The following is a 70,423-nucleotide window of genomic DNA, read 5'->3' on the forward strand; positions in this document are numbered from 1 at the left end:
GCCAGTGCCATGTTGCAGTAGCTTAATCCTCTACCTGCGGCACCAGCATCCCATATGGGCACCTGTTGTAGTCTGGGCTGCTCCTTTTCCAATCCAGCTCTCTGATGTGGTCTGGGGAAGCAGTAGAAGATGGCCCAAGTGCTTGGGCCCCTGCACCCATATGGATATTGGACTTTCATATCCTGGCCTCAGCCAGCTCAGGCCTTGAGTCCACCTCAGCAGCAGGCATGCTATAAGCAGTATGGGCTTTGGTCCTACCCCACAATGTACTGGACTCAGCAGGCTGCAAGCTCTGGTGTGATCTAATATCACAGGGTTTGTGGCCATGGGACTACCCACTCATCCCTCCCAAGGCAGTACAATGTGGACAAACTGTCCACTTGGGGAAGAGTTGCACCTAACAGACAGCTACAGAACATTGCATGCAACAGCTGCAGAATATACGTTCTTCATAGCTCATGGAAAATTCTCCAGGATAAGTCATATGGTGATTCACAAACTGAGTTTCAAAAATTTTTAAGTACTGAAATTATATCTAGTACCTTTTCTCACCACAAAAGCTAGAAATCAATAACAAGAAAACTTTGGAAACTATATAAGTACATCGAAATTAAACAATTTACTCCTGAACAACCAACATATAAAGGAAGAAACTGAGAAGGAAAATTTCCAGTGTCTTGAAACTACTGAAAATGGAGACAAAATCTGCCAAGACCTACAGGATACAACACAGAGGTACTAACAGGGAAGCAATTAATACCTACATTAAAAAAATCAGAAAGGTCTAAAATAAACACCCTATCATGCACCTCAGAGAATTAGATGAACAAGAATAAACCAAAACCAAAATTAGTAGAAAGAAGAATAAAGGTCAGAGCAAAATAGAGACTAGATAACACAATAGAAAATATCAGTGAAGCAAAGAGATGGCTTTTCAAGAAAGATAAAATCAACAAAGATGTAGCTAGGCTGAGGAAAAAAGAGGATGCAAATAAATAAAATCAGAAACAAAAAGGAAAATGTTACAACTGACATCATGAAAACACAAAGGATTATGAGATACTATTACAAACAATTAATACACTGACAAAGTTGGTAACCTAGAAGAAATGGACAAATTCTTGGATACAGATAACTTACTAAGATTGAGTTACAAATAAGCAGAATATCTGAACTGATGAATGAGTAATAATATTAAATCAGTAATTAAAAATTCTCCCATCAATTAAAAATCCAGAATTAAATGGCTTCACTATTGAATTCTAGCCAACATTTAAAGGAGAAATAATAACAATACATCTTAAATTATTCTAAAAAGTTGAAGAGGAAGGCTTTTTCTTTTTCTCTAAATATGTTCTATAAGAATAACTACCCTGGGCCGGCACCGCGGCTCACTAGGCTAATCCTCCACCTTGCAGCGCCGGCACACCGGGTTCTAGTCCCAGTCGGGGCGCCGGATTCTGTCCTGGTTGCCCCTCTTCCAGGCCAGCTCTCTGCTGTGGCCAGGGAGTGCAGTGGAGGATGGCCCAAGTACTTGGGCCCTGTACCCCATGGGAGACCAGGATAAGTACCTAGCTCCTGCCATCAGATCAGCGCGGTTCGCCGGCCCCAGCATGCCAGCCGCGGTGGCCATTGGAGGGTGAACCAACAGCAAAGGAAGACCTTTCTCTCTGTCTCTCTCTCTCACTGTCCACTCTGGCTGTCAAAAAAAAAAAAAAAAAAAAAAAAAAAAAAGAATAACTGCCCTGATGCCAAAACCAGGCAAGGACTAAACGAGAATGAAAGCTATAGGCCAATATTCTTGATGAACATGGATTCAAACATACTCAACGAAACACTAGCAAACTGAATCCAACATGACATTAAAAGGATCATTCAGTGCAATCAGGCAGGATTCATCCCAGGCATACAGGATGGTGATTCAACATACACAAATCAATGAACATGATATATCACATCAGCAGAATGAAGGAAGGAAAAACACCATGTGCTCATCTTAATAGACACAGAAAAGGCATTCAATAAAAGTAGCATCCATGATAAAAATCACTGCACAAATTAAGTACAGAAGAAGTGTACCTCACAGCTAACATCATACTGAATGGGGAAAAGCTGAAGGCTCTCTCTGTTCTGGAATGATACAGATATATTGATCCAGACCTTCTTCTCACCCTTATTCTCTTTCCTGCCCCTGCTGCCCACACCTTGGGGCCACCCGCGCTCATTGCCTTTGCTTCTCTGCTCGTGCTAAGCTGCTTGTGGCTGCTCATAATCAAACACTCACCACATGTGGCTCTTGGCCTGCTTTCTGCTTGAGATGGACCCCAACTTAATTTCTGGACTTTTCTTTCTCCCTTAAGGGCTTCACTCCCCTATGCATTTCTCTCACTAAATAAAAAGCTTAAAACCATATAAAACATATTGATCCTACATCAAATTTTGTACAGATTCAATGTCCTAACAAAACACTAACAAAAGACATCCTATGTTCATGGATTGGTAGAATCGATACTGTTAAAAATATCCATACGACCTCAAGTTATTTTCAGATTCAAGGCTCGATTGAAACACCAATGATGTTCTTCATAGAACAACAAAAAACAATCCTAAAGTTTGGAATCAGAAAAAAAAAAAAAAACCATGAATAGCCAAAGCAATCTTGAGCAAAACGAGTAAAGCTGGAGGTATCACAATACCTGACTTCAAAATATATACTACAAAGATACAGTAATTAAGGTGGCACAGAATTAGCATGAAGAAGACGTATGCACCAGTGGAACAAAAGAGAGAAACTACTAGTAAACTTATGCATTTACGACTAACTGAACTTTTTTTTTTTTTTTTTTTTTTTTTTTGACAGGCAGAGTGGACAGTGAGAGAGAGAGACAGAGAGAAAGTCTTCCTTTTGCCATTGGTTCACCCTCCAATGGCCACCATGCTGCGGCTGGCGCACCGCGCTGATCTGAAGGCAGGAGCCAGGTGCTTTTCCTGGTCTCCCATGGGGTGCAGAGCCCAAGGACTTGGGCCATCCTCCACTGCACTCCCTGGCCACAGCAGAGAGCTGGCCTGGAAGAGGGGCAACCGGGACAGAATCCGGCGCCCTGACCGGGACTAGAACCCGGTGTGCCGGCGCTGCAAGGTGGAGGATTAGCCTATTGAGCCGCGGTGCTGGCCTCGACTAACTGAACTTTGACAGGCCTGCTAAGAACATGCATTGGAGAAAAAGCAGTCTTTTCAAGACATGGTGTTGGGAGAGTTAGAAATCCAATACAGAAAAATGAAACCAAACCCTACTTATCACCATATTAAAAAATGGATGAAAGACCTAAGTCTAAGATCTGAAACTATGAAAACTACTAGAAGCAAATACAGGGGAATTGCTTCTGGACATTGGAATGGGCAAGGCTTTTTTCTGATGACATCTAAACGAAAGGAAGAATAGATAAATGGAATTTCATCATACTAAAAGGCTTTGTACAGCAGAGGAAATAACCAATGAAGACACTTTACAGAATGGGATGACATATTTGGAAACTATACACGGGGTCTTCAAAAAGTTCATGGAAAGTTCATATTAATGGAAAATCTAGAGGTGGATTTCAAAATTTTCTCACAACAAAATAAATATTTTTAAATTCCATTTCTCATAAATGTTTTGAAGTACTTTCATGTATACAACAAGAGGTTAATAACCAGAATAAATAAGTTCAACAACTTAATAGCAAAAAAAATGGCTTAATAAATGAGCAATTGATGTAATACTTATTTTTAAACAAAAACATGTGTGTGTCCAGTAGGTACATGAAAAAAATGCTCACCATCACTAATCATCAGGAAAATAGAAAGCAAAATTTACCTCAGTACAATTAGAAAGGATATTAGCTAAAATATAACAAGTGCTGGTGAGGATGGGGGAAAGTGAACACATGCACGCTGTTTGTGGTAATGTAAACTGAAGACTAGCACAGCCATTGTGGGAAACAGTATGGAGGGTCCTGAAAAAATTAAAAATAGAACTGCCATGTGATTCAGCCATCCCTGCACTAGATATATATCCAAAGGAAATGAGAGCTGTCTGTTGAAGATACATCTCCACTTCCATGTTTATTGTGTCACTAATCACAATCACCAAGAAATGGAAACCACCCAAATGTCTACCAACTGATAAATGGATGACATGTATAGTAAAAAAATGTACACAGTGAAATACTATTCAGTCTTTAAAAATGATGAACTCTTGTCATTTGCTACAACATGAAAAAAAACAGGAAAAAATTTTCACCCATGATTAGAAGGACAAAAGGATGGTTAGGGAGATGCAATATTGCTGGCTTTGAACACTGAAGAAGTACCCACAAGGCATACTCAGGAATACCAAGTGGTCTCTAGAAGCTTGAATAGGAAGGGACATGAATTTTCCCAAGAGTCTCCAGGAAGGAACACAGCCCTGCTGACATCTTGATTAACCCAGGGAGACCTGTTAATTTTCTCATGTAAACTTCCAAGTTTATACTTAATTTTTTAATGACTGAAGTAAAAATTAAATATAATGCAACATAGGAACATCCCTAGGAAAATAATGATAATAATTTATGGATTATTTTCATTCAATATTATGTTACAAAAAATTTGAAGACTGTAGAAAAAATTTACTTATAAATGAATACCCATACACCCATCACTTATTCTATAGGAAAATTTTTGCTATGTTTACTCTATCACATATATATATATATATATATATTCATCTTGCCATCCTTTTTTAACATTTACATTTCAATGCAACTTGCAGACATCAGTACACTGCATAATGATACATTTCCTACATCTTTGCATTCTTTGCAGCACAGCCACAAACCAAATACTTATACACATACATCAAAGCAAAATTTTTTTTTTTTTTTTTTTTTTGACAGGCAGAGTGGACAGTGAGAGAGAGAGACAGAGAGAGAAAGGTCTTCCTTTGCCGCTGGTTCACCCTCCAATGGCCGCCGCTGCAGCCGGCGCACCGCGCTGATCCTGGCAGGAGCCAGGAGCCAGGTGCTTTTCCTGGTCTCCCATGGGGTGCAGGGCCCAAGCACCTGGGCCATCCTCCACTGCACTCCCTGGCCATAGCAGAGAGCTGGCCTGGAAGAGGGGCAACCGGGACAGAATCCGGCGCCCCAACCGGGACTAGAACCCGGTGTGCCGGCGCCGCAAGGTGGAGGATTAGCCTATTGAGCCACGGCGCCGGCACATCAAAGCAAAATTAACTTAGCACAGTGAGTACCACTTGTCCCAGATGAGATACCACCCATAGGGAAAAAATCTGGCAGTGCCAGTTGTTAATCCCTTGATTTATAAATCTGTGTACAAAAATAATTTATATTACTTATATTACTTATGCCTAGTCATTTAATGATCAAGCATGACAAGATTACAGGGGAATTTCTTTTTAAGACGTTCTTTTTTACTAATTTAGCTATATATATAAGAATACATAGAGGTAACAGAGCCTTAATATATGGATAATGCATATTTCTTGAATTCCTTTTTAACATTATCTGTACTTTTTCAAAAACCTATTTATTTGAAAGGTAGAATAACAGAGAGTGAGGGACAGAGAAGAGAGAAGTTCCAGATACTAGCTCATTCTCCAAATGGCTGCAATGGCCGGGGCTGAGACAGGCCAAAGCCAGGAGCCAGGAACTCCATCCAGGTCTCTTCTGTGGGTGGCAGGGGCCCAAGCACTAGGGACATTTTCTGCTGCTTTGTTGGGAGCATTAGCAGGGAACTGGATCTGAAGTGGAACAGCTGGGACTTGAACTGAGAGTACCCAGGTTTAATTCTTGGCTCCAGCTTCTGACTCTAGTTTCCTGCTAATGCAGATCCTGGGAGGCAGAGGTGATGACTCAAGCAATTGGGTTCTTGTACTGTGTGCTCTTTCTCTCTCAAATAAATTGAAAAAATTAAAATCCAGGAAGTTTTATTTAAAAAGAAAATGTTTATAACTTTGGTACAGCTACACCAAAAGAAATGAAGAAATGTAATCTAACAACAAGAAGTGAAAAACCCCAGCCATTAGAAAATATACAATATAATGGTTAGAATGTGTTCATTTGTGATAGTAATCAAATATTGAAGACACTATATCAGTCACTGTGTCAGAAGACAGCAACATATTCAAAGGGTTACTTAGGGGTGAGCATCTGTTCTTGGGGTTAAGAGGCCAGGTAGGACACCAGCTTCCTGCCTGTGTACACCCTGGGAGGCAGCAGGTGATAGCTCAAGTACATGGGAGACATGACCTGAGTTTCCAGACCCCAGCTGTGGCCTACCCTAGCCCCAACTATTCTGGGCATTTGGGGAGTGAGCCAATGGAACTCTCTACCACCTCTTAAATAGAAAAAAAATAGGGAAACAATTTCCAAAGGGTTCCTTAAACAGAATATAGACAAAGGTCTCTTTACAGAGGTGAGGATGAGGTTAAATATAACAAAACTGGAAGAGTTGGTTGTCTTATCTAATACACAGAAATCAACACAGAGAGTCAAGGAAAACAGAGAAATAGGAAAATCTATTGCAAAAAGAAAAATAAGATAAATCTCCAGAAACTGATACTAATGAAATGGAGACAGGTGATTTACCTGACTGGGAATTCAAAACAGCAGTCATAAAGGTGCTCACTGAAGTCATGAAAGCAATGCATGTAGAAACAGAACATCAACAAAGCGAGAAAACATTAAAAAGTAGCAAGTAGAAATCATACAAGTGAAGGAGACCATAACTAAGCTAGAAAATTCAATAAAGGGGATAACAGTAGGTGCAATTAAGTGGAAGGAGGATTAGTGAACTTGAAGACAGGTCACTGGAAATCACTCAATCTGAGGAATAAAACTAAAAAAGAATGAAAGTGTGAAGACAGAGGAAAGGACTTAAATCATGCAGTGAGACAATTTATGTAATTGCTGATATACCAGAAAGAGAATAGAAACAAAAGAGGGCAGAAAACATGTCGAAGAAATCATGGCAGAAAACTTCCCAAGCCTAGAAAATGAAGTAGAAATCCAGATCCAAGACCAAACAGGATGAATGCAGACACCTACACCAAAATGCATTCTAATCCAACTGTCAAAGTTTAAAGACACAGAGAATTTTGAAAGCAGCAAAGGAAAGGTGATTTATTAACTACAAGGGAATCACCATAAGACTATCAGTAAGTTTTTCAGGAGGTTAGAGCAAATGGATAACATTTTAAAAGCTCAAAGCAAAAATTGCCAGCCAGCACTATACATGGTAATCTTGTGCTTCAAATCAAAGGAGAGATCAAAAACTTTCTCATATATCCAAAAGCTGGGGGAATTTATCATCCCTGGATTTTTTTTTCTACAAGAAATACTAAAGGAAATTTTTCAGGGTGAAGGAAAAGAATACTAATTATAGTAATATGAAAATTATGAAGTTACAAAACACTGATAAAAGTGCATAGTCAAATTTAAAATATAACACTGTATAAATCAATTATATACCCAATTATATCTCTAGTATGATGGTTAGTAGACAAAACTAGGTATAATCATTTGTTAAGGTACACAAACACTTCAAAAACAAATCGAGGGACGTACATAAATTAGTCAATGTGATCCGCTGTATTAACAGAATAAAGACAAAAGCCGCATGATAATCTCAACAGAGGCAGAGAATCATTTGACAAAATTTAACACTGGTTCATGATGAAATACTCTCAACTAATTAGGCAAATAAGGAAAGAACCTGAATGTAAAAAGCCTATTTAGGAAAAGCTCCAGCTAATGTTATAGTCCATGGTCAAAAGTTGAAACCTTTCCTTTACAAAGAGGAGCAAAATAAGGAAACCCACTCTCACTTGTATTCACCTTAGTACTGGGCGTCCCAGTCAGAGCAATTAGGCAAGAAAAGGGAATAAACTCATCCAAAGGAGAAAGGAAGAGGTGAAATCATTTGTTTTGCTGATGACATGATATTATATGCAGGAAAGCCTAACGACTTCACCAGAAAACTCTGAGACCTGATCAACAAATTCAGTAATATTGCGGGGTATAAAATCAACACACAAAAACTTTCTCTTCATTCCCATGCACTAACAAATCTGAAAACGAAATTAATAAGACAAATCGGCGTACAATAGCATCAAAAATAAAACACTAAATTTAAATTTAACCACGGAAGTTAAATAAGATCTGTATATTGAAAACTAAAAAATATTGATAAAAGAAATGAAGACATAAATAAATGGAACAATAACTTGTGTTAGGGGACTGGAAGAATGAATATTGTCAAAATGTCAGTACTAAATCCAGTCATTTGCAGCAAAATGGATGAATCTGAATAACATCATACTTAATGAAATGAGCCAATCCCAAATATGTTCTCCCTGACCTATGATAACTAATACAGCACCTAAAAGGAAACCTGTGGAAGCGATATGGACACAGTGAGAAGCAATGACTCGAACAGCCTTTGTCTTGACTGTCAAGGAACAGTTTTTTTTTTTTCTTAATGGAGAATGGATCTGGAAATGGGGGGTTGGGAGGGCAGGTATGTTGGGAAGAATCACTATATTACTGAAGTTGTACTTATGAAATGTGTGCTCATTAAATAAAGTTTATTTTGAAAAAAAAAAAATGTCCATACTACTCTAAGCAACCTACAAATTCAGCACCATCCCTATCAGAATATCATTTTGCATGGAAACAGAAAATCTGCCCCCAAATTCATATGGAACCACAAATGACTCATGTGTTGGAACTGAATCCCCACTGTTAAGCTCTAAACGGGGGAGACCTTATCTGAGTATGGGGCTGGGAGTTCATGCCTTTGGGAGGTGATGAAGATTAGGTAAGGCCTGTAGGGTCGATGTCATTGTTTGGATCCTGACGGATTTCTAAAGAAAAAGACAGAGACCAGAAGAGGCACAGACACATGTGTACACCGCCTATCTCCTGCCATGGGATTCCCTAAGCCACCTCGAGACTCTGCCAGCAAGGAAGCCCTTCAACCCCTTGACCGTGCACTTCCAGAACTGTGAACGAAAATAATTCTCTATTTTATAAAGTAGCCTGCCTGAAGTATTTGGTTAATAGTCATGAAAATCAGGCTGAGCAAGACTCTGAAGAACCAAAGCAATCTAAGGCAAGAAGAACAAAGCTGGTGGGATCACACCGATTTCAAAATGTTACAAAAGTATAGTAATCAAAATAGTATAGTACTGGCATAAAAACAGACGTATTGATCAATGGAACAGAATAAAAAAAAAACAGAAATAAACTCATTGATTTATGGCCAATTGATTTTCAACAAAGATGACAACAATATATGATAGACTAGGGCCAGTGTCATGGTACAACAGGTTAAACTGCCCATCGCAAGGTGGGCATCCATCTCAGTGTGCCAATTTAAGACTCTGCTACTCTGCTTCTGATCCAGCTTCCCCTTAATGTACCTGGGAGGCAGCAGAAGATAACCCAAATGCTTGGGCCTCTGTCATCTAGTGTGTAACTTATGCCCATGTCTCCCAGCCTACTAAACACCCAAGATTCTCAAGCTACTAGCTTCCTTCTTTATGCTTAACTCTATCCAGTTGCCTTCATCCTGTCTTTTCTTGTCCTCTGTAAGCATAACTGAATATTCATACATACAGCACGCTTATGTTACAATGTTTTAAGTGAATAACATGCACGGGATTTCTTTTTAAAGAATCATTGGGTTTATTTATTTATTTATTTTTTTGACAGGCAGAGAGGACAGTGAGAGAGAAAGAAAGGTCTTCCTTTGCCGTTGGTTCACCCTCCAATGGCCACTGCGGCCGGCGCACCGCGCTGATCGAAGCCAGGAGCCAGGTGCTTCTCCTGGTCTCCCATGTGGGTGCAGGGCCCAAGCACTTGGGCCATCCTCCACTGCACTCCCTGGCCACAGCAGAGAGCTGGCCTGGAAGAGGGGCAACCGGGACAGAATCCGGTGCCCCGACCGGGACTAGAACCCGGTGTGCCGGCGCCGCAAGGCGGAGCATTAGCCTAGTGAGCCACGGCGCCAGCCAGCGGTAGTTTTTTTTTTTTTTTTTTTTTTAAACATAGTTCTAGATTAAATCCGACCTAGTGGCGACAGGTCTAGCAATTACCACAATTTCAAGTTAGCGAGGAGCTTAATGTTTAGAGCGCTCGCTCTGCACCACTGCACGTGGCTAATCCTCCCGGGAGCTGCGTCCTGCATTTCTAGGCCAGAACCAAGGAAAATACACTTCCGAGGCTGTTCGGTCCCAGCCGTCTTGGGGCTGCAAATTCGCATGCCTGCCCAGGGCCGGGCCAACGTTTCCTAGCCAGCCCCTTGCCTTCTCGGATCCCAGAGGGCACCTTCTCAAAACGGGTCGGGGCAGAATTCGAGGCGAGAATGCGTCAGCCTACCCCGGATAAAACAGTTAAAGAGGTGGCGCGCTCCAAGCCCCGCCCCGGCCCCCGGCAGCCGCTGGAGGAGCTAGAACCGCACACGCGGCCCGCCCCGCAGACGCCCCGCGGGCGTCTGGGAAACGGCGGCTCCTGCGGCCAGCGAGGGGCGCGCGCTAGCTGCCCGCCCCTTGAACGCCGGCGCCGGGGGCGTGCCCGCGGCCAGGCATCAGCAATCTATCGGCGAGCGACGGCGGCGGTCGGCGCGGCGTGCTCAGGGGCGGCCCTAGGCGCTCGGGCGTCTGCGGGCGGCGCACGGGTGGGCGGCGCGCGCGCGCGGGGCGGCGAGGCGGCGTCGGCGGCGGTGTCGGCGGGCTCCGGGGGCCAGGGTGAGCGAGAGCTGGAGGATGGCGGAGTCTTCGGACAAGCTCTACCGAGTGGAATACGCCAAGAGCGGGCGCGCCTCCTGCAAGAAATGCAGCGAGAGCATCCCCAAGGACTCGCTCCGGATGGCCATCATGGTGCAGGTGCGGGCGGCGCGGGCCGTTTTGTGGGCGGCACGGCGTGGGAGGGCGGAGGGCCCCTCCGGGGGCCCGCGGGGGCCTCGGGGCGGCGCGCAGGGCCTGTGGGCGCTGCTGCGGCTCCCGGTGCGGCGTGCGGCCCACCTGGTGGACCCTTCCGGGAGGTCCGCTCATCCAGCATGAAAAACCCGGGAAACAGACCCGGTAGCGGGTGATTCCTTACGCGCTCGTCGCCATAAGGAGCCGCTTCTCTGGTTTTTGGGCGGTGCAGGAGTTCTTATTTTACTGCTGTTGGCCTCAGGGCGAGGAAAACGTGTGCCGGACCTTCTGAAGCGGCTCTGATTTTTGACCTGCCTTGTTCTCCAAGGTTTTTGGCCTACGTCTCCCAGCCAGACTGGCTGGTGGGGATTTTTTTCGTTTCTTAAACTAATTTTGGCTCCCCTTGCAACAGCCGCTGTCGTATTTTGAATCCTAATTATGCGAAACCTGTGCAGGGCAGTGGCATTTTTGTGTAGTGCGTTCGTTTTGGGCCTGATTTGTGGTTTTAAGGTATTTTCCCCAAACTTTCCAGATTCACACACTCATTCTTTTGCTGCATTTGCGGCTATTTCGAGTGGTCATCTGGACTTTTTGATCGATTGGGGATCCTCTGATGTTGTTCGCAGAGGTTCAGAGATGGGCAGCTGGGGGGTTGGGACTGGCCCCTGCCAGTGTGCCTTTTCGATCCTGATTCTCACCTGCCACGGAAAGATTGTCACCTTCAACGGAAAGATTCTACCCTGGCTTAGTGCTCAGGGCCCAGGTAATTTGGCTTCTGCGGTGCTTTTTAGGGGTGCTTGGCCAGCTCCTCCATAGGCTTCTCAGTACTGAACAGGGCACCAGAGCGGGACACATGGACCAAGTGGGTCCCAAGTGCCGGCTCTGCCTGCGTTGCCTGATTTCACAGCCTGTCGGGGGCTGAGGCTGCCCTCTTGGAATCCCCAGAGCCTCCCCCGGCGCAGTACCTGGCACACATCCCCAGTACTGTTCCTCCAATGGACGTGTACTGAGTACCTGGTAAGTTCTAGGCCCTGTGTTAGGGTCTAGTGACGCAAGGAAAATCCACCCTCGGGAGCTGTGAGGAAGTGGGTGACACGAGATGGAGCTCCAGGAGAGCAGTCGGAGGTGAACAGGGCTGGGGGGGAGGGGTGAGGATAGAGGAGTACCCGGGGCTTAACAGTTGGAAGCACGGGGAGAGCCTTATCCCCCCCACTAAGTTCTTTGGGTTTGCCCTGAGTACAGGAGACAGCCTATTCAAAGTTGGCAAGGGTCCTGTGCCTGGTGTCTGGGACATTGGGCTCTAGAAGTCCTTGCATTCAGATGAGAAAAAATTTACATCTCTGTTTTCCCTGAACTCGAGGTGAAACACCTTATTTCCTCTAATCCTGATTGTAAGCAGCTACGCAAAGGCATAGTAACAGTACCTGGATTTTCTCCTTGTTTATTTCTGAGGCAGAGTTAGAGAGTGTGAGTGCAAGGGAGAGCGAGATCTTCCATCTGCTGGTTCACTCCCCAATTGGCTGCAGTGTCTGGGCCAGGCTGAAGCCAGGAATTCTGACTAGGTTTCCCATGTGGTTGGCAGGGGCCCCTGTACGTGGGCCATCTTCTGCTGCTTTCCCAGATGCATTAGCGGGGAGCTAAATCAGAAGTGGAGCAGCTGGTTCTCAGACCAGTGCCCTGATACGGATGCCAGCATCACAGGCTGGAGCTTAACCCCTCTGTGCTGCAGCGCCATCCCAGACCTATGATTTTTATCACCACTGGTAATTATAATATTTTCATGCTGCTTTATGGCTGGGGCTATGTCAAAATCTTGACAAAATTACAGTAGCTATTAGCATGAGCTCTAGGTCTGGCTATTTATAACTTTAAAGTGCATCAGTTACTGTAATCCCAATTTACTTTAATGTTTGATTGTTTTTCAGTAGAATCCATTTCCTTTGTGAGCTTGCATATTTTAGAAAGGGCCAGCCTTGGAGGACTCTTCTAGTGGAAATGTCAGCCAGGAGGAACTTGAACCCGATAAAGCTGAACGGTACTGGGCCCTCCTTGATAGGGAAAGAGACTAGGGAGTTTCAGTTCTGAATGTCAAGTTGCTGGGATGGGCTGGGCTGTGAAAGAAAGAAGCCTTTCTTCTCCTTGCAGGAATATAAATACCTTCTTTTACATTTGTATAGCAGGATTGTTCTCTGAGAATCAAATACCTGATACTTCAGCCTTCCCCTTGTGCCTTGCCGGCCCTCCTACATTTTGACTGGGAGGATGGGTGTTCCCAGAGGGTTTGAGCGTAGAGTGTCTCCTCTCCACAGGGTGGGCCGGCCAAAAGGGTGGCCAGCGTTACACACAAGGAAATTTGAGCAGCCGGTGGGTGGCTGAGGACGTGGGTACCGTTAGCTGCTAGATGTTTGCCGGGTGCACAGAGATCCTGCGCCTTAGTGGTACAGTGTGGCTGCACATCGCGGCGAGCGTGTTTTGATGTTGCTCAAGGGCTCTTTTGCTGAAGGATAGGGCTCTGGTGATCTTCCAAGCTTGGGATGTGAGTGAGCCCTTGGGTGTGCAGCACTAGTGGTTGAGAACACAGTCCCCATGCTTGGGAAGAAACCCCACCACGGCTTACCCTCTTGCTGGGGGGGGGGGGAGGTAGTGTCATCAGTGCCTCTCATTTGGTCGCAGCCCAGTCTGGGTAATTTTAAGAAGCTGTTCTGGCAGGCAGCATGCTGGAAAGCTCTGCGGTGTCGCATTCAGATTTGAGCTGAGTCAGTTCCTGCCGATGTGTGACCACCACCTGCAACCTCAGTGTCTCCATCTGTGAAATAGGGGTGCTGGTTGCCCCCTAGAGCCGGGTTGTAGGGTTACACAGGATGGCTTGTAAAAGGCACGAGGAGCCCAAGAAATGCCAGGGCTCATCCCTGTGCCTAGTCACTGTCACCATCCAGTCTGTGAAGCCAGACAGTGCTGGGGCGTGGGAGCAGAACCTGACCCCGTCACGGAGAAGGGCCCTGTGCCGCTAAGTCCCGGCCAGCCTGAGTGTGAAGGGTCACAGGGAAGAAAATGCGTCCAGAGGAGAAGTCTGCAAGTGGCTGCACTCCCTGGAGGCCGGGGATGAGCTGACAGACCTGCCGGCCTGCTGCCCCGAACTGTCCTCTTTTGTGTTGCCCTCATACAAGTTAATTCATTCTGCTCACATCTGTGCTGCTGCTGAGAGCTTGACGCTTCTTCTGACACATTTTTTCTGCCTTGCTCATTATCTGGGTCTTGTTCCTTATTATTCTTCGTTGTGGAGCCCTCACAGAGCCCTTTCTGGGCCACACAGGCCCTTGGAGTCCAGGCGTGACGGGAGCAGTTGTCTGGCCTTTCCCGGCAGGAGCCGTAGGGCCATGACACTGAGCAGGTGTGTTGTGAGAGGCGAACCACAGAAACGTAGCAGTGTGTGGCTCAAAGGGACAGGGGGCCAAGCTCTGTTCTGAAGTGCTGCGGGTCTGCTGGCCTGGCTTTGCGGCCTGAGAGAATGGGCTCGGGAGCAGGGGGCACGTTTTCTGAGCTCTCAGGGAAGATCTTGGGAGGAGGTGTGTTTCCTGGGTGCTGCTTCTCGTGCATTTGCAGTTCCGCGTGAAGAGGCCCACGGGGAGAACGGGTGTCCCGTGTTGGTCCCATGCTAGAAGCTGGAGCTACAGTAGGCATGGGTGAGTCAGGGTCATGGTGAGCGGCTCACTTACCTCCCTCTGTCTCCCCTCCTTCTAGTCGCCCATGTTCGATGGGAAGGTCCCACACTGGTACCACTTCTCCTGCTTCTGGAAGGTGGGCCACTCCATCCGGCAGCCCGACAGCGAGGTGGATGGCTTCTCTGAGCTGCGGTGGGATGACCAGCAGAAAGTCAAGAAGACGGCGGAGGCCGGCGGGGTGACTGGTGCGTACAGACTGGGGAGGCCAGCCGTGGGAGTCAGCCCCTTCCCAAAGCTGCCAGGGGGCACTTTTCTGAAAAAGCAAAGCCAAAGCCTCCCAGCTCGTTCTCTGGCACATGTGAGTTTTAGGAGTCTGGTGCTGAGGTTACTGCACCAGCGTTGTCTGTTGAGTGGTATTTTTCCCCCAGGTACTTGAAATGCATTCTAGTGTTTAAATCCTTGTTTTGCTTATGTTTCTAATAGGGCAGTTTGAGGGGTTTTTTGTTTTGGGGTTTTAATTTATTTGAAAGGTAGAGTTACAGACAGAGAGTGGGAGAGAAAGAAAGAGGTTTTCCATCCTCTTCCTAAATGGCCACAATGGCTCCCTTAATGATTCACTCCCTAAATGGCCACAACTGCTGGAGCCCATCCGAAACCAGGAGCCAGGAGCTTCTTCTGGGTCTCCTACATGGGTGCAAAAACCCAAACATTTGGGCCATCTTCCACTGCTTTCCCGGGCCATAGCAGAGAGCTGGATCAGAAGAGGAGCAGCCAGGATATGAACCTGGTGCCTGTATGGGATGCCGGCACCTCAGGGGGAGGCTTAGCCTACTACACAACAGCACCAGGCCCAAGTGCAGTTTGAGTTTGAAAAGAGAACTGAGCAGAGTTCCTGTGTACCCCCTGACCACCGTTTCCCCCGCAGCTTCCTCTGCCATCCACATTCCCCAGAGTGGCACATTTGTCGCAGTCCGTGGACCTGCCTTGACACATGACTATTTAAGTTAGGGTTCCCTCTTGCTGTTGTGACTGTGTGGGTTTGAACAAATGGAGAAAGACACATTGCCACCCTTAGAGCATTGTGCAGAAGAGTTACCGCCTGGACAGTCGCCTGTGCTCTGCCTGTTCCTCCCTCTTACACCTCACCCTGACAGCCACTGTCTATTTACTGTCTCCATAGTTTCCTCTTATGTCTTGGCTCCTAGTGCTGTCTAGAGGACAGAGCATAAAGCAGAGATATTAAATGCCTTAATCAGAGATAGAATCCTAGGGCAGCAAGAGAGAGGGTAGAAAGGGAAGCAGGAAGGCAGATATAGTTGTCCCTCCATGGCCACATCATCTGTAGGAATTGGTTCCTGGACTCCTGTGGGTACCAGAATCTTGAGGCCCTTATATCAAATGGCATAGCATTCGCATACAGGGATAACTTGTGTGCACCGCACATGCTGCATAGGGTTGTTACAGGGTGTTGGTTAGGGAATAATGACAAGGAACGAAGGCTGTCACTTTCAGGACAGATGCAGTGATTATTTTGTGAAAATGTTTGATCCTTGGCGTGGTTCTATCTGTACCTGTGGGCCTGCTGAATAAGGTGGGGTGTTTTCAAGCTGGCCACAGCCTCAGAAGAACCAGCCAATTGCTTGGTCATGCAGGATGCCTCCAAACAGGCCTTGGCTTCTGCCACTGAGCTGCAAAAAAGCCCCGCGGAGGAAGCAAGACGCCTCGTCCGTTACACATTTCTGTCCTGTCTCTTGTCAGTCCGGGCTCACCCCAAGTGCAGTTACTGCAGTACACTCCTGCTCGCGTTGCTCTGCCTCACGGCCCATAGCCGCACCTGCATCTGGGAGTAGCGGGAGAAGGCAGAGGCTTCCCAGGTCTGTCAGTCCCCTGTGGTCAAGGTGCTGAGCCTCCTGTGGGGTGGTCTTTGGAGGTGAGGCTAGGCTGGCGCTTCCCCGAGGGTGGCGGCATCAGGGCCTGCAGCCGTGGCTCTGGTGGTCACTGTTCTCAGTGGGGCAAGTGGCCCAGGCCTGGAAAGGGGAATGTGCTGGGCCCAGTCCATGTAGTTAATGGGTTTTTTTCTTTCTTTCTTTTAAAATGCAAAGACTTAACCTATTTGGAATTTGTCCTTATGTGTGGTATGAGGTATGGCCCGGTTTTGGGTTTTCTCCCCCAGGTCACAGCTTGGATTCCCCAACTCCGTATGGACTAGATTACCTTCTCCCCCACTGCTTTGCCTTAGACAAAATCCCTTTGCTTTGGGTCCTTTGAAGAATTTCCATTCCATTGGTCTATTTAAGGTGTTTTGTATTTTTATTATTTTATTATTTTACTTTTAAAAAGAAAGAGATTTATTTATTTATTTGAAAGGCAGAGTTACAGAGAGGCAGAGACACACAGAGAGAGAGGGAGGGAGAGGTCTTTCATCTGCTGATTCACTCCCCAAATGTCTGCAACAGCCCAAGCTGGACTGATTCGAAGCCAGGAGTCAGGAGCTTCTTCCAGGTCTCCCACATGGATGCAGGGGCATCCCATATGGGCACTGGTTCCTGACCTGGCTGTTCCATTTCCCATCCAGCTCCCTACTGATTTGCTTGGGAAAGTATAAAGTGACCCAAGTGATTGGGCCCCTGCTCCCCATGTGGGAGACCTGGAAGGAGCTCCTGGCTCCTGGCTTTGGCCTTGACCCAGACCCAGCTGTTGCGGCTATCCAGAGAGTGAAACAGCGGCTGGAAGACCTATCTTTCTCTCTCTCACTTTCAAATAAATCTTTAAAAACAAAGTAAAATATGGGTAGGTCTTTTGTGTAGATATAAACTTTCAGCTCATTTAGGTAAAAACCAGGGAGTATGATTAGATAAATACCAGGAAATCGAATGGTAAGTTAATCTTATAAGGAACTTCCAAACTGTAATGGCTAAACCATTTTTGCATTCCCACCAGCAATCAGTGAGGGTTCTATTGCTCCACATCTTTCCTAGTGTCCTGTGGTTCAGTGTTAAGAGTTCTTTGTATATTTAGATAATAGCCCTTTTGTCAGATATGTCTTTGTAGATATTTTCTAACAGTCTGTGGCTGATCTTTTTCAGCATCTTTCACGGTATGGAAGTTTTCAGTTTTAACAAAATCTAGCTTATTGAATACTTTTTTTTTTAAAGATTTGTTCATTTATTTGAAAGACAGAGTTAGACACAGAGAGAGATCTTCCATCTACTGGTTCCCTCCCCAGATGGCCACAGCTGCTACAGCTGGGCCAGTCCAAAGCCAGGAGTTTCATCCAGGTCCCACACATGGGTGGCAGGAGGCCAAGGACTTCGCTGCTTTCCCAGGCACACTAGCAGGGAGCCGGATTGGAAGTGGAGCAGCTGGGACTTGAACTGGTGTCCAGGTGCTGGCATCGCAGGCACCAGTCCTGATTACTTTCATAGATTTTGCCTCTGCTGTTTCTAAAAGTCACCACCAAACACAGGATCACCTAGGTGTTCCCCGTGTCATGCTGTGGTTTTGTGTTTTACATATAAGTCTGTAATCCAATTTTTTTTTTTTTTTTTTTTTTGGACAGAGTGGACAGTGAGAGAGAGAGACAGAGAGAAAGGTCTTCCTTTGCCGTTGGTTCACTCTCCAATGGCCGCTGCGGCCAGCGCGCTGCAGCTGGTGCACCATGCTGATCTGATGGCAGGAGCCAGGTGCTTTTCCTGGTCTCCCATGGGGTGCAGGGCCCAAGGACTTGGGCCATCCTCCACTGCACTCCCTGGCCACAGCAGAGAGCTGGCCTGGAAGAGGGGCAACCGGGACAGGACCCGGCGCCCCGACCGGGACTAGAACCCCGTGTGCCCGCATTGCAAGGTGGAGGATTAGCCTAGTGAGCTGTGGCGCTGACCTATAATCCATTTTTAGTTACTTTTTGTGAAGGATATAAGATCTGTGTCGATTCTTTTTTCTACATGTGTATGTCTAGTTATTCTAGCGCCATTTGTTGAGAAGATTCTTTTTCCTCCTTTGCAAGAGATCAGCGGACTGTATTTGTTTGGGTCTATTTCTAGTCTCTCTTCTGTTCTGTAGGTCTTTTTATCCTTGTGCCAAATACCACACTGTCTTGTAAGCTGTAACTTTATAATGTCTTCAGGTTGCATAGAGTCAGTCCTCCAACTTTATTATTAAATTTGTGTTGGCCACCTTATTGTGTTAGCATCTTTTTGCCTCTCCATATAAACTATAGGGTTGATTTGTTGATGTTCGCAAACTAACTTGCTGGCTGCCTTTTAATTTTAAAAAGTCCATTTTCATCACTTTTGGAAAGAAATCTTCTGAGACTGCATTCTCATTTCTCTGCCTTCCTAAATTGACCCAGTTTAACCTGTTCTCATGACTCTAGAATGCTGGTGGGAGCTGAACTGTCCTTCCTGGGGAACTGCTTCTGCCATTGTTAAATTGTGTTTTATCTGCCTGTCCTTTTTGCAACTCTCAATGGGTTTGACTCAGCTGCGTTTGGACTACTGTGAGATTGAGATACCTCTCACAGTTGTGAACAAAATTATAGGGAGTTTGCCAAGAAAGGATCCAGAGGTGTGTCAGTTTTAGAGGATTGGTATAGGAAAAACTTTCTTAAACTGTGGCTGATTTCTCTTTTGTATTTAGGATTGTAGAAGTTATAGGTTTAGAGACCCAGATATGTTATATCTAGTTATAACTTGAATGTATCAAGTTATAATTTTATAATATGGAAAGGCATAATAAGTTTGCTGTAAATGTGTCTGTTTTGTTAAGGCCTTGTAGCCATAAAGTTAAGATGCAACCTACTAATTGCCTAGTGTGTGTGTAGATGTTATATATACATATTAATTATTTAATTTAATGATTTAATAATAATTATTTAATACATTTATATTAAACAGTTTAATTCATACCAGATTCTATCATTCAGAAATAAGTGTTGTGAGCATTGTGGGGTTGTCTCCTTAGAAAATACCAATGGGTATGTGTGTGGGTGTGGTATTTCTTCCTTCCTGCAGAAATGGGATCCTACTCAGAAAAACTTTTGTGGTGAAGTAGACATAAAATGTATCCTCATCAGCCATTTTTGGCTGTGCGGTTTAGTGGCATTAAATGCATATACTGCATCTGTCCTCAGAACTTTCTCATCTTCCCAACTCCCTCTTCCAAGGCCCTGGCAACCGCTGCTCTGTCTCTGAATTGACTACCCTAAATACCCTTACATGAGTGGATTATGTGTGTCCTTTAGTGACTGACTTATTTCATTCATCTTAGTACCTTCTAGGTTAATATCTGTTGTAGTATGTGTCAGAATTTCCTTCCTTTTTAAGCATAATATTCCATTTATGGTATGCATTTACCACATTTTGTTTGTTCAGTCATATGTTGTTAGACATGTGGGGTGGTTTTCGCATTTTGGTCATTGTGAATAATGTGGCTGTGAACCTGGGATTCAAACAGGTTAGAGACCCCGCTTTTACTTCCCTGTTGGGTGTCCCCACTGTGTACCTGGAAGCGAAGTCATTGGATCCTATGAGAATTCTGTGTTTGATTTTTCAGAGAACCTGCATACTGTTTTCCACAGCAGTAGTGCCTTTTCACATTCTTGCCAGCAACACTTAGGGATTGCAGTTTTTCTACATTCTTAACAAGATTTTTTTCTGTTTTTGAGTTGTTTATAGTGGTGTCTCAGGTCGGTGTCTGCAGGGTGGAGCATGTGCTGTTCCCTCCCACCAAACTGAGAAGGAATTCTGAGACCCCAAGATGAAGGAAGCTCCCCGTAGTAAAGAGATACAGGATTCCAGATCAGGGCACTGGGCAGTGTAGGCAGAGCTGCAGCAGACACAAGGTTTTGAACTTTTTTTTTTCTTTTCTTTTCTTTTTTTTTGACAGGCAGAGTGGACAGTGAGAGAGAGACAGAGAGAAAGGTCTTCCTTTGCCGTTGGTTCACCCTCCAATGGCCGCCGCGGCCGGCGCGCTGCGGCCGGCGCACCACGCTGATCTGATGCCAGGAGCCAGGAGCCAGGTGCTTTTCCTGGTCTCCCATGGGGTGCAGGGCCCAAGGACTTGGGCCATCCTCCACTGCACTCCCTGGCCACAGCAGAGAGCTGGCCTGGAAGAGGGGCAACCGGGACAGAATCCGGCGCCCCAACCGGGACTAGAACCCGGTATGCCGGCCGCAGCGCCGGCCAAGGTTTTGAACTTTTTACAAATGAATAGGAGTAGCCCTGGGGTATCTCTGTGCTGTCCCACCTTATCTGAAAGTCTCTTGATAGCATTTATTTCTTTTTTAAGATTTATTTATTTGTTTGAAAGTCAGTTACACAGAGAGAGAAGAGGCAGAGAGAGGTCCTCCATCCGATGCTTCACTCCCCAATTGGCTGCAACAGCCAGAGCAGTGCCGATCTGAAGCCAGGAGCCAGGAGCTTCCTCTGCATCTCCCACATGGGTGCAGGGGCCCAAGGACTTGGGCCATCCTCCACTGCTTTCCCAGGCCATAACAGAGAGCTGGATTGGAAGTGGAACAGCAGGGTCTTGAACCGGCGCCCATATGGGATGCAGGCGCTTCAGGCCAGGGCATTAACCTGCTGTGTCACAGCTCTGGCCCCTCTTGATAGCATTTAGATTTACAGCTGGAGAGGGAGAGGATCAGCTGATAAGCTTAATTAAATAACTTAATATCCACTCTTTTAGTGTTAAAAAGTTATAGACTTCTGTAATTTATATATATATATTTTGAATTTATTTGATTGCTGTCCCAACTGGTGGTTCACATCCCCAAATGGCTGCAACAACCACAGCTGGATCAGGCCAAAGCTGAGAGCCAAAAACTCCATCCAGGTCTCCCACATGGTGGCAGGGAGCCCAAACACATGGGCCATCTTCTGCTTTCTCAGGTGCATTAGCGGGGAACTGGATCTGAAGCTAAGCAGCTTGACTTGACTTGAACTGCCTGTCCAATGCGGGATGCCAGAGTTGCAGGCAGCAGCTTAACCTACATGGTACATACTACATGCCATACTACAAAGCTGGTCCCTGCCGTTGTTTTTTTGAAGCTACATAATATTTGTTGAGATGTTGCTGAATTCCACACACCATTCTAAGCACTTAATTTGGAGTTCTTACAGTAGGCTTGTATCTGTTTTTATAACAAAGGAAGTTTATGTACAGAGAAGTTAGGTCACCTGGGCCAAAGTTATGCTGGTGGTAAATGCCTGAGCCAACATCCAGGCTGTCTTGGCTTTTGCTAAGTTACAAATAGACGTGCAGATTTCTTATGCCTCCTGGGCACCTGAACAGTTGTTTAATTCCAAAAAGTAGAATTACTGCCCAGTATATATTACTGCCCAGATGAATAGCTTTATGGCAGCTGCACTTAATGCCAGTGATGCATAACATACCCATTTCTCTACCTCTACAGCATTCCTAAGTGTAATTGTTCTTTTTCATTTCTCTCCTGGTTAGGTGAATTTCATTGCTAGTGAGGTAACATTTTGTCATGTTTATTAGGTTAATCCCTCCCCCCTCTTTTGCATTAGTCAACCCCTCTTCACGGACTGATTTTCTTCTGTTGATTGAACTACGCTTAGATCAAAAATGTCATTGAAAAGAAATTACATGGGGCCGCGCTGGGGCTCACTTGGCTAATCCTCTGCCTGCAGCGCCGGCATCTCATATGGGCGCCAGGTTCTAGTCCCGGTTGCTCCTCTTCCAGTCCTGCTCTCTGCTGTGGCCCAGGAAGGCAGTGGAGGATGGCCCAAATGCTTTGGCCTGCACCCTCGTGGGAGACCAGGAGGAAACACCTGGTTCCTGGCTTCAGATCAACGCAGCGTGCCGACCTTAGTGGCCTTTTGAGGAGTGAACCAATAGAAGGAAGACTTCTCTGTCTCTCTTTCTCTCTCTCACTAACTCTGCCTGTCAAAAAAAAAGAAAGAAAGAAAGAAATTACATATAATTATATTTGTATTAAGCATGTATAGACTTTTTGTCATGCCCTAGAGAACACAGGATTATGTGTAAAAGCAATCTAGAGGTGATTTAAAGTAAACATACAGTGTATGCAGATACTGTGAGCTTTTATGTAAGCGACTGGCTCATCCTTGCATTCTGTTACCTCTTGGTCCTGGAACCAACCCCCAACAGATCATTATTTATGTCCTTGCTTCATTTTTCTTATGGAATATTTTGTCTTTTTCTCAATGAAGTGTAAAATAGACTACATCTTTGTCATAACATTTTGCAAATACTTTCTCATTTTGACATTTTTCTTGAGTATTGTCTTGTATTTTGGCTACATATTGTTTTTGGTTAATGGTCATGTAGTCATATCAGTCTTCTCCTTTGCTTGTCTCTTTGATGTTGTCTGTTGAATTTTAAAACTATGTTACATAGGATATTATGCACATATCTGATGGATGCAGCTCAATGAGCTTGGGCACACATCTAACATATACCCTGTTTCAAGTTACAGAACATTTCCAGCCGGTGCCGCGGCTCATTAGGCTAATCTTCCACCTTGCGGTGCCGGCACACCAGGTTCTAGTCCCGGTTGGGGCGCCGGATTCTATCCCGGTTGCCCCTCTTCCAGGCCAGCTCTCTGCTGTGGCCCGGGAGTGCAGTGGAGGATGGCCCAAGTCCTTGGGCCCTGCACCCGCATGGGAGACCAGGAGAAGCATCTGGCTCCTGCCTTCGGATCAGTGCGGTGCGCCGGCCGCGGCGGCCATTGGAGGGTGAACCAACGGCAAAGGAAGACCTTTCTCTCTGTCTCTCTCTCCTCTCTCTGTCCACTCATCCTATCAAAAATAAATAAATAAATAAAAATTTCCTGTCACTCCAGGAAATTCTCTTTGTGCCTTTTTCCCCCTACCCAGGTACCAGCTGTTCGAATTTCAGGAAGGGAAGAATCACAAGTGCTCCTTCCTTCATGGGCTACCTTCACACAGCATCGCATCTGTGAGACTTTGAGACTTGTCCAGATCATCTTGTGTTGGTTTTTTCCTTATCACTGAGGGCAGCCCTTTGCTAGAATCACTATTTCTGCAGAAGTGTTTTCCAAAGTGGCTGTACCATTTTATATTCCCATGTGTATGTGAGGGTTTTGGTTCCTCCACATCCTTACTAAGAGTTGACACAGTCATTCTTTTAATATCAGCCATTTCAGTAGGCTTCCTAGTAGCATTCCTACCCTGAAGCTCCAAAATCCAAAAGTTTGAGCACTGACATAACACCACAAGTAGCAGTTTCCACATCTGAACTCAAGATGATTGACAGTCAAAAGGCAGGCACACTAAAGATGCTGTGTAAAATTACTTTTAGGCTGTGTGTATAAGGTATGCATGAAGCAAATGGGTTTCCTGTTTAGACCTGGGTCCCACCCCAAAATGTCTTATTAGTATATGCAGATATTCCAAAATCCAGAAAAATCAAAAATCTGAAATACTTCTGGTCCTGAGCATTTTGGATAAGAGATACTCAAATACTTTTCTTTATTCTTGGATTGTAAGAGTTACTTGTATATTCTAGGTGCAAGTCCTTTGCTGGAGTTAATATCATGAACACCTTCTCCCAGTCTGTGGCTTGCCTTTTTACTTAATTACTGGCATCTTTTGAAGAGCAGTCGTTTTTAATTTTGATAAACTCCAGATTGATTTTATTTTCGTTTTTTAGTTGGTGCTTACTGTCTCCTGAGAAATTTTTGCCTTCTCTAAGATCATTCTTTGTTTTTCATAAAGATTTTGTAGTGTCAGCTTTCACATTTAGCTGTGAGATCTGTTGATTTTGGCTTGAGGTGTACGAAAGAAGTTGGAATTTTGCTCTATGTGGACAACCCATTGTTCAGTACCATTTCTTGGAAAGACTCATTTCCCCCATTGAATTGCTTTGGTTTTTTGTCAGACCAGTTAATTGCTTATTAGTATGGATCTCTGTGTCATGATTGACTTGTCTGCCAATACCATTGTATTTTTTTTTTTTTTAAGATTTATTTACTTATTTATTTGAAAGGCAGTGTTCCAGATGGAGGGAGGGACAGAGAGAGATCTTCCATCCACCAGTTTACTCCCCAAATGTCCAAGGGCTGGGGTTGAGCCAGGTAGAAGCTGGGAGCCAAGAGCTTCATCCAGGTCTCCAGTGTGGCTGTAGGGGCCCTGACACTGGGTCATGCTGCTGCTTTCCCAGGTGCATTAGCAGGGAGCTGAATCAAAAGTACAGCCCCCGGGACTCACACTGGCACTCATGGATGCCGGCACTACGGTTGGCAGCTTAACGCACTGCGCCACAGCCAGCCCTAGTAGCATCTTGATTACTGTAACTTTGTATAAGTCACGAAATTGTGCAGTGTGATTCCTCCAACTTTGTCCTTTTTCAATACAATTTTGGCGTTTCTCGTCCTTGTTCAGTACCGTATACGTTTTGTAGCAAACATCCATTTCTTCCTCAAAAAACCTGCTAGGAATTTCGTTGGCACTGCATTGGATCCGCAGATCAGATTTCAGATAGTTGCTTTTTTTTTTTTTTTTTTTTTTTTTTTAAGGTAGAGTTACAGAGACAGATCTTCCATCTGCTGGTTCAGTCCCCAAATGGCTGCAACAGCTGTGGCTAGGCCAGGCTGAAGCCAAGAACCTTGAACTCCCTCCTGGTCTCCCACTTGGGCCAGGTGCATTGGCAGGGAGCTGGATTGGAAGTTGAGCAGCTGGGCTCAGAGGGGATGCCAGCATTTCAGGTGGCAGCATAACCTACCATGCCCCAACACTGGCCCCAGATAGTTGATGTCTTAAGTGGATCCTTCCAGTTTGTGAACATACCATTATCCCTCCTGTTAATTTCAACCAAGTCATGTCATTTTTGGTATAAAGGTCTTGCATGATTTTATTAAATTTATCTCAGAAGTTTTATGTCTTTTAATGTTGCTTAAATAGCAGTGTACTTTATTTTCCCAGTGTTTATTTCTAGTATACAGAAATGGTCTGTGTATTTGTGTCAGTATACTGACCTTGTGCCCTACAAATTTGCTAAATTCACCTAATAGTTCTGGTAGCTTTTTGGTAGCCTCCTAAGCATCCATGTTTACAATCATATTATTTGCTAATAGAAATGGTTTTGCTTGATTTTTTTTCTACATTTAGTTCTTTTTTATTTATTTTTCTTGCCTTAATGTTCCAAAACTTCTACTACAGTGTTAAGTGAAAGAGAGAAGAGAGGGACAGCCTTGTCTCATTCCTGATCTTAGGGGAGAAACATTCAACCCGAAAATTATTTTTATGTAATAAGATAATCTAGCTCGTGTCCCAGGTCATTGGCCAGTTATCCTCCTAACCCTGTTGAATGACTCAGCCTTTCCCCACTAGTCTGAAACGGCTCTTTTAGCACCTGTGCAAGTCTATTGTACATTTGTGTCTGATCTCCTTTTGGTAAAACATGTTGCATCGATACAGCATAATGGAAGTTAGAAGGGGGGTGTTTAGTATGGTGCCAGAGCTTTATAGTCAGCACATACGTAGTACTTCCCAAAGTGGAGGGGGCACTCCAGAGAAATTGGAGGACGGGAAGGCCGGACAGCTGGCCAGCAGCTAGCGTGGTGTTGTTTTAGAGAGCTTGTCTGAGGAAAGTCACCATGTTGCCAGGAAGAACGCGTTAGTGACAGACCGGGGTGGTTCCAGACGGAGATGAGACCAGTTGCAGTTGCCCAGAGCTCAAGGTGGCCTAGTGGGAGGGTCCTTGTGAGGAGGAGGATGGGTGTTTCAGCAGCTGTGGTGCTCTGGGATGGCTGACATGGGCATCGCTGTGTGTTTGACTCTTAAGGCAAAGGCCAGGATGGAACCGGCAGCAAAACAGAGAAGACGCTGGGTGACTTTGCAGCCGAGTACGCCAAGTCCAACAGAAGCACATGCAAGGGGTGCATGGAGAAGATAGAAAAGGTGAGAGCCCAGGGCCCCGGGGTCTCACTTTGCGAATCACTCACATTGAATGTTGCTGGCTGTCTCAAGTAGGGCTTTAGCTCAACATAAGCAGCTAAATATGAGGATCTTAGTAGAGGCTGGAGATGACAATGCCTCTTCTTCCAGACAAGCCTGGCACTGCTTACTCCTGGTCCAGTGCTGTGTGTGTGGCTCCATCCATCCACCCAGAGGACACTGGGAGAGTCTGGGCCTCCTTTAGACCCAGCAGTGGTGGGGAGGAAGGCTGTTTGTGTCCTGGAAGGGTTAAGTGAGTGTTTTCCCTGGTATGAGTCTCCAGCTTTCTTTAATCTACTCAGAGGAACTTCATTACCGTCCCCACTAATTCTCGTCCCTGAAGGCTGACAGCCAGTGAGATGGAATGGGGGCCGTCCAAGGAGTGGAGACACAGGCAGAGGGAAGACCCGTGCCCTCCAGCCTTCTCACCCTCCTCTGATGTTACATCCAAATACTAATTGATTCACTTACGGCGTTGATGGAGAGTTGCTGCCTCCTCAAGGGTGTTGTGCAGGAAATCGAGTTGAGCCAGTGAGAAAACCGTGGAACTGCTAGATCTTCTCCAGCCGTTTCCAACCACCAAAAATGTGGGGCAAGAACGACGGTCCTCTTCCCTTGCAGGGCAGTGCCGGGCGCTGCCTGGTGTGAGTTAGGGAGAGCAGCAGCAGCCCCATGCTCTGAGTTCTCTGACGAGAAACTTCCAGGAACCCCAGGCCTGATCATTGCAGGACTGGGTTCTTGCCTATGGATTTATTACTGAGTCATAGGGGGGCTTCCTAAGTGTACAGTCCAAATTGTCCATGAGAAAGTGGGAATGAGCAAAAAAAAAATCCCTCCTGGGACAGTTATGTGGCATTGGGGGCCAGCCCAGGTGTTGTGTGAGGCCCTGGCTCTGCCCAGTGTACCATGTCAGGTTTTCCTGTGCCTGCCCCAGGTCGGGGAAGTTCCTCCTGTGTCCAGGCAGGTAGGCCGACAGCATAATTTGGAATTGCCCCTATTAAAGATGTAGGTGCTGAGGTTGAGAGTGGTGCACAGTCCTGGGGGGCACAGGAGAGCCATGACCTGCCATGGCCTTTGAGTTGCTGGCAGAGTCTTGGCTTGGACCACGACCCCTCACTGGCTGGTGTGGAGCCTGGCCCCTGATGTTTACCCTCCTGCCATGTCATTCCCTAGAAACTACACGTGCTTTCCCCCTTAGGGTCAGGTGCGCCTTTCCAAGAAGATGCTGGACCCAGAGAAGCCACAGCTGGGCATGATCGACCGCTGGTACCACCCGAACTGCTTTGTCAAGAACAGGGAGGAGCTGGGTTTCCGGCCCGAGTACAGTGCAAGTCAGCTCAAGGGCTTCAGCCTTCTCTCTGCAGAGGATAAAGAGGCCCTGAAGAAGCAGCTCCCGGGGGTCAAGAGTGAAGGGTAGGTAGAGCACAGGGGGTCTGGGGGCTCTGGGGATTGGTGAGGGGCCTTGGGGGCCCCAAGAGCCCTCCAGATTTCACAGCTCTCCTGCGTCCCTTTGCTGACTGTCAGAAAGCCAGGGAGAGGCAGGCTGAGGGCCATGAGAGCAGAGCTGTGGGAGTAGGGGGCAGGATAGAGGAAGACTGCAGGGAGCATCCAGTGCCTATTCCTATAGCTGTAGCTCCTGCCAAGAGCCCACTCCCCTCGAAGCTCTGCTTCCCAGTCTGAGTTTTCCCCTTGCCTGGGGCAGCTACCACATTTCCTCCAACCCACTCATGACCCACCTTCACAGGAGTGCGTGTGAATTGTGTTCCTGTGTGTCGGTCTCTAGGAATGGTGCTGGGAAAGTCACAGCCATTTTTAAATGCAGAGTGGACCATGGGTAATAAGTTCCTGGCTTGGAGTTGGGGATGGTACAGATCTCTTGTGATGTTTTCATTTAGGATGGGAAGGATCATCAGTGAGGGTCTTCAGTCTGTGGTCACTGCCTAGTCCTTCCCGTCGACCCTGTGCGGGCTCCTTGGCCCTGACCTAGAGGTGCTTGCAAACAAGCACACTGCGCAGTGTGGCAGGGTCGTGTGCCCTGTGCTGCTTGGACAGCAACCGGACCACCGTCATGGAGCAGCCTTCGTAACGTCTTTTCAATTCACAGCACACAGATTGTTGAAGTGACAGTGGGATGAGTGAGAAAATGGAAAGTCCCTGGGGCATTGCAGCACGTGACGTGTGCCGCAGTTCATGAGCCACTCTCCTGCCATAGTGGCCAGAGTGTGCTGAGCACGTCTGATGGGTGCTATGCTTGGGCTGTTGCATTTGCCCATCACCGCGATCCTCAAAAGTCAGTGGCAGCCTTTTCCTTATTTTGTGGGTGAGGTGAACCCAGGCCTGCATGCCAGCTGAGGCTGTGTCTTAACTGCTGGGCAGAATGGCTAGTTAGCAAGGCTCCGACTTCGACTGCTTCTGCTTCTGAGCAGTGTGGCCCAGCCTCTGAGAACAGCTTCTTGGCCTTGGGGGCAGCCCTGTGTTTTGAGCTCAGAAGGCTCCATTCTGGTGCTTGAGTGGGCTTACCTCCTGCTTTCTTTGTTCCAGCCAAGAAACAATATGGGGTTTTTGACATTGATGGCTCTTGAGCCTTGGATCTTGTTCCAAGGCCCTGGAGCAACCCACAGCCCCCTTGCTCAACTGGTAGATTTTCTTCTGAAATAGATAAAGTCTCCTGCCTTGGTGGTTGCAGGTGCTGCCCAAGGAGAGACAGTGAGCTCCTAAGAGCACTGAGCAGGATGCATGTGGGGTGAGGGCACTGGTGAGAGTGAGCAGGGCCCAACAGGTCTTAAAATACTCCGTCCTGCTTACATGTTGGGTGCCTGAGTTGTTCCGGCCCTGGGTCTTTGTCTTACATCCCATGTCTCTTGCAGAAAAAGGAAAGGGGATGAGGTGGATGGAATGGATGAAGTGGCCAAGAAAAAATCTAAAAAAGAAAAAGACAAGGAGAGTAAGCTTGAAAAGGCCCTCAAGGTAAGTTCTGTGGTCTCAGTTCTGTAACTTCTAGCAAGAAAATTCAGGGAAGTGTGTCCCACTCACTAGGACCTCCCAAGATCACAGCTGTCACTAGGTAGCCTGACTTTGCCCCAGCTTGTTTTGCTTCCCTCCTCTTCCCTCAGAAGAGAATATGCATTGGGCTATGGGTGCCAGAGCTATAGCCAGGCCCAGGCAGGCACTGGCACCCTGTCCCCTCTCCCCTGCCTCACCTCAGGATGGTGGAGATGGCAGCACCTGCCAGGTCTCTTGCATACACTGGAGGCCAAATGTTGAATTCAAGGAAGCCAGAGATTCTTAGCATAGACAGATTGCCTGAAGAGGTAGATTTCCCACGTTTTTACAATGAAGATTTCTTGTTTAAAAGTAAAAGGGATAATGGTAACAGGGGAGAAGACTGTTCAGTCGATAACCATTGACCAAGGAGAGTCATCATGGTATTGATTATGCTACAGGTGGTGAAGCAGTGTGAAAATTATCAGTCAGAAAATGCTGGGTGTTGGAGAAAGTAGGGGCAAACAGTCAGAAGTCAGTCTCTGAGGACCATGATTTCCATGAGCCATGTGCTCTTGTCTCTGGTATGAGTACTCAGGTTTTGCTTGTGGTATGAAAATTAGCACGTGATTCTTAAAAAAGAATCACAGATTTGTGTTATGGGGAATAAAAATGTCCGCTCTGCATCACATCTGGCTGCAGTAGAGCCACAGCCCGTAGTGCATTTGCCCTTCAGTCCCTGTGCTCTCTCCCTGATGTTGTCAGAGATGGAAAGAAAGAAACTCAAAGTGCTTCCCCACGCTTGCGCCTCTGTTTCTGCTGGCTCATCTGGTGTTGGAGGTTCAGGAGTTACTCCACTTGCATTTGACCTTGTACCCAGGACTTCCTCGAAGTGCAGGGTGTCCCACCATGTGCTGAGGGAGGAGGAGGAGGGCAGGGGAGATTGTTGAGTCCCTAACAGTGGAGCTGGGAAACAGGCGCAAATGTGAGTGACTGCAGCTTTGAGTCAGTGTTCATTTGGTGCTGATGGTGAGTCTGTGGGTATCATAGGGTTGGCATTTTCGTCTCCATTTTTTCACATGGAGGGAGTCTGAGGCCAAGAGGGTGAGTCCTACAGAGAGAGGAGACCCCCTGGCCTCCACTCTAAGATGGGGAGGCCCATGCTCTTCCCAGCCAGGCACTTGTGAGAGTAAGTGAGGTGACCTGTCAAAGTACACAACAAAGAGCAGGCCCTTCATAGACATTAAAAACTTAAAAGTCCTTTTTCAGGAGAACTTAAATGTGTCCCTGCATGGTACTGAATTGATACACTATTAAGAAATTAGTGTTCGGAATCATTCCTACTGTCAAATTGGTAGAGGGGCAGACATTTGGTAAAGCAGTTAAGACACCACCTGGGCTACCCACATGCCATATTGGAGTGCCTGGGTTCAAGCCCTGGCTCTGCTCCCAGTTCCAGCTTCCTGCTAATGTGCACCCTGGGAGGCAGCAGGTTAGGCTCACATACTTGGGTTCCTTCCAGCCATGTGAGAGACCCAGATGGAGTCTTATTTTGGTGTGACCCAGTCCCAGCTGGTGGTAGCATTTGGGAAATAAACCAGCTAATGGAGGCTCTCTGTAGATATCCTTTGTGTGTGTCTGTCTATCTGTCTCTGCCTTTCAAATAAGAAAAGATTGACAGAGAACAGGCACACCCTACCTCCTTTGGCCTCTGGCTATTGGTGGTCGACACATGTGGGCCCTGGGCCCAACTTAGCACTTACAGGCCCCTGTGTGTCTTGTGGGCTTGGTTTCTGAGGGATGCATTCCAGGGGCTTTGGTGACTTTGTTACATCCTTCCCCACACTTGTTAATGGTTTCTTCCCCACCTTGCACAACTCTTTGAGAGCCCATGCTTCATATTCAATTTGAGACCTGCTGGAGCATGGCAAGGACTTAAAATCTACTGCTCAGACCGTCTTTTCGGGAGAGTCAGTTCAGCTAATCCTCTGGTGTGTGCTTGAGGCCAGGCATGTCCTTCAGTTGAAAAGAGAGGCCTCTCACTCAGCCGCTGGGTCTTGTCCCTAGGCCCAGAACGACCTGATCTGGAACATCAAGGATGAACTAAAGAAAGTATGTTCGACCAATGACCTGAAAGAGCTGCTCATCTTCAACAAGCAGCAAGTGCCTTCCGGGGAGTCGGCGGTGAGCGGCCTTAGTGTTAGAGCGGGACACGCCTGTGAGGCCGACTGTCCTAATGGAATATGCGAGGCCCTCCGTTTGAACACCTACTGGTATTAGCTGCGAGGAGTAAAACCTCGGTGGTCATGTTGTACAGTCATCACTGCCATTGTGGTCACCATTTCCCCAGGGGCAGTTGGGACAGGCCCTACCAGACATTTCTCATGTTGACACTTGCTGTGGAATTCTGCTGGGGGCTAGGGTGGGCCATGTTTGCCTTGAATGGTCATACCACATACTTTGGCCTGAGTAGCACTCTCAGCTGCCTTCTGCCCAAACTCCCTGGGGCTGCAAGGCTTGTGGAGGGAAAGAGACCCTTCTGCAAGGTGGTATGCCAGGGTCCCAGCATTTCCCCAGCTGCTTCTTCCCTGCCCTCCTCCTCTGGAGTTGAGGTTGCCTTGGTACCTTGTGCAGGACCAGGGCATGCTCTGGGCTCTCCCTGTATTTCCCAATCTGAGGGATGGGGAAGGTGAAGGAACACTTCACTTAGAGATGGGTCTCTGAAAACCCAAGAACCCAAGCTCCCTAGCAAACCAGCTGCCCAGGGGGCAAGTTCAAGAGCCCCAGGCAAGCCTCTGTTGCAGTGAAGGAGGTCTGTGCAAGTTCTCCATGCCACATTGCACAGCGTCTTCTCTGGAGTGCCTCCTTTCCCCTCTGACCATTCATTGCTGGCTTCAGATCTTGGACCGGGTAGCTGATGGCATGGTGTTCGGTGCCCTCCTTCCCTGCGAGGAGTGCTCGGGCCAGCTGGTCTTCAAGAGCGATGCTTACTACTGTACCGGGGACGTCACTGCCTGGACCAAGTGTATGGTCAAGACACAGACACCCAACCGGAAGGAATGGGTGACCCCAAAGGTAAGGGGTCTGTTGCAGGGAGGGATGGTTCTGGGATCTGTTGGTGGGGCTTGTCACCAAGACTGCAGTGTCAGACTTTGTCACAACTGGGCCATTCTCATGATCAGAACATAAAATTTTATGGGTTCCATATGTTTGCAGACTGTACAAATATGGAAACAAAGCGTCTCTGAAGTGTGGAGTCAAGGTTTGTCCAATTGCTTGTGAGGACCATGAATTACTTGATTTATTGGGGCCCATTGTGCGCTGTTACTGTGAGGGACATATGGTGAACAGATAGTAGTAATTCCTGCTTTTATGACAAGCATTTCCTTGCCTTAGTGCCGGAGGGAGAGTTAGGTCCAGAGTTCATGTATCACTAGGTACTGAGTGCCCTCTATACGAGGGACCACAAGTGGAATTTAGTGGGCGCAGACCCCTCAGTTGGAGAGTTGGTGGCTGGATAAGCTCCTGCCCTGTGCCCTCAGGCCGGCAGGAGCTGGGGCAAGGCCCCGGTTCTCCCTTTGCTCGCTGCACCTGCTGTGTTCCCATGCGGGGAGGACATTTGAGCCAGTCCCCTCGGCACTTGGGTGTCCATGCTAGAGCAGGTCTGAGCTTGTCACCTCCCTTCCTTCAGCATCTTACAGACCCATTGTGTGGTGTTTATTCCTTTTACTATCTCTCAAGGAGCAAATCAGATGACAGTTAGCAGCGTGGACTGTTTATAGTCCATGTGCCCACAGTAGCGCATCTGAGAGTGTGTGCGGGTGCATGACACCTCTGCTGCCTGTGTGGATTCACGGGCCCAGACCCAGGCGGTGATTGTTGCCCCCAGCTTGTGTCCCTGTGGTGACAGAACCAGGATCTCTCCATGATCTGACTCTGGGCCTTCTGCAGCCTCTCCTGCCGCCGCCTTTTCCTCCCTTATCGCTCTCCCCGCCGTACTCCTTGGCTCTTTACACTCCCAGCCATGGACAGCTCCCTAGGGTTCCCCGTAGGCCATCTAGGTTCCTGTAGTAAGCAGACACTTGCCTGCTTTTCCAGCTCCTAATAGACTCAGCAGGTCACTGGCCTGTGAGTGCCCTCCCAGCATTCCCACTTTCCTGTCACCTTAGCTCACCTCCAGTTTAGAACTTGGCTCCAAGTTTAGAACTTGGCTCACCATCGTGTATCTGACGTGGTCGAGACTGAGCCTCCTCAAGGGCAGAAACCGTCTTCTGAACCTGCCTGTGATGTGTGGCAGTATTAGGTGGTCAGTGTATGTTGGAGGCTCTTTGTTAGCCTTTAATCCAACTGGCATTCATTGACTGTGGCATCGTCGGAAAGGCCTGTGTATTGATTGGATGAAGTCTTAGCATAGGAACTGTGGTCTTTCCCAGAGCTTTGTGCATTTGACTTTTATTGAGTGACCATCTAGAATAAGTCCCTTTGTAAATCTCCTGGGACAGAGAGTGAACTGTGCCATTTGCTGTTGAGGGATTTTGTTGTAAGTTCAGTAAAAAAAGGAAAAGAGTTACTCTGACTTAGAGGTAATGATGTGTGTGGTCCTGGGGCCCTTCTGGTCGTAGATTGGGCACCTGAGGCCCCAGGAAGGCCTGTTCATTCTTGAGAATGATTCAAGGATGGGGTGGGGGCAGCAGTTAAGTCACTGCTTGAGACCCTTCATCCCATGTCAGTGCCTGGGTTTGAGTTTCCTGCCTGCCTGTGCACACTCTAGGAAACAGCAGGTAAGGCCTCAAGTGGCTGGGTCCATACATCTGGTGGAAGCCCAACACAGAGTTCCCAGTTCCTGCCTGTGGCCTGGCCTAGCTCCAGCTGTTGCGGACAGTTGGGGAACAAACCACCGAATAAGAGACTCGCCTCCCTCTCGTGGGAAAAATAAATGAGTGGGGCCGGGGAGGTGGTTATAGGCTCCAGCAGTGGTTCCCTGGCCAGATCATCAACTGTCATTTTGTTTGTTTTTCATTTTCTTAAAGGAAAAGACTCTTCTTTTAACATAGCTGCAGTGCCAATTTGATCATAAAATGGAAATACTGGCCATAAGTACCATGGTGGCAGAACTGCCATCCTTCATCCTAGAAGCCTCCCATTTTCCTATTCTACATTCTTTATTAGAAAAAGAGATCTTTGAATTTGCACCAGCCAGATCTCTTTTGGCCTGTTAGGTGGTCGTTTATAGAGGGAACTAGTTTCTTAAAAACTAAAACTTAAATTCTTCAGGAATTCCGGGAAATCTCTTACCTCAAGAAATTGAAGATCAAAAAGCAGGACCGCATATTCCCCCCAGAGAGCAGCGCCCCGGCAGCAGCGGCACCCCCTCCCTCCACAGCCTCGGCCCCCGCTTCTGTGACTCCCTCCGCTCCAGCAGGTACACCTCCAGGGGCTGGGCGCCCCGACCTCTGAGCCCTGATTCTACAGTGACCTGAGAGCAGCCGCCTGGGGTCTCTGCCTGTCCTCTGGGAAGCCCCACCTGCCTGGGTTAGGGCTCTTCCCTTGCCCTGACGCATCTGGAGGGCGGAACCCAGGGAGCAGGCATTAAGGACAAATGCTTTCTTACTCTGGAAGCTAGGCAGGGCTTTTTAGGACAGACCAGCCAGCAGCCTAACCTGGAGTGGCATTCAGGATGTCCTGCCTGACCACACAGAGCCTCCTTGCAGGGCTTCTGCTTTCCCGAGGCTCAACCGCTCTGCCCCCACCAGGTGTGCCTGGTGAGACGCTTGGGTCTGTGTTACGTGCAGACAGAATTCACTGGCTAGGGCCAGGGAGGAGCACCCTAAGCAGCAAGCACAACCCTATCAGCGAGTGTTCGGGCAGAGGAGACCCTCTGCTCCTTTACTTGGAGACACGTGGACAGTGTAAGGTGAAGGCCACAGTTTGGTGGGTGGAGGACAAGGTTCCGTCCCTGAGCATGAACCCCTTAGAGGCCTCCTTCCTGCCCCCTGGAGGGCACCTGTGGTCACTGCAGGGCACATGCATGGTTACCCTGGATCCAAATGCAGGTGTCCCTCCTCAGCTTTCCTCTCACTTGCCAGTTCACACCCAAGCCACTGATTTTGTTCTCTGGAGACTTTGCCAGTTTTCCTTTAAATGACTCGGCCTTCCCAGAATGAGCAGGTGGGACTTCTCCCTGCAGCTCCTCCGGGTCTGAAAATGTCACCAGCACTACATTATTTAGAGCAGGCAGAAGGCACTTTCCATCCTAGGCTTTCCAGCTTGGCCGGCGCTGGGCACTGCAAATGCAAGGCTGCTGCTTTTTAATAAGAACTGCAGTTTGTTTGGAGACATGAAGTGGGAGGAGGAGAGCAGAAGGGTTTGGAAGTTCATGTGACCTGCCCTTCTCCCCCTCCGCTGCAGCCTCCTGGTCCCGTGGCCCCTGTTGCAGCCTTCCGAGTCTGTGGAGCAGACCCAGGGCGGCCCACAGCTGCCCTGTTCATAGAATGGCCTCTCATAGTCCACCCTTGCCCGGTCCTGCCTGTGTCAAGGGTCATGTGTAGGTCATTGGGCAGCAGGGCGCTGTTCTGTGCTCTGCTTCCCTGCTTGTCCTTTGCCTCTATGTTCACAGCCTTTTCCTGAAGGAGAAGCGGGTGAAAGAGGGGTGCCGGGGCCATCAGGGACACTGCAGTCTGCCCTGGCTTTGCCCTGGGAGCTCGCTGCTTCATGTTCTGCTCCTCGTCCACCACATCCTGGGGAGCAGTGCCAGGGTTGACCATGCTTCATGATGCTCCTCTCCCTCCCCAGATAAGCCACTGTCCAACATGAAGATCCTGACCCTTGGGAAACTGTCCCGGAACAAGGACGAAGTGAAGGCCGCCGTCGAGAAACTCGGGGGGAAGGTGACGGGGACAGCCAGCAAGGCCTCGCTGTGCATCAGCACCCAGAGTGAGTCTCATCTTGCTTGTCAGGCAGGGGTGGGGATGGCGTGGCTGTGCCTTGGAATCGTGAGGGGCGTTCATGGAGGAAAGATGCGTCTCACCCTTGGTCAGGCCCCTTGTGAAGGGAAGCCAGTGTTCCGCGTGCTGCCACAGCAAGAGTTTGCGGCTCAGTGTGTTTGGGAGGCACAGGGTTGCTCTGTCGCCACCCTGTGAGGTGCCCACTGCTGGTCCCCAGGGCCAGGGAAACAGTGCTCAGCCTTCACATCGGTGTTTCATGTCAGGGTCATTTTCCCTCTGGAGTGCGTGCCTGTCGATCTCTCGTTCCATAGGCCGGTTTGGAGACAGGTGCCCTGGCTCATGGATATGGGAGGGGGGGGCGGGGAGGGCCGGTTTGGAGACAGGTGCCCTGGCTCATGGATGTGGGGGAAGGGGGACAGTGAATGATGAGGGTTGCAAGTCCCCGGGAGTTTAACCCTGTTTGAAGTTTTAAACTTTCTGTGTAGTTTTGCATGCACACACACACTCATCCCCTTTCAATTTGAACAGAGGAAGTGGAAAAGATGAATAAGAAAATGGAGGAAGTCAGAGAAGCCAACGTCCGCGTCGTGGCTGAGGACTTCCTCCAGGATGTCTCCAGCTCCGCCAAGAGCCTGCAGGAGTTGCTCTCAGCGCACATCTTATCCCCCTGGGGGGCCGAGGTGAAGGCAGAGCCTGTTGAAGCAGTGGCCCCAAAACCAAAGTCAGGGGCTGCTGTCGCCAAGAAGAGCAAGGGACCAGTGGAGGAAGGTGAGGGCCTCCAGCTGCCCCTTTCTGGGCCGGGAGCCAAGAGGGTCCACAGCCCTGCCCTGGCCTACCCCAGTTCAGGGGCCTATCCCAGGCCAGCTAGGTTGGCTTGCATGGAGCCTCCCTGTGTTTCCTGCACCGCTTTCTGAAATCAGTTCTCACTGGGCCAGGGCAGCAGGCTCTCGAGGTGGTGGGAGGCAGTACATTAATGCCTTGCTGGCAGGCGGTGTGCATGAAAGCTACTCAGTTGTCTTCTGCCTTTAGAAAAATGTTCACATTTCTGTGTCCCACTCCAAGGTATGAACAAATCTGAAAAGAGGATGAAATTAACTCTCAAAGGAGGTGCAGCCGTCGATCCTGATTCTGGTAAGCAGACAGGGATGTGAGCAGAGGGGAGGTGGGGCCTCGGACCTGAGGATACGGGCGTCTCTTGAGGCACCTCGCAAAGATGTTGTTCATGTGTCCAACCAGGCATAAACCCCTAGACCAGCAGACCCCCTCTCCCTGAGAGCACTGGCCCCCAGGGACGAGAGGACAAGAGAAAACTAGGAGCTTTCCCCCGGGGCAGGTCTGGAGCACTCGGCACACGTCCTGGAGAAAGGCGGGAAGGTGTTCAGCGCCACCCTTGGCCTGGTGGACATCGTTAAGGGAACCAACTCCTATTACAAGCTGCAGCTGCTCGAGGATGACAAGGAAAGCAGGTGAGTTCCGGGACTGAGCCTTGGGAAACCCAGGTTGCTCCTGGAAGCGGGGCACAAGATGTCATCACAAAGAGCAAAGGTGTAGCCTGTAGCCTGCAGCCTCTCGTGATGGGAGAAGAAGCTGCCTGCCACAGCGATGGTGCTGTCTTCACCCCACCCTCAGAAGATGGCTGGATTTTGTCATTTGCATGCTTCTAGGCCCATGGGCCCCTCGCTTCACCCAGCAGAACACAGGGTCTGTGTGTAAAGGGAAGACTTGTGTAGGAACACTTGGTAAATTCTAGTGGTGACGGGTGTGTGCCTTTTCTGGTTGTTTAGAGGTTCTTCAATTTTGTTTCTTTTAATTTTTGTTTACGTATTTTAGAGAGAAGGCTATCTCCCCTCTGCTGGTTCACTCCCCAAATGCCCACAGCAGCCAGGAAGTCCAAAGCCAGGAGCGAGGAACAGTGCCTAGGTCTCCCACATGGGTGGGAACCTCACTACTTGAGCCATCACTGCGGCCTCCTAGGGTCTGTGTTAGCAGGAAGCTGGAGTCAGGAGCCAGAGGTGGTGTGCAACGCGGGAACTCCACCACCACCATGTGGGACTCTGGCGTCTTAAGCAGCAGCTTAGCTGCAGTTTTTAGAGTGAAAGGGTCCTGTGGGCTGTTAGGGTCAGCATTAGTTACAGTAGTTCTTCCTAAACATTGCTACAGAAAAAAAACAACAAAGGATGAATTTACACACTCCTGGATAGTCCAGAAAACACACAAGAAGTCCCAAGTTTTCTCTGGAGTCTTTACCTGTACCTTTAAAGTGCATGCAAATCTTGTATATGGATTTGTTTTATGTCTCTATTGTAAGAAAATTATTTTGCATAAGGAAAATGAGCTCACCTAAGGCTAAGCAGCACGTGCCTGGGTGAATGTGTGGTGTGCGCCCTGGGCTGAGATAGAAATGGAAAATGATAGCCTGGGCCTCCGCTAGACCTGCCATTGCCCCACTTCATTTCACCACTGCAGCCTCTGGCTGCGGCAGAAGGTCTGTGTTATTGTGAGAGTGCATCTTCAGTTGCTATTTCACCCTAAACACATGACTGCCAGTGTAGTTGCTGTGTTTCTGTTGGAGGAAACAAGGAGTTTTTCTGCAGGGCCTGTTAATTCATCCCTCCAGCTTGGTTGCCAGATCTGCTTGTATCCTGTTCTTGGGCTTTTGTACAGTTTATTTGGCAACATGATGTGAGAAAGGGCATTCTTTAATTATGTAATGCAAAATAAAATCCCTTTATTGTAGTAGCAGTCCTTTTTGTTCTTTGTCAGCCACCATTATTTGGAAGTATTTGATCTTCCTCCCCTGAGCAAAATGGCAGGGAAGGGACACTCATCCTGAAATGTAACCAGCTGTCTCTCTTTTCCCCAACCCCGTAGGTACTGGATATTCAGGTCATGGGGTCGCGTGGGAACCGTGATTGGTAGTAACAAACTGGAGCAGATGCCATCTAAGGAGGATGCCATTGAGCACTTTATGAAATTATATGAAGAAAAGACTGGGAACGCCTGGCACTCCAAAAACTTCACAAAGTATCCCAAAAAGTTCTATCCTCTGGAAATTGACTATGGCCAGGTGAGCATTTACACCACATACTTTTTTTTTTTTTTTTTTTTTTTTTTGACAGGCAGAGTGGACAGTGAGAGAGACAGAGAGAAAGGTCTTCCTTTGCCGTTGGTTCACCCCCCAATGGCCACTGCGGCCGGCGCGCTGCACTGATCCGAAGCCAGGAGCCAGGTGCTTCTCCTGGTCTCCCATGCAGGTGCAGGGCCCAAGCACCTGGGCCATCCTCCACTGCACTCCCATAGCAGAGAGCTGGCCTGGAAGAGGGGCAACCGGGACAGAATCCGACACCCCGACCAGGACTAGAACCCAGTGTGCCGGCGCCGCAGGCGGAGGATTAGCCTAGTGAGCCGCGACGCCGGCCCACCACATACTTTCGTGAAAGGAAGGGACATGTTGTTCCTTGAAGTATACACCATGGATCAGATGGCATCCCTGGTGAATGCCACTGAGCTGTCATGCAACAATTGACGCCAGTTCTCCCCCCAAAATAGAAAGAAACCCTTCTCAACTCATTGTTTGAGGTACCAAAGACATCGCAAGAGAACTACAGAGCAATATCATGTGAATGTAGATTTAAAGTCCTCCACATCAAACTAACATAAGCCAGCATTATATAAGGATTTACACACCATGCCCAAGTGGAATTTATCCCAGGAATGCAAGGTTGGTTCAACATTTAAAAGTCAATGTAATACACATATGAGTAAAATTAAGGACAAAAAAAACATGATTATCTCAATAGATGCAGAAACAGCATTTATGAAAATCTACACTGTGAAGTCTGAGAAGGAGCTTAGTTGAGAACAGTAATGACACTTTGAGACTGTCAGAGAATAGTCTTTGAAGTTGCTCCTGAAGCACAGCAGAGGGTAGTACAGGAGTTCCAAATAAGGCTTTTCATTCATCATACTTCAGCCTTGAACTAGAATAACTTGACAGGCTCTGCTAGGTCAGTTTTTGTTTATAAATTATTCCTAATAATATCTGTAGCCATAGTTTGGTATTCTTTCTGTAGACAAGTACATTACCAAAGAGCATTCGGTTATTTCTTGAACTTTTGCGTAGGTTTGTTTTTGTCTTTTGGCAAAATAATTTACTTTTTTTTAAAATGAGAATATCTTTTTTTTTAATTAGGGAGAGGAGTACCATTTATTTAATAAAAGAATGTTCATAGGTAGGGACAGATTTTAATTCCAGTGTTTTAGGGACCTGGCAATTCTTTTTTTGAAAGACAGAGTTAAAGAGGGAGAGAGAGACAGATCTTCCAGCCACTGGTCCACTCACCAGATGGCTGCCACGGTCAGGGCTGGGCCAGTCTGAAGCTAGGAGCTTAATCTGGGTCTCCCTGGTGGGTGGCAGGGGCCCAAACATTTGGGTCGTCTTTCATCAGCAGCAGGGAGCTGGATCAGAAGTGGAGCAGTCTGGACTCGAACTGACAACAATACTTGATTTTGGCATCTCGGGCAGTGGCTTTACCCTCTATGGCACAACACCAGCCCCTCCCCTGGCAATTTTCAAAGTGTGTGTGTAGGGGGGTAGTCTTTAGTGCCTAGTGGGTGTCATGAGCTCTCTGTATTAAAATAGAATTTAGGGGCCAGCACTGTGGCATACTGTGTTAAGCCACCGCCTGTAGTACCAGCATCCCATATGGGTGGCAGTTCGAGACCTGACTGCTCCACTTGTGATCCAGCTCTCTGCTATGGCCTGGGAAAGCAGTACAAGTCCTTGGGCCCCTGCACCCATGTGGGAGACCTGGAAGAAGCTCCTGGCTCCTGGCTTTGGATCAGCTCAGCTCTGGCGATTGTGGTCATTTGGGGAGTGAACCAATGGCTGGAAGACTTTCTCTCTCTCTCTCTGCCTCACCTCTCTGTGTGTAACTCTGACTTTCAAATAAACAAATCTTTAAAAAAATAGAATTTAGCTCTTACATAATTATTGAGATTGAAATTTTGGACTTGTAGGTAGATGGATTCGGTCTAAGCGCACCTACTGAGTTAGAAAATTTTGAAGAGAAATACGAAGGCACAAAAAGTGGAAACCACCCATCATTGACTACAGTGGAAGTCATAGTATATGTCTGTCTCAGTCTCTGGAATCCTGCCTTCTATACTCTGTTGCCACTCACTTTTGCCCTAATACAGCTGGAGCAGTGCTGACCAGAAGAAACAGAACGCAAACCACCTCAGCAGTTTCGGGGTTTTCAGTAGCTGCATTTTAAAAAGCAGAAAGAAAATACTGAGTTAAATAAATTTGTGTGTTCCAAATATCATAATGTCAACCTGCAGTCAATACCAGCAGTTATTGATGAGGAAATTTCCTTTTCCTTTCTGTGTCAAGTCTTTGAAATCTGGTGTGTGTGTTTTGCACTTACAGTGCATTTTAATTTGAACTGGCCATATTTCAAAACCTTAGTAACCATATATGGCCGTTAAATTAAACCAGTCCAGAGCATCTTTTTTTCTTCTTCTTCTTTTTTTTTTTTTTTTTTTTTTTTTTTGGCAGGCAGAGTGGACAGTGAGAGAGAGAGACAGAGAGAAAGGTCTTCCCTTTGCCGTTGGTTCACCCTCCAATGGCCGGCGCGCTGCAGCCGGTGCACCGCGCTGATCCGATGGCAGGAGCCAGGAGCCAGGTGCTTCTCCTGGTCTCCCATGGGGTGCAGGGCCCAAGCACCTGGGCCATCCTCCACTGCACTCCCTGGCCACAGCAGAGAGCTGGCCTGGAAGAGGGGCAACCGGGACAGAATCCGGCGCCCCGACCGGGACTAGAACCCGGTGTGCCGGCACCGCTAGGCGGAGGATTAGCCTAGTGAGCCGCGGCACCGGCCCAGAGCATCTTTTTTAAAGGCTGCATAAAATTCCAGCCTGTGAGTGGGCCAGAATCTATGACTGATTAGAGCAATCCCTCCCTCTCCTTTGAGACATTTAGATTATTTGCAGGTATTTGCTAGAATGGTGTGCGTGTATTTGTGTGCCTCCATGATTGTTCCCTTCAGTAGAGTTACCAGGTCATCAGGCATGTGCACTTCAGTTGGGCTAACACATTGATAGTTTGCCCTCAGTGAGTTACATTAAGAGAATAGAAGAGTGTGTTTAAGGCCCCGTATTACATTAGACACTCTGAAGGCGAGCCCGGCAACCGTGAGCGCTAACACAGTGCCGATGAACTCTGCATCATGGTTACACCAGGCAGATGCGCGGTTCAAAGCTTAAAGCCAGTTACCTTCTGTCCGCACAAACAACAAACACTTTATTAGTTGCTAGGCACAGTGTGATTGACAGCACACAGCCCCTGCCCTCACAGGGTTCAAGTCTAAAAATAGGAAGAGTTAAGGTAGTTTGTGGACAGTGTACTCTTGACAGCCTGGGGTCTTCAGGTGGCAGAGGTAAAGTCTCATGTGCTGGGAGCTCATGAAGTAGTGTGAGCAGACGTGAGCAGGGAAGGGGGGAAGTTAATGCCTGGATGCACTTCAGCTGTCTGGCTGGCAAGAAGTGGAAGTGATTGCTTGATCATTAGTGACTATAAGAAGGCTGTATGTACGTAACACTTGAGTCTTGTAACTGCCCTGGTGAGGAAGTGTAAGAGAAAGAGTTTTTCTTCCATCTCAGTGCCCATTGTCCAAGGTTCACCTTCAGAGCTGCGTAGCACTTCCCTGTTGACTGTGAGTGGGCCCTGGGGGGGTTCCCTGGCAGAGCACCAGCGTTGGCCAGCCCATGCAGGTGCTGCTTGGCAGCTGGGATAGGAATCTGGGGCAGCCAGGAGAACTTGGCAATACCCTAGAGTTGTCTAGGCCATGAGCAGAGTCATGCGCTCGTGCTTCTGACCACTGTTACCCAAACCCTTGTGGCTAGCATTCAGCTTTATTGCTGGTGGCACTCCACCAGCAGCCCCAGGTCCCTACCATCACTGCCACTGTTCCTGGGTTGTTGATTTGGGTCTCTGACTGGTTTCCTTTTTGTTTTCGCTGAAGGATGAAGAGGCGGTGAAGAAGCTGACGGTGAGCCCTGGCACCAAGTCGAAGCTCCCCAAGCCCGTTCAGGAACTTATTAAGATGATCTTTGACGTGGAAAGTATGAAGAAGGCCATGGTGGAGTATGAGGTGGGTGACTTGGTTATTGGTGGGCATTGGCCAAGGATCAGCCTGCGTCGGTGCAGAGCACTCTGGCAGTTCTTGTTTTCTCGTTTCTCTTCGATGCCAGCTTCTTGTACCTGTGCTTTAGTCTTTGGGCCCAAGACTGCTGAGGCCTGTGGTACTCGCTCTTTCCTTAGGGGTCATTTGTCTCGTTAGGAACTGTGTATTATAGAGTGTATCCCCTGGTTCCCTTCTTGTTGCCGGTGGTGGATGGGTGAACCAGCCAACTGTAGTGGTCACAGGGAGTCCAGGACTTTGCCCACTGAGAGCACAACCTGCAGCCTGCCCTGTCAGGAGGAGCAGAGCATGTCTGCCACTTGCCTCACAGGACACAGTCCACACTATGTGTGCTTGGAAAAAGCAGACTTCACACCTGCTGGTTCACTCCCCAGATGCACCCAACAGCCAGGGCTGGACCTGGCTGAAGCCAGGAACCCTGAACTCCATCCAGGTCTCCCATGTAGGTGGCAGAGACCCAAGTACTTGAGCTGTCACCTGCTGCCTCCCAGGGTGTGCATTAGCAGAAAGCTAGAGTCAGGAGCAGTGCCAGAACTTGAACCCAGGCATTCTGTTAGGAGATGCAGACTCCAGTGTCTTCACCACTGTGCCACACACCAACCCCATAATGGCTGCTTTAAGAAAAAATTTGGAAGTGGAATGGAGTAGAGATGATGGTTGTTGCCCAGGAGAGAATGGCCGGAGCATGACAGTGGGCAGGGGACAAGTGTTTCCTGTTCTCCTTCCCATCCCCACCTGCCTCTGGGAGATGAGTCTGGAAGGGCCCTTGTAATTGTTGCCCCTGGCATCAGAGCTGCCCCCAGGGGCCTTTAGTGTTGTGCTGCCTGGCTGGCAGACAGTCCATCCCTCTTCATCATCTGCCGAGCAGCTGTGGTGGGTTGGGTCTTCCCTTTGCCCTGGGCTCCTGGGAACATAATGAAGAGGACAAACATCTCACACCAATCTTGGCCATTACCTCCTTTCTCCATTGGATTGCTGCCTTCGTGTTGACATCTTGGCACTTCGACGTCCTTCCTGTCTGGCGCCTAGTAATGGGCAGCCTTGGAGCTGGGTCATATAAACCACTGGCAGCCCTTCCTCCTCAGCCCTGGGGACAGTCAGGAGCAGCTCAGCGTCTCCCTCGCAGGTGCTCAGCCCAGCAGTGCTGCTCACGGCCGAGCTGTTGGTAAATGCAGCGGATTCTGAGCCAGATGGCCTCTAACCAGTGGAAAGTAGCAGGATTCAGTGTGTTTGAAGTCCCACACATCGTACCCAGCCTTCCATACTCAGATTTTGCTGATTCATAATGTTCTCAGCTTTTCTCAGACCCAGGTCCTTTCCTGTGCAATCTCATTTTCATGTTGTGTTTGGCTCAGACAGATAACTGGTTTTTACCCAGGGAGGAAAGGAACGGGGGCCCTGCTGTTGGCACAGGCTGGAAGGCGACCCATAGGAAGTATGTAGAAAGCAGAGTGCCGGCTCCCAGCCTGCGGGGCCCCTTGCCTGCGTGGGATTGGGGTCTCCACGTGGATAAGTGGACGAGGTGACTGAGGTGACCAGGTCCTTTCCAGCATTAGGCAGCATGGGGAACGCTGCTGCCCTTTTCCTCAGAGCTGCCTCCAGGCCTGTGCTGATCCACACTGAAGCCACTTTTACGGACCTTGTTCTTGGCTCCAAATGGGTTACCCCCCCTTCCCCCTAGACACAGCTCCAGGTAATTGACCCTTGCCAGAAGTCAGAGCTTTCATGAGAACTTTGCAGTACTGAGCGTGGAGAGATGCCTGTGTGCCAGGCTGTGGCTGTCATTCAGAGCTGTTGCTCCTGGCCCCTAGTTGCTGCCCAATGAGCCACAGGCAGCTTTCACAGCCCACAGTGTAGTCACCAGAACAGTCCCGTTTCCAGAATTCTTGTTCAGCTTAGTCCTCGTTGCAGACACTGGAGGAGGCGAAAGGTGTGCAAGATGTAGTCTCAGCCCCCGAAGAACTCAGAAGGTTCTGCGGGGAAAGTCCTCAGGGACAAATGTCTCAGGATAGAATGTGGGCTCAGTCATGCACAGAGTGTGGGGAGCAATCCGGACTGGACTGAGTTACTGGAATTAAGACTTATTCTATGCATCTGCTCTCCCACAATATGGCGCTGGGAGAGAAGTAAACAGCTTCCACACAGCTGCCTCCAGTTCAACCAATAAACTGTAGGACTTGCTACTGATTGGAGGAGAGCAGCGTACTCGGCGTGTGGGCAGCCGAGTTGGGATTGGCAGAGGAGGACTATAAAGGAGGAGAGAGACGGCATGCACCAGGAACATCTAAGGGGAACATCTGAGGGAACACCTGTGCAGCCCCCGAAGAGAGCCGGCCGGCGGTGTGCCGCTCCCCTGCGGAAGTGGGGAATGTGGCCGGGGGAACTGCCCTTCCACGGAGGTGGAAGGGATAGTAGCCAACCCGGGAAGAACCAGCAGCAAACCCGGGGAGGGCCGAGCAGATGAAAGAACAGCGCAGGGTCCTGTGTCGTTCCTCCACGAAGAGGGGGAGCGACACAGAGGAATTACTGGGGGCCAAGCAAGCCACACAGGCAGCCTCAGCTCGCAAAGGAGAGCCGGTGCCTTTTGAGCAAGGTGGCGCAGTCTTAGAAGTGGAACACAAGGCAGCAGGTGACCACCCTGTGGCCAGCTGGTGATGAGGCCTTCTGGCTGCACATCTGCTCTTCCCATTAGAGCTCATGGCCTCTCAACATGGTTCTCAAGGTACTGTGGGCAGCAGTGGTATTGTTGAAACAGAAGTTCATTCAACCTTTCAACTCATCAGGAAGGGACAGCATTGATTGGAACATAAATAAGTTCAAGAGTGTGTTCCCTTTGGAAGTCACTTCCACCATTTAGAAATTCTTGGTTCTTGTTTTCCGGCCGGGAACCTGTTGGGAAGGTGGTACCTCCTTGGCTCTGGGACTCCAGGGAAGGCCACCTGGCCGGGGCCTGAGATGCAGAGCCATAACCAGCGTTCCCTATCTTCTCCTTGGAGTTGGGTGGGAATTGTGCTGTCTCCTGTTCCAGAAGTACAGGACTGCTTGAGCAGAGGGGTGGGGGAGCTGGGGTTGGCTTGTCCTGCCTATAAATGAGGTGAGCAAGACTCTTCTTTCCCAGTGACTCCCAGCCCTGTGTGGGTGGGGATGGACTGCACACTGGAGTTGGGTCATGATTCTCCTTGAGAAGGTCCGGCAGGCTCCTGACTGCTTCCCCTGGGGGCCTAAAGCGAGGGAACTCAGTGCCACTCTCCTGTGTGCTGTGCCTCGCTTTAAAGGGGAACCCCCTTGTCTCCTCAGATTGACCTTCAGAAGATGCCTCTGGGGAAGCTGAGCAAAAGGCAGATCCAGGCCGCGTACTCTATTCTCAACGAGGTCCAGCAGGTGAGCAGGGGCCGCGCGCGGCCTCTCCTGGCCGGGTCCTTATCCCTGGTGTGGGATGGCCTCAGGGTTAACAGAATAAACATACAAACTACAGTCCACGAGGATTCGGATCCTCTCCCACCACAGTGGACATGACAAGTGCCTACTGTTCATAAAGCTAATGAAATTTTTTTTAAAAGATTTATTTTATTGGGGCTAGTGCTGTGGCGTAGTGGGTAAAGCCACCACTTGCAGTACTGGCATCCCATGTGGGTGTCGTCCGTTCGAGTCCTGGCTGCTCTACTTCCTATCCAGCTCTCTGCTATGGCCTGGGAAAGCAGTGGAAGATGGCCCAAGTCCTTGGGCCCCTGCACCCACGTGGGAGACCCGGAAGAAGCTCTTGGCTTCGGTTCAGCACAGCTCTGGCCGCAATGCGGCCAACTGGGGAGTGAACCAACGGATGGAAGACCTCTCTCTCTCTCTATCTCTGCCTTTCCTCTCTCTGTGGTAACTCTTTCAAAATAAATAAATAAATCTTTAAAAAAAAATTTATTTATTTGAAAGAATTACAGAGAGAGGAAGGGAGAGAAAGAGGTCTTCCATCCACTGGTTCAGGTTCACTCTCCAAATGGCTGCAATGACTGAAGCTGAGCCAATCCAAAGCCAGGAGCTTCTTTGTGTCTCCCACATGGGTGCAGGGGCCCAAGCACGTGGGCCATCCCCCACTGTTTTCCCAGGCACGTTAGTAGGGAGCTGGATTGGAAGTGGAGCAGCTAGGACTTGCACCGTTACTCATGGGATGCCTGTACTGCAGACCAGGGCTTTAACCCACTGTACCACAGTGCTGACCCTACTAATGAATGTTTTCAGTTACCAGGTTTGTCATGAGCTCTCTATAAACTTGATAAACAGTGTGATGCTCCTCTTAAAGATAACTGTGATTGGCCGGCGCCGCGGCTCACTAGGCTAATCCTCCGCTTTGCGGCGCCGGCATACCGGGTTCTAGTCCCGGTCGGGGCGCCGGATTCTGTCCCAGTTGCCCCCCTTCCAGGCCAGCTCTCTGCTGTGGCCCAGGAGTGCAGTGGAGGATGGCCCAAGTACTTGGTCCCTGCACCCCATGTGAGACCAGGAGAAGTACCTGGCTCCTGCCATTGGATCAGCGCAGTGCACCGGCCGCGCCGGCCATTGGAGGGTGAACCAACGGCAAAGGAAGACCTTTGTCTCTCTCTCAGTGTCCACTCTACCTGTCAAAAAAAAAAAAAAAAAAAAAAGATAACTGTGATTTTGTTTTGTGTGTCTTGAAGAGGGTTTATTTTGCAGTTACTAGAAGTCATCAAAAAGACAATTTCTTTCTTTCTTTCATTCGTATCCATTCAGCATTTTTGTTGTTCATTTATTTTCATCTTGAAAACCTTGTCCAGGTTTCCCACGTAGGTGGCAGGGGTGCATTATCAGAAAGCTGGGTCCGAAGTGGAGTAGCCAGGACTCAAACCAGCACTGCCATGTGGGATGTAGGGGTTCCAGGGACAGCTTAACCTGCTGCGCCACAACATCCACCCCCATTCTACACTTACTGAGTGTCCACCAAGGTCCTCCAGCCCCTAGAGCCTTCGAGCTACATCAGGACAGAGTGCAGGCTTGGCTTGTGGAAGAAGAAAAAGAAAGAACTAAAGCGGGCCCAGGAAGTGGACTTGACTGGTGCTGGAGAAGAAGCCCTAAAATAGCTATTTAATCCAGAGTAGTGACCTCTCTGCTTGTTACCTACTGGTTGACAATATGCAAAGTTCTCAGTCCAAACTCGTTCCTGGTCCAGAATCCCCAAGTGGGAGGGCTGAGTGGCATCCTGGCCCTCACCCAGAGCCAGCTGGGGCACACATAGAAGCTGTGAGACTTGGTGAGGTCCATGCCTTGACAGGACCTAGACCTGAGGGTGCCAGGTCTTTGACTGTCCAGATAGGCAGCAGCATCCCAGTGTTCCAGCTCCTCCGTCTCTTCACACACTTAGTGAGCACCCTCTGCATACAGAGCACTGAGTGGTACCATGGCAGTTTTGGTTGTTGAGCTTCTCTCTCTGGCCACCTGAACCTCCTCAGGTACAATAAAAACAAATTCCCTGCCCCAGAGATGAGATCGGGCAGTGGATAAAGACCTGATGGAATTTTATAGCAATGGGCGGCCCCTCCCCCTCAACATTTTATTGTGAAAAATTTTCATACATGCAAAAAATGTTTTAGCAGTACCTACAAGCCAACTACCTAGAGTTTACAGCTGACTTTTAGCATGGCTGGGGAGGAGGGGCTTTACGTAACAGCACAGTTGTTTGTTCAGAGGGGATTTGAATGAGAAGCTTGTCATATGTTGAGCTTGCCGTTAGCAGGGTAGGGGTTCTGCCCCTGAGCACCCTGGCCTATGCATGCAGCAGGCTGCTTTTGAGAGGAGAAAGCTGGCCAGGTGCTGGGGGCACTGATCTGCCCTCCCAACCTCATGTCCTTCTGTCTCCACACTTCCAGGCGGTGTCCCAGGGCAGCAGTGAATCTCAGATCCTGGACCTCTCAAACCGCTTCTACACCCTGATCCCCCACGACTTCGGGATGAAGAAGCCCCCGCTCCTGAACAACACAGACAGCGTGCAGGTAGCACCACGTTCACAAGGGGGTGGCCGTCTGCTGGCCCGGGTGTCACTCCCCGGCCAGTGCCTCCACGTGAAATGGGGTTTGTGCACACATGGGCGGAGTCGGCTGGGGCAGCACTGATTGTTTCTCCTACCCTTGCTGTGCCCAGGGAGGCTGGGGGACAGTGCGGTTGGGCAGGGAGTTCCTCACTCTGCACCCCCTTCTTGGGAGCCCACAAAAGGTCTTAGCTGAGTGTGGTATGTACTGCTGGTCCCTGCTGCCACCACTGTGTGAGAAAAGGGACTGTTCTTACGTCTCCCCCTCACCTCCCCAGGCAGTGAGGCCTCGTTAGCATCCCAGAAATTCTTGAGAGTGTCCACTGTGGACAGCAGGTGACAGGCTGTCCCTGACCTGAAGGGGGGTCCCCCCTTCTCTGTGCTGAATGCTATTTGCATGTAGAATTCTTTTTTTGTTTTGTTTTTAATTTTTTGAAAGAAAGACCTCCTGTTCCCTGATTTCCCCTCAGATGCCCACGGCAGCCAGACTGAACCGGGCCAAGTCTCCCATGTAGGCGGCAGGGATCCAAGTACTTAAGAATCTCGGCTGCCTCCCAGGGTCTGCATTAGAAGGAAGCTGGACTCAGAAACAGAGCTGGAACGTAGAGCCTGGCACTCTGGTGGGGGATACAGGTGTCCCAGTGGCATTTAACCACTAAGCTAACTGCCCCCCCCCCTTTGCAAATGTGACAAGTAGAAAGTCTAAAATTACATAGATGTCTTGCATTTTATTTCCTTTAGGCGGAGCTGATTTAGATTTATGTTTTTGAAAGCCAGAGAGTTGCACACAGAAAGATCTTTCACCCACTGGTCCAGACCCCAGATGCCTGCAGTAGCTGAGCCAGGCTTAACCTGGGAGTCAAGAGCTCAATCCAGGTCTCCCATGTAAGCAGGGGCCCAACTACCTTAGCCATCCCCTGCTGCCTCCCAGGGTGCACATTAGCAGGAAGCTGGAGTCAGGAGCAGAGCTGAGACTCAAGCCCTAGCACTCTGATATGGGATGTGGGCCTCCCGAGGGGCATCTAAACCACTGGCCAGATGTCCACCTCTGCTCTTGGTTTCCTGTGCCAAAACTGGGTGAGTCTGTTAACTCAGGGTGTTTTCTTTTGCAGGCCAAGGTGGAAATGCTGGACAACCTCCTGGACATTGAGGTGGCCTACAGTCTGCTCAGGGGTGGATCTGATGATAGCAGCAAGGACCCCATCGATGTCAACTATGAGAAGCTCAAAACTGACATTAAGGTGACAAGACCAGTCCTTCCTCAAGTGCCTTAACTGAGAGCAGTGGTCCTTAACCTCAGGCATTTCCCCTGGATGCTGGCCCTGGGTTGCAGGCAGGCTTCCAAGCCACGGCCTCAGCTTGGTGCAGAGCAGGGGTGGGGAATCTCTTACGAGGCCTGGGCCATATGAGACCCGAACATCGCTTCATCTGGCTCTGCCAAGGCAGCCATAGGCAGGACTCAGTTCAGTACATCCACAGAAGGCTAATTTTTAAGCTGATTATAAATACCCAAATGGCCTTTGGCAGGAAAAACGGTTCCCCACTCTTGGTGTAGAGATGGATTTTGAGGGGGTTTTCCTGGAAGTTACTTTTCCCCTTGATCTGGAGAGGAGCTCTGTTGGCATGAACTTTCAGAGGTGCGACAGCCTGAGGGCAGCTGTAATAAACAGCAGTGCTTGGGCTCCCTAGGGTGCTGAACTGCGACTAAGAACTTGAAAATACAGGAGAACGCACATGGCCGCCTGCACGACACCCTCTGCCCTCTTCAGCAGAGTTCCCACTTGCTGGCTGCTGGTCTGATGGACATGCTCTGCGCCAGGCTCAGCAGCCATAGCCCTGAGGATAAGAGCAGCTGAGCTCGTCTCCACGCTCAGAAACCCCTGGCAGCTGATTGCGTATTTACCACTTTTAATCTCAGTCATTGTTGTGAGATTTCGTTTGTTTTTTGGTTTTGTTCTTTTAGATAGATACAGAGATTGTCCACCCACTGGTTCACTCCCCAAATGCCCACAACAGCAGGGGCTGGGCCAGGACAGAGCCAGGAGACAGGAACCCTCTCCAGGTCTTCCACATGGGTGGAAAGAACCCGGCTGCTTGTGCCATCACCTGCTGCCTCCCAGGGCATGAACTAGCAGGAAGCGGAAATCAAGAGCAGAGCCAGGACTCGACCCCCAGCCGCACCCCCCGCACGCTGTTGTGGGTTGTGGACTTCCCAATGAGTGATTTGACCACTTGGCCAAACACCCGCCGCATCCATCATGCTGAAACTCAAGATGAGCTGGACTGCCTGTGCCAGGAGCCAGCTCCTCATTCTAGAAATTCCTTATTCGCTCACAGCCCTGGGTTTTTAGCTTCCCTGGTACTCCAAAGCAAGGAATTTTAAGACAAAAGAAAGCCTGAGATCTTCCGGCAACCTGACTAGAAGAGGCAGGTGTGAGAAGAAAGTGGAACCGCCAGCTCAGGGCCTGCCCACTGGATAGACCTAGAACATAGGCTCTTGGTCCTGCCTGAGCTGCCACTGAGGAGGGTAGTGTTGATCTGAACATCCACGAGCCTGTGGACTAGGCTTCCTGCCTCCGTGGAGGCTCTCCTGGGGTCTCCGTGGCTCTAATCCCAAGATGCCTGTGTTGTAGGTGGTTGACAAAGATTCCGAAGAAGCTGAGGTCATCAGGAAATACGTTAAGAACACACATGCGACCACGCACAATGCATATGACTTGGAAGTTGTTGATGTAAGAATCCCATCCTCCCCACCCCATTTTACCTCCTGCCAGCTATTCTTGCCTGTTCCTCCATCCTGGGCCTGGGTAGAAAAGAATTTCCTACTTTGCCAGATAATCAGAGGAAGTGACTCATTTGTTGAGCAGGAAAATTAGTAGTCTTACAGTTTTGGGGTGGCTTTCTAGTCTGTTTGAAAGAACATTTCCTATCTGCAGACCTGGTTTTAAAATCAGAAAATATGATCCCAGAGGGGTACAATTGCTCAGGTGAGCAAGCTTTGGCCCAGCACTGCCTGGTGTCATGGCCAGTTCCTGCTGGGTGGGACCTTGACGGGTTCTCCACTTCATCTCGGCCTAGCGCCTCCCATCCTACAACAAACCTTCAGCTTTCTGGCTGCAGGGACTCGGCTCCGTCCTCCCATATCCCATCCCATCTTGTCATTTATCAGAGTAACACCTGGCTGCTTCTGTTTCCCTTTGATGCCTGGACCAGATCTTTAAGATAGAGCGTGACGGAGAAAGCCAACGCTATAAGCCCTTCAAGCAGCTTCATAACCGACGGTTGCTGTGGCATGGGTCCAGGACCACCAACTTTGCTGGGATCCTGTCCCAGGGGCTGCGGATAGCCCCACCTGAAGCGCCTGTGGTACGTGCCTGGGCTGGGTGGTGAAGGGTGAGAGTCCCTGTCTCCATAAAGAACATTACAGATCCCAGGGGTTGGGGCGGGGGGAGTCCATGTGGCCCTGTATAAGGGGCCTGTTTGAAGATGTGCATTGGTGGCTCATCTGCCCCTCAGCCAGAGCTCCCAGATGGTGTCTGTACCTTCATCCTCCAGACCCAGCCCTGTGGATGGTGCAGCTGCACATGTGTCAAACACAGTTTCTGGGTCAGAAGTGTCCAGGCCATGGCCTGCTGGGAACACTAACTGGGTGTGTTTGTGTGCACGGCACAGACTTGGGCCACAGGCCAGCCTGTGTCCAGACCTGTCTCTACCACTTGCCAGCCAGGCGGCCTCCAAGAACTTCAGCCTCCTCATCAGTAACATGGATAATTACTGAGGAAAGCGCCACCCATGCACAGGGCAGTGTTACGTCACCTGCTAGATTACAGAAGTGACAGGCTGGACAGGACCTAGAGTGCTCCTCCAAGCCTCTCACCTTGAAGAGCTTGTATGATCCTGGCACCGTCCTAAGCACTCTGAGCCGCATGTTTCACATGAGAAAGGAGTAGAAATGATGGCCAGCCTTCAGAGGGTGCTCCACAGCAGCCCCATGTGATTGTTTTCCTCGGTTGAGAGAAGAGGCACACAGGGTCCAGAGAGGTTTAGTAACCTCTTAGAGTCCCTGGGCATGCGACAGTACCAAGGCCTGAATGGCCCAGCCTGATGCTGAGTGCCGACCTCCAGCAAGTGAGGGGTTGCAGCACTTGGCTGGGCGCCTGCCTCCAGTAGGCACTCCGTAAGTAACTGTTCCTCCCTTCCTGGGAGAAGGTGTTCAGCTGTCCCTTTTCCAACCCTGCAGACGGGCTACATGTTTGGTAAAGGGATCTATTTCGCCGACATGGTCTCCAAGAGTGCCAACTACTGCCACACGTCTCAGGGAGACCCCATCGGTTTGATCCTGTTGGGAGAAGTTGCCCTTGGAAACATGTGAGTAACCTGGCCCTGAGACGCAGAGCTGACCCTCAGCTTCCTGCCAGTCAGGACTCTGCTTGTAAGGAGAGAACCCAGTCAAGTTAAGGGGACGAGGGAGTGCAGGGAAGCCTCAAATCGCAAGGACGGGAGTACGGCCTAGCCTCAGGAGTGGCCCTGGCGGTTCTTCCTGTGCACTGAGAAGCAGAGGTAGAAGTACACCGAAGATGGTCGTGCAGTAGCTCCCCAGCCCTCACCAAGACCAACTGAGATGGGATCGGCCGCCTAAGCCTGGTTCCACATTCTCCACAGAAAAAAATCTGATTAGTCCATCTTGGTCCTAGCAACAAAAAGAACTGCACCTCGGAGCTCCTGGCCGTAAAGGTGGAGTGGGTTCTACAGGTGCTTGTCTGATCTGGCCTTGTTCCTTGGAGGCTGTTCTGAGCCCGTCCTCTCTTGAGCAGGTATGAACTGAAGCAAGCTTCGCATATCAGCAAGTTACCCAAGGGCAAGCACAGTGTGAAAGGTAATGTCTCCGGAGCAGGCCCCACACCCTGCGCAGCACCAGAGGGCGGTGCGGGAGGGAGCTCTTTTCTCGAGGCTGTGTTCTTTGGCTGGCTGTTAAATAGGTGCATGCTTTGAAACCAGCTGGCATTGCAAGTGTCATAGGGAAACCGTGGTGTGGGCCCCGCAGCCGGGTGCACTCATTGGCGGAGTTTCAACCTGCTTCTCTAAGCAGTAGCATGAGGGCTCTCCTAGGGCTTGGTGGTGTTGGGAATTTCTGGCATTACTGGAGCTGGCAGCACTTGATGATTTAGGGCCTTCGACTGCCTGTGTGAAATGATGGCTTTAGAATTCTATTCAGAAATATGGACCCCATAGCAGGGGCCGCTGCTTGCTAAAAATCTCTTAAGATTGATGCCTGGGAATCTTGATCCATAGCCCGTGGTTTTACGCCTGAGGGATAGGATATAGGATCTGTATGTTTAAAATGAGCACACAGACCCAGCATAAAACAGATCTCACCTCCGTGGAACATTGTCAGCATCTGTTCTCTCGGTTCATCGCACTTGCACCTTTTTGCAGGTTTGGGCAAAACCACTCCTGACCCTTCTGCTAGTATTACTCTGGATGGTGTGGAGGTTCCTCTGGGGACCGGTATCTCGTCTGGTGTTAACGACACCTGTCTGCTGTATAACGAGTATCCTTTCGTGTGTGCTGTGGGTGGCCAGGCGGTGCGCTGGGATTCCCTGTGGCAGACAGCGGGCAGAGACTGCCCTACAGTGTGTCTCATGGTGACCAGGTCCCCTGTTCCCAGAGGATTTGCTGGGAATCCAGAATTACCTGTCTGAGAGCCCCCACCCCACCCAGTGCTGGGAGGTACCCTGAGTGAGCACCGGGCACACTGCCTTTCGTGGGGCAGGGGCCCATTTACTAGCCGTGGTGCAGCCGTTGGCTCCTTGACAGTGCTTCCCTCCAGGTACATTGTCTACGATATTGCTCAGGTAAATCTGAAGTATCTGCTGAAACTGAAGTTTAACTTCAAGACATCGCTGTGGTGAACGGTGAGATGGGGCCCAGTCGCCCCCCGAGGCTCTGCTGCGGCTCCCCCCTCTGCGCTGGAGCCCCGGCAGGAGTCCTGCTCACCTGTTTGGGTGATGGCTGTTTACCTGTGCTAGATCTCCTTAGAATGGATTTTATATGAACGTATTCAGAGGTGGTTCCCAACTTCCGACACCCCTTGTTTTGTGTGATGTTTGGGAGAGTCCTCCCCGCCAGACACAGCCCTGGTAGATGCAGCTGCGGATGGAGGGAGAGCCGGGTGGGGGTTCTGTTTGTTCTGTTGGCCTAGACTAGCCTTTTGGAAAGAACCACGCCTCGTTAGAGCATCCGCCTTACAGGCTTCCCGGGAAGGGGCAGGAGCGTGCTCCACCCTTTTTTCTAAGTGTTCGTCTTTAGTTTTGGTTCGGGCAAAATGTTAAACATTTATTTTGAGCTAAAAATAAAAACTAATTTCATACTACTTAGATTTTCTTTTTTTATCTTGTATTTATGCTCCCCCTTTTAGTTTTGGTTGAGGTGCTGTTGGTTTGGGCTTGGGCAGTGGGTATGGGGAGTCCAAATGGAAGAATGTTAAGTTTTTTACACTTAGAAACAAGAAGAGCTTTCCTTTTCCAGAAATGCTTGAACTTGGAAGCTCTCAGAATATATGTATAGTAAATTAAAAGTTAGATTTTAAATTCTCGATTTTCCTATGAGCAATCTTGTCTTCCAAATTAAAACCATCTCTGATGCCGCTGTAGCTACTTAAGGGCTAATAGTCATTCTCGATTAAAATGTAAATGGCTTCTGTTCCTGCGTGTTGTGTGTGTGGTCTCATTCTCACTATGGATGGGCTTCGGTGTTCACTGTGCAAGGTCCAAAGAGCCTGCAGGGGGATTGCGTCCGCACGCACGTGTCTGCAACTCCAGAATACGCCCCAGCACACAGGGCTCTGCCCGCTGGGAACACCCCCCTGAGTGCAGGTGGACCACGCATAAGAAGGCGCGCTCTGGCTTGCTCTTCAGCTTTTCAGAGAGACAATGCCGCGATGAAGCACGTGCCGTGTTGCTCTATGCTTCACCCAGACCTCATTGCCTCACAGACAACCCTGTGTTGGCCGTGCCACCTAGATGTTCACATGTAAATTCTCTGCAAACCGGGGACATGACGTGTGCCACTGCTGACCTTTAGCAGAGGGCAGATGGCAAGTGTGGGCCAGAGAGCGGAGTCCCCAGTTGTGGCTGAGGCTGGGAAAAGCACACGGGCAGGGCTTTAGAGCCAGGAATTGGGTTCTAGAAACCAAGTGAAGAGCTGCTGTCTCCAACGCAAAAGGAAACGCTGTGTGATTTGGCGAGGAGAGCAGAGGACAGACCTTGCCCAGGATGGGAAAGAAAAGAAACGTGGAGTGTCCTTCACGTTGAGCCACTTGCAGTGAGGTCTCCTGGATGCCGTTTGTGAACCCGGGGCTGTGTCCTGTGGGTGGTGGCAGCCATGTTTGTGACTTCATGCAAACCAAAGGTGAGGGGTGTGGTTTCAGGTACAGAACGACAGGTGGTACATCCATTTGATGACTGTGAAGTTCTTAGCTTTTCTCCGTGTCTGTAATCTGATGAGCATCCTTGGCACCTTCGACCTGACAGCCCACATCCCAAATATTGCATACTTAACAGCACGGAGAAAGGCAGTTACCCTCTCATTGCCTGAGTAAACAAGTATTTTTAGGTTGGAGTGATTGCTTAATGGGTTCCCTGTAATCAAAACTGATTTCTCTTCTGAGATTGACGTTTCCGAATCTAAGGGAAACCTACCCTGTTATGCCTGAATAACTGCTTTCTACTTTATATTTCAAAGAAATTCAAGCCCTGTTTCAGAGTAGCTGCTAAAAGCAAGCTGTTAATTTAAAATTTTTGGAAAACCAGCCTTGGACTGAAACTCGGGGTCCTGCTGTGCGCCTCTCCTGCGAGCTGCCGCGCCCTGACAGCAGTACTGTCCCACGTGGCGCTTGGCTCACGCCCCAGAGCACACCGTGGCGCATGTGTGTGTTGGCCAAGGTGGTGAGAGGCACTGGCTGTTCCTGCAGCGTTTCGGCCAGGGGATGCCACGCTGGTGATTTTCTTGCTGCGCTTCAGGTGCTGCCCCCTCCTGGCGGTGGAGAGTGGCCCCCTCAGCTTCCCAGACCCGGCCGGAGAGGAACCGTGGAGTTGTTGGCCTGATGCCGTGCATGGGGCTAAAGCTCCAGCTCCGTGCTTTTAGGAGGGAACTCGCAGCGGCCCGGCAGCTGGCGCAAGCCTAGTGTGCGCTCTGCATGAATACTCACGCTGATGTCCTGGAAGCCCGGTCCTCTGCTGATCAGCGCAGGTACCTGAAGGACGCGAGTGGTGTGTCTTGGACCCTTTCAGCTGGCTTTGTTCTGCTCTGAAGTGCGCCCAAGCGCTTGCAGATGTCCCAGTTCCCAAAGGGCTGTCATCTCCACTCCTTTGAATTCTGTGTCTCAACTCCCAGAAGCTTTGGGAGTTGATTTTTGGAGACAGGCGTTGCCACCGCTTCTCCAGGCAGGGATGTTCACATCTGGTCTCACTGTGGCAACGCAGCCCAGTAAGGTCTCGTGGTGCTTGATGAGTGCTTGTCAGAGCCATTCCTGTGGCTTACATCAGTGACAGTTTGCCCATTGTCTCTCACCTCCCCTGGTTATAAGATACATTTTTGGAGATTGAATTTGAAAAGTAAAGAAAATGGGACCAGCCGGCGCCGTGGCTCAATAGGCTAATCCTCCACCTAGCGGCGCCGGCACACCGGGTTCTAGTCCCGGTTGGGGCGCCGGATTCTGTCCCGGTTGCCCCTCTTCCAGGCCAGCTCTCTGCTATGGCCAGGGAGTGCAGTGGAGGATGGCCCAGGTGCTTGGGCCCTGCACCCCATGGGAGACCAGGAAAAAAGCACCTGGCTCCTGGCTCCTGCCAGGATCAGCGCGGTGCGCCGGCTGCAGCGGCGGCCATTGGAGGGTGAACCAACGGCAAAAGGAAGACCTTTCTCTCTGTCTCTCTCTCTCACTGTCCACTCTGCCTGTCAAAAAAAAAAAAAAAAAGAAAAAGAAAATGGGACCAAACTTTTTAGCATTTAGTAAATTAGCCCTCGTGTAAAAGAGGTTGCCCTGCACTGGCCTAAGAGCAGAGCTGTTCTCAGGGACACTGAGGTGTTTGTCCCGAATGCCAGGTGGGCCCAGTGCTCCTGCACCCCCGTGGGCTCCCACACAGCTGGCTCTAATTGAGGGACTTGAACCTAGCAGTGGTCCCATACCCATGACTTACCTGGTTCTGCCACATAGCTGGTCACCCAGAAGTGGCCTGACTGAAAGGTGGGATGGGTCGTCGTGCTGCCACTTGTGAGACCACACCCTGAAGGCATAGGGTTCCATCTTAACAGGATGCTGTAGATGCTTTGAATCAGAGATCAGTACGTGCTGCTCTTCCCACAGCCGCAGCTCACGAGCCTGGAGCCAAGGATTGGAGTGGGAGTAGCCCACCTCACTGTGACCCCCTCTAATACCCCACACCCAGTTTCTATCTGGGGGTTTTAGTCTCCAAGGGAAAATGGTCCCACTGGAAGATGTCACCTTGCTGTTAGGAGCTCCTTATACTACTGACCCAGTAATGCAAAGAGAGTTACCCTACTGGCCTGAGTGACTGATCCTGGTTCCCCAAGGGAAATACTACCTGGTGGAGGCCAGGAGGACTATGTCTGGAAGCTGGGGGCTCTCAGGAGTGCCTCCGGGTACCACCACATCCAGTAAAGGCCACCAAAAGTACAACCACCAAAAACACTGCAAACCAAAAGAAATAACTCCAAAAGTCACAAATAGATTCATGACCAATTAGAGAAATGAAGACTGAAGCAACTGGTTAGGGAGCTACAGGCAGTGCAGTTCTAAGCCAGGGAGCAACTGTCCCAAGTCTAGGATTTTTTTTTTAAGATTGATTTGTTATTTTTATTTGAAATGCAGATTTACAGAGAGAGTGTCCATCTGGTGTTCCTGCCCCAAATGGCTGCATCAGCTGGGACTGGGCCACATCAAAGCCAGGAGCCCTGATATCTGTGTCTCCCACAAGCACAGCAGAGGCCCAAACACTTGGCCCATCGTATGCTGTTTTCCCAGGCAACGTTAGCAGGGAGCTGGATCGGAAGTAGAGCAGCCAGTGAGTCTAGGATTTCTGATGATGGGTTGGAATGGCTGTTTGCATATTAAACTGAATTCTCAGTTATGGAGCATCTGTGAATGTCCAAATCATGTTTGCGATTTGGGGCTTTTTTTAAGATTGATTTATTTATTTGAAAGTGGGGTTACAGAAAGACCGGTCTTCCATCTGCTGGTTTACTCCCCAAATGGCTGCAAGGGCCAGGGGTAGGCCAGACCAAAGCCAGGAACCAGATCTCCCACGTGGGTGGCAGGGGGCCCGAGTGCCATCTTCTGCTGCTTTCCCAGCCGCATTTGCGGAGGAGAATGGGCTCAGAAGTGGAGCGACTGGGACTCAAGCTCGTGCAATATGAGACAGCAGTGCTGCAGGCGGTGGCTTGACCCTCTGTGCCACAGCACCACCCCTAGGTCACATTTGTACACAAATTGTTCACCCCTTAGATCAGTGGATTCTGAATTCTGAGTGGCACGTCTGTCCAGAGAGGGTAAGCAGGAGTCAGGGTCCCTAGGAGAGAACTGCTAGACTCTTGGGATAATCTGTGCTTGGGCTCTGCCCATCTGGTGCTTATAGCCAAGCTTTTCTCTTTCTTGTTGACTCCCCGAAATCTGAGGTGCCAGTCTCTCAGGTGCTTACTGTGTGTGGCTGCTTACCTGTAGGGAGCTATAGGTAGTAAATCCTGGCCATTATTAATGAAGTCCAGAGAAAGGTTTTGTAAGGAGTCTGAATCCAAACAGGCAGCTCCAGGCAAGAAAGCGGGGTGGGGGGTGGGGGTTTGCCAGAGAGCAGGATGCGGGGACAGCATGTGCATCTTCCCATCTCCTGGCAAGTGGCCTTCCCTGGCCATTGACTTCACCCTCCTGTCTCTCCCCAGCATCCCCCTTGACCACAAAGCCACCAGCCTCGGCCACACGGTCCCCCCAGGCCCAGCCCCACTTCCAAGCAAGATTGCCGGGGCTCAGAATAGCGCAGCTGCTGCCTCAGCAGATGGCCGCGCTAATTTTAGCCATGTGGTGCTCACTCGGGGACCAGGCAGGGCCTTCTGGATTTGAATAAGCCAGTGTGCAATGTTGGTGTGGAGCCAGTAGCAAAGCTCTGAGTTGTTGTGATCTCTGTGTCTGCCCGGCACTTTAGAGGAATTCCAAAAATAAAATTTTAAAGCAGTTTGTTTCTCTGAACCAACAAGAGCCCAGGCTGTGGAGCCAGCAGGCAGTTAAGCCAGCGGGGTGCTGATGGAGGGTGGGGAGAAGCAGATGGTGACACCAGCGCCTGCCGCCGCTCCCTGGTGATGGGCAGGAGGCGGGTCCTGGGTCTCCTGGGCACACTCACTCTCCTCGCTCCCTCGGTCAAAGGGGCAGGCGGCAACATCTCCGCTTCATGGTGCTTCCGCGGAAGCGCTGCTGAGCGCTGGGCTGCATCTCGGTGCCGCAGGTGGGCTGTGAGGGGAGGAAACCCTCACGTGGCAAGGAGGGTCGGCCTCGGCACTGGGGTGCGCAGTCCCTCGAAACAGCCTCAGCCCAAGTAGGTAAATGTGGAAACTGAGGCACAGGCAGATGAGAGGTCCCAACACAGGTTGGAGCCGAGGAGGAGGCAGGTTGAGAACCGGTGTTTTCCAGTGGCACAGGTCTAAGTCCCCGTCCCCGTCCAAGAAGACTGCTTTTCACGCTAGCTCTCCCAGAAAGCGGAGACAGCCCCGTGACCCCTGGGAAGCTCGCATTCCAGCCTGCGCTGACCTCTCCAGATGGGGACTGGTCCCTGAGGGCTGCTGAGGGGCAGAGATGATGTCGGTAGGATGAGGAGCCCCGACTATCTGCGCTGTCTCAGCTGGGTCCATCAACTCTTAGCAGACCCTTGGGTGGCTTTAGGGCGTCCACTCGTGCCAGTCTGGCTGCTCTCACCTATGAGAAAAGGAAGCCCCAGTGACCACCAGCTTACACAGTGAGGCCACATCCAGTCTCCCTGCCAGAAGCAATCAGGACAGGACTGGGTCTTTCAGCTTCTCTGGGTTTCTCTTCAGGGTTGCAAGAGGGCACCTGGACTGCAAGCACCCACATCCAAAGGCAGGAAAGAAGGAGGGGCACCCCTTTCTGCTTTTCACCAGATAGAAAAGCTACAGCTTCCCTCCCACTAGACCTGGGCCAGGGTGGGGACACGTGGTCTTGCGCCAGCTGCAGGGAGGCGGGCGGGTGGGTATCTGGTGCTTCAGCTTGTTCAGGAGTAGGTGGGCCCTGTCAGCAAGGGCAGTTGCTGAGGCATCTCAACCCTGGGAAGTGTAGGCAGAGGCTCAGGCATAGGCACTTTTCTTTTTTCAAGATTTATTTTATTTATTTGAAAGGCAGACTGGCACAGAGAGGAAGAATCAAATCTTCCATCCCCTGGTTTACTCCCCAAATGCTCACAACATCTGGGGCTGGGCCAGGCCAAAGCCAGGAACCTGGAACTCCATCCAGGTCTCCCATGTGGATGGCAGGGGCTCAAGAACTTGGGCTGTCTTCCAACGCCTTCCCAGGTGCATAAGCAGGGAGCTAGGGAAGCAAAGCGGCTGGGACTCGAACCGGTGCTCCAGGATGGGGTGCTGGTGTCGCAAGCTGTACCACAACTCGTGGAGCCCACTGGACTCTCAGAGCTCATGGCCCACAGAACCATAGCTGCAGACAGTCACAGAGGCTCCCCGCTGCTCTGCTGTTCTGTGACTTTGTGGAGACAGACAGACACCACCACAGAAATAGAAACCGTTGCCCAGAATAGTCGAGATGGCGGTGCGTAGTGCTAATCTCACAGGCGTCGATGACTCCGTGGAGGTCACTGTCAGACGCCAAGGACAACCAAACCCCTCTTTCCCTCCTTGGCTTGTCTTCGTGCTGCGCACACAGTGGCCTTGCCCGGAGGACCGTCCTGCCCTGCTGGTCTGGGCGGTTCCTGGATTCCAGTTCTCCTAGAATTTCCTGAGAATCCTGAAGGCCTGTGACTTTCCTTCTGTGAAAGACAGTCCCCCACAGCGACCGGAGAGTCAGACCCAGTTTCCAGTCGGGAACTGGAACGCCCTGTCCAAGATAATCACCAAATCTCTGAAGTTGGCACCTGTATCTCCTTCCTGGACTGGGGTCTGCAGTGAGAAAAAAACCCACTTGCTTGCTTTTCCATTTCTCAGCCTCTCCCCTTCCTGTCCTACTTTGTTTCATCAGTTCTTAGGGGCCCCCTCCGGCCTGGCAGGTGGACACCTATTGTGGTCCCTGTGTAGTTCTGAATAATCAGGCCTTTGCCTCCACTTAGGGCTGCTGGGCTTCCCCTTGGATAGCACCCAAGAGGGCTCCCTGCTGCTCGCTCCTGGCCTCCCACACCTGGCCTGCAGGAGGCACTGACTGCATCAGAGAGGTCGGCCGACCCCAGCGCAGCATCGCTCTCCCTGCAAAGCAGTTAGTCCTGTGTCTCCCAGGTGAGGACCTGACCCTGGTCCAGATCCTGGGGTTCAAAGGCCAGCAAGGGACATGGGAGGCAGGAGCCATGTGCCCTGGCCCTCAGAACCGGAGACCAGTTCTGTGTGTAGTGTCTGCAGAGCCTCGGCCATCGATGGTGCCCACCCACGTCAAGCATCTGGTCCACTCAAACTCAGCTGATCTCATCTGGAAGCACCCTCACAGACACATCACCATGACGCTTCTCCGGGCTTCTAGGCATTGCTTAACCCGGTCAGTTTCTCCATCACAAGCCTCTGCCTCATAGACCTGCTCTGCAGGTAATTTTCATGTTTCTGCTTTTTCCCCGAGTTAATGGAGGGGAAACTGAAACAGTGCCTGGCACGCAGGTTCGGACTTAGACAGTCACAGCAGCTGTCCTGGGTCCCTTCCCCATGGCTCTGGGGAGTCTCCGGACTGTCCACACTGACCCAGCCCCCGACACACTCAGTTTGTGCTTGTGCCATGGCCCCTCTTGTCAGTTCCCTCGATTATCCTATTTTTCTTTTTTTTTCTTTTTTTTTTTTTTTTTTTTTTGACAGGCAGAGTGGACAGTGAGAGAGAGAGACAGAGAGAAAGGTCTTCCTTTTGCCGCTGGTTCACCCTCCAATGGCCGCCGCTGCAGCCGGCGCACCGCGCTGATCCTGGCAGGAGCCAGGAGCCAGGTGCTTTTTCCTGGTCTCCCATGGGGTGCAGGGCCCAAGCACCTGGGCCATCCTCCACTGCACTCCCTGGCCATAGCAGAGAGCTGGCCTGGAAGAGGGGCAACCGGGACAGAATCCGGCGCCCCAACCGGGACTAGAACCCGGTGTGCCGGCGCCGCAAGGTGGAGGATTAGCCTATTGAGCCACGGCGCCGGCTCCTATTTTTCTTTTTTTAAGAAATCTATTATTCCTTTATTTATTTATTTGAGAGGTAGAGTTACAGTGAGAAGTGAGACAGAAAGATCTTCCAACCGGTGGTTCACTCCCTAAATAGCCACAGTAGCTGGAGCTGAGCCAATCCAAAGCCAGGAGCCAGGAGCTGCTTCCAGGTCTCCCACGTGGGTGCAGGGGACCAAGCATTTGGGCCATCCACTACTGCTTTCCCAGGCCACAGCAGAGAGCTGGATCAGAAGAGGGGCAGCCAGGACACGAACCTGCACCCATGTGAGATGCTAGTGCCAAAGACAGAGGCCTAGCCTACTACACCACAGCACCAGCCCCATTCCTCAATTATTCTAAACCTTTACCTGTTGCACTTGATCAAACTAATTTATTAAAATAGAAAATTTGAAATCTCTTCACTCAAGTTTACTACTTTTTTAAGAATATTATATAGCATGGTACAGTTCTGTGAGAAGAAAATGAAAATACAAATGTGTAGGAAAGGGGCTGGTGCTGTAGCATAGTGGATAAAGCCGCCGCCTGCAGTGCAGCATCCCCTATGGGCACCGGTTCAAGTCCTGGCTGCTCCACTTCCAATCCAGCTCTCTGCTGTGGCCTGGGAAAGCAGTAGAAGATGGCCCAAGTGCTTGGGCCCTGCACCCAAGAAGACCCGGAAGAAGCTCCTGGCTCCTGGCTTCAGATCAGCCCAGCTCCGGCTGTTGCAGCCATCTGGGTGCAGATGGAAGAAATCACTCACACTCTCTTGCTCTCTCTGCCTTTAAAATAAATAAATCAATCTTTGCAGCAGGGGATGGATCTGGGCCCCTGCCACCACATGGGAGACCCAGATGGAGTTCTTGGCTTCTGGTTTTGGCCTGGTCTCAGCCGGGCTATTGCAAGCACTTGGGGAGGTGAACCAGCAGAAGAGATGGGAGACTGTCTCTCTCTGGAACTCTGCCTTTCAAGTAATAAACCCATCTTCTTAATGTGATTGGGAAGTCTGCTCTCATGCTCTCATTATCCCTGCTGCTGACCACAGGTCTGCCCTGGTCTGGGGTGGCCCTGCATGTCTTCTTGGCTTTCCCCTTGTTAAACTAGTGGTGCCTTCAACCCAGGCCAGGAGGCACTCGGGTCGCCGTGGGTAGCTTCCCGCTGGCACCTCCCGTCCCAGGCCGGCATCTGCTGGCTTCTCAGGCTCTGCAGTAGGCGCCAGGCGGAGGCACAAGCTCGGGCCAGTGCTGGCCATCTGCAGGAAGCTGCTGGCCCCGACCCCAGGACACCCGCCTGAAAGACCATGGCCGACCTCTGCGGAAACTTGGCTCCCCACAGGCCTTGTCCTCAGCGGCTGTCTTACCGCTGGAGAGACCCGGGTGCTCCTTGCTCTGCCCAGGTCGCTTCAGAAGTACAGGTGGTCATTGCTGACTGGGAAGTGGGCTTCATCAAGGAGTTCTGCGTGGCTGAAGGTGAATTCTGAGGACGGGGCCCCGTGAGCCCTGCCTGCTGGTTACGCTCCTGCGGGGGCACAGGGACCGTGGGAAAACTCAAAGGGGATCGGGCTATTTGCTTTTAATAACAGCAAGGAGGAAGGGGGCCAGGGAGTGCAGGTGTGGGTGGAGGCGGGGCTCTGGGTCCCACAGGGTGGGCCTGAGCCAGGGGCAGGTGGAGGCCCTGGCCCCTGCTACGAGGAGCCCGAGGAGGCTCTCTGGGAGCTGCGTGCAGTTCCCCTGCCCGGCCTGCTGTGATGTCACCAGCTGCCCTCGGCTCAGGGACGGGCGCACGCAGGGTCAGGGCCCCCTGTGTGAGGGACCCTGGGTGGTGTCCTCTCCGTCCTGAGAGCCTGGGAAGGGAGGCCCCTGTGGCAGAGGCACCTGGCAGGCACCACGGGGAAAGCTCAGAGGAAGCGGAGGCGGAGGCGGAGCCCGGCTGCGCTCTGCTTTGATCCAGGGGTGATCAAAGGGCAGCAAGAAGTCAAACTGGCAGCACCGCCAGGCCAGGAAAGGCACCGGGTCTGAGCTTAGAAACCCCCGGCTCTGCTGGTGTTGGCACCGCGGGCTTGGCCGCTCCAAGGGCAGGACACCAGGCATCCGTTTTTCTCCACTGTGCTCCATCACGCCTGAACAGAGAAGGTTCCATATCCGAAGCCTATAGGCACTTCCTGCTCCATTCTGAGAACAAAATCATTGCCAAGAAATGGTGTTGTGGAAAATCTTGAAAAGTAGCTAAATAAAAATATATTAAACATATAAATAAAATATATAAAACATGTATAAATTAAGAATATGAAACAAAAAGCATATATAAAACATATATAATGGTATATATAATGTATATTATATATTATATATATTATGGTATATGTATATGTATATATGGTATATATATGGTATATGTATGGTATATATATAATGTATATATCCTGTTCTTTCTTATTCCAAGGAAACCTCTTGGGACCCCCATCTTGGGGGAAATTGCTTTTGTTTAATGGAAGCAAATAAGTGACTGGAAAGAAATTAAATAAGGTGTCAGGAACTCTGCCAGTGACAGCCCTGCACCTGTGTGCATGGCCTGCCCGGCTGTCTTCGCATGAACTGAGCACATGGCCTAAGCTCACACTCGGGTTTCTCTGGCTACACCATGAGAGCGCCCTTTATTGGAGCCATTTGTAACAGTCCTTTGGTCACATCTAAAGGGCAGGGGGTCTTCAAACCTCAGCCAGTCTTTCTGTTGAAATGAACCTCAGCTCACCAAAGTTCAGCACCTGGTTCTGCTTAGCATGAAATACAGTGAGTGACACATTAAACTGCAAGGACTTTGGATTGAAAACCCAGAAGGAGGAAAAGCGTGAACCAGGGATGAGATCCCGAGGGGTTTGCGGTTTCATTTTGTTTTGACAGCAACGTGGGAGGAGCAGAGGAAACAGAACGTGGAAGGAGAGAGGGAAGGAGAATAAAAAGTCAAGAGCTAAACAGACAGAGGAATCCATACACGTAGTTTGAGAGGATAGTAAACCTTAGCCATAGGATTAGAATGCTACATGAAGTGGGTGGGCATTTAGCCAAGGGGTTAAGACACAGAGTGCCTGGGTTCAATTCCTGCCACCAGCTCCTAACTCCAACTTCCTGCTACTACAGCCCCTGGGAAGCAGTGGTCATGACCCAAGCGGTCATGATCCACGTGGCTGACCTGGATTGAGTTCCGGGTTCCAGACCTTGGGCCCCCTGACCATCCTGGAGATTTAGGGAGTGAACCAGTGGATGGAAGCGCTCTCTTTTCTTCTGTATGCTTCTCTCTGGATGTCTTGCTGCCTCTCAAATAGATTGATTTTTATTTTAAAAAAGTAATACAAGAAGAAATTAAGAGGAGGTACTAAATAATTTTGATAACTTAAAATTGCTAATGATTGGAACAGGCGTGTGGCACAGCAGCTTAAGCCACTGCTCAGAGGACTGGTTCAAGTCCTGCTACTCTGCTTCCAATCCAGCTTCCTATTAATTGCACTACAGAATGCAATAGATGGGGCCAGCACTGTGGTATAGCAGGTAAAGCCGCCGCCTGCAGTGCCGGCATCCCATATGGGCACCGGTTTGAGTCCCGGACCCTCTACTTCCCACCCAGATCCCTGCTAATGCACCTGGGAAGGCAGTGGAGGATGGCCCCAAGTGCTTGGGCCCCTGCTCCTGTGTGGGAGACCTGGAGGAAGCTCCTGGCTCCTGGCTTTGGATTAACTCAGCTCCAGCTGTTGTGGCTATCTGCGGAATGAACCAGTGGATGGAAGACCTTTCTGTCTCTCCCTTTCTCTGTCTGTAACTCTACATCTCAAATAAATAAATAAAATTAAAAAAAAAAAAAAAGCAGATGACAACTCAAGTGCTTGACAACTTGCCACCCACATGGGAGACCTGTATGCAGTTCTTGGCTCCTGGCTTTGGTCTGGCCCTGCCCTAGCTAATGCAGGCATTTGGTCTCTCTCTCTCTCTCTCACTCTCACTCTCACTCTAACTCTGCCTTTCAGATAAATAGTCTTTAGATACCCCTTTTAAAAGTAAGTGAATAGAGGCTGGCGCTGCGGCTCACTAGGCTAATCCTCTGCCTTGCGGCGCCGGCATCCCGGGTTCTAGTCCCGGTCGGGGCGCCGGATTCTGTCCCGGTTGCCCCTCTTCCAGGCCAGCTCTCTGCTGTGGCCCAGGGGTGCAGTGGAGGATGGCCCAAGTACTTGGACCCTGCACCCCATGGGAGACCAGGAAAAGCACCTGGCTCCTGGCTCCTGCCATCGGATCAGCGTGGTGCGCTGGCCGTGGTGCGCTGGCCGCAGCGCTTTGGCCGCGGCAGCCATTGAAGGGTGAACCAACGGCAAAGGAAGACCTTTCTCTCTCTCTCTCTCTCTCACTGTCCACTCTGCCTGTCAAAAAAAAATTAATTAATTAATTTAAAAAAAAGTAAGTGAATAGAAATGTTGATTATTAATGAAGATGCAGCATGCTCAACACAGAGACCATGGTAAGGAAAAGAATCAGAGAACTAAGGACTAAGGTAGTAGGAGGATGAACGAGTTCTAGAACCAGCTGGGAGTCTGTGAATATACAAATAGGAAACACTTGTCTGTGTCAGCTCATGCAGGTGAGCAATAAATCCAACCACACTTGCATCCGAAGTGGGAGATTGCTTTCAGAGAAACACTGCAGAGCACTTCTTGCAGGATGTAAGATGTAAGCTGTGAGCTGTGCTGAGCCAACCCGGGACAGAGGATATACGTGGGCAAGGACATGCTGAAAGGCCTCATAACCGTGTGGTGGGCAAACTCAAAATTGCAGATACCTGGCGCTTGATGCAGGCCAACTGAGCCATATGCTTCTGCTCAAACGACAAATGCATTCTCAATGCAGTGGAACTTGATATATGACTAATTGTTCTTTTTTTTTTTTTTTTTTTTATTTTATTTTTTTTTTTTTATTTTTGACAGGCAGAGTGGACAGTGATAGAGAGAGACAGAGAGAGAAAGGTCTTCCTTTGCCGTTGGTTCACCCTCCAATGGCCGCCACTGCAGCCGGCGCACCGCACTGATCCGATGGCAGGAGCCAGGAGCCAGGTGCTTTTCCTGGTCTCCCATGGGGTGCAGGGCCCAAGCACCTGGGCCATCCTCCACTGCACTCCCTGGCCATAGCAGAGAGCTGGCCTGGAAGAGGGGCAACCGGGACAGAATCCGGTGCCCTGACCGGGACTAGAACCCGGTGTGCCGGCGCCGCAGACTAATTGTTCTTAATGTCAGAAAATGCGAAGTATTCCATTCAAACCGAAAAATGTGTGAAAGAGCTCGAGAGTGACTAACTGAACCCGTGCCACTCTTTTCAAATCTTAGCAATTGTCACATTTTGTAATCAATTAACAGGCATCTCCTAGAAGTTACATTGAAAGGGAGCCTTTGACAAGGCAAAGAGAAATCGGAGCCGTCAGTCACTCCAGGGTGAGGCGGATCTGCAGGGCCCTGTGACCTGGGAAAGTTACGCTTTCAGGACATCGATAACACGGGGATAGTAACAGTGCTGCTCTCAAAAACTTGTGAGGGTTAATAGAGCGAGATTCAGTACAGTGTTAACTGGGGACTGGTGTGCAGTGGGCAGTCAGTAATGTTAGCTCCTCCTCCTCCTCAGCTGGTTCAGGCTGTGACAACACGACATAGTCTAAGCAGCTTACAAAGCACAGACATTTCTTTCTCACTGTGCTGGAAGCAGAAGTCCGAGATCAAGGCCCTGGCAGATCTGGTGCCTGGTGAGACCCGCACCTTCTCACTGTCATCGCTTGGCTGATGGAAGGGACTCCTAGCCCCCAGGACCCTTTTATAAGAGCCCTAGTCCCATTCCTGAGGGCTCCATCCGCATGACCTAACCCCCTCCCAGAGGCCCCACCTCCTAAAACCACTGCTTCAGGGTTGGGATTGCAACATATGAATTTAGGAGGAACACAAACATTACAACAATTATTATATATTATTACTATGAAACGAACACACCATTTATCATTAGGTAATAGAAAGTAACAATCACACAGTCATGGGAAATAATCTAAGGCCTAAAATCAAGTATGCCAGGAATAATAAAAAAAAAATCAACAATTGCCAAGTAATAACCAAAGATGGCTACCCAGCATCCTACTAGCTTTCCTTCCACCCTTTCTCTATGAAATGCTTTGGTTGTAACCGTACTGCACATGCAATTCTGCATCCTGCTTTCCTAGAATTCACCTCTTAAGATCTGTACCTGGGAGAGGGAGCGGGAGATGGGAGGGGTGCGAGTGGGAGGGAAATTA

General features: G+C 49.6%; 1 protein-coding gene across 1 annotated transcript; it reads left to right on the forward strand.

Moving 5' to 3' along the window:
- The first annotated feature begins 10,621 nt into the window (after positions 1 to 10,621).
- Positions 10,622 to 56,093, forward strand: PARP1 (poly(ADP-ribose) polymerase 1). Its single transcript, XM_008268352.5, has 23 exons — positions 10,622 to 10,924; positions 14,699 to 14,864; positions 26,410 to 26,525; positions 27,760 to 27,974; positions 29,429 to 29,528; positions 31,611 to 31,727; positions 32,442 to 32,618; positions 34,818 to 34,965; positions 36,336 to 36,476; positions 37,016 to 37,255; positions 37,550 to 37,618; positions 37,821 to 37,953; positions 39,359 to 39,554; positions 43,513 to 43,641; positions 46,990 to 47,073; positions 49,563 to 49,685; positions 50,833 to 50,961; positions 52,354 to 52,452; positions 52,934 to 53,086; positions 53,961 to 54,088; positions 54,535 to 54,596; positions 55,157 to 55,271; positions 55,551 to 56,093. The coding sequence occupies exons 1-23, from the start codon at positions 10,805 to 10,807 to the stop codon at positions 55,630 to 55,632; spliced, it is 3,042 nt and encodes a 1,013-aa protein (XP_008266574.1). The 5' UTR covers positions 10,622 to 10,804; the 3' UTR covers positions 55,633 to 56,093.
- Positions 56,094 to 70,423: the final 14,330 nt, after the last annotated feature.

The sequence above is a fragment of the Oryctolagus cuniculus genome, chromosome 13 (genome assembly GCF_051225735.1).
Source record: "Oryctolagus cuniculus isolate XC-2025 breed Fujian yellow rabbit chromosome 13, ASM5122573v1, whole genome shotgun sequence".
NCBI classification, from domain to species: Eukaryota; Metazoa; Chordata; class Mammalia; order Lagomorpha; family Leporidae; genus Oryctolagus; species Oryctolagus cuniculus.

Excerpts from the sequence above, each read along its gene's own strand:
- PARP1 (XM_008268352.5), top strand. The coding sequence starts at position 10,805 with ATGGCGGAGTCTTCGGACAAGCTCTACCGAGTGGAATACGCCAAGAGC. Across the intron at positions 31,728-32,441 it reads TGCCTTCCGGGGAGTCGGCG|ATCTTGGACCGGGTAGCTGA; the intron begins GTGAGCGGCCTT and ends TGCTGGCTTCAG. Across the intron at positions 39,555-43,512 it reads TGGAAATTGACTATGGCCAG|GATGAAGAGGCGGTGAAGAA; the intron begins GTGAGCATTTAC and ends TTTTCGCTGAAG.